The sequence below is a fragment of the Delphinus delphis genome, chromosome 1 (genome assembly GCF_949987515.2).
Source record: "Delphinus delphis chromosome 1, mDelDel1.2, whole genome shotgun sequence".
Classification (NCBI taxonomy): Eukaryota; Metazoa; Chordata; class Mammalia; order Artiodactyla; family Delphinidae; genus Delphinus; species Delphinus delphis.
Genome location: NC_082683.1, coordinates 109869827 through 109941915, shown reverse-complemented (window position 1 = coordinate 109941915; position 72089 = coordinate 109869827). Strand labels below are relative to the sequence as shown.

Sequence of the window (72089 nt, the reverse complement as noted above, 5' to 3'; positions counted from 1 at the left end):
CACCCATATTTAGAGATTGGAGAGATCCTGTCTATTTGAGTTGTCAAAGCTTTGGGTCTTCTCTCTGAAGGAATTCCTTCTGGTGAACATGGTCATATACTTTCTTTCAGATATTAAGACTCCAGAAAGATGTCTTCTCAAGAGCAGCAGTGCAAGCAGCAGTGCAAGATACCTCCAGTGTGCCCAACAAAGTGCCCTGATCCTTGCTCACCTAAAAAGGGTACAGACCCTTGCCCACCTATAAAGTGCACTGAGAAATGCACTCCTGTGCCACCTCCCGAGCAATGCCAGCAGAAGTGCCCACCCAAGGACAAGTAACAGCTTCAGGTTTTATCTGCCTCTGGAAAGGATAAGGACAATCAGCTCATCTAGTTCCACAGCTCCATCTTCATCTTCTCTTCAAAGCCTATCATGGATACAGGAGAAGCTTTCCACCCTTCAGCCTGCAGTGTGCGTGTGGGGATTCCTGACGGTCAGAGGTTTCCTATCTGAGTCTGCTATGCTGCTTCCCTCTGGGAGGTATCCGAAAAAGCATCCCAGAGCCTCAGAGGGAAGAGCAGCATCTCTCCTCCTGAGCGCCCTCTGAGGATTCTCCCACTGTCTTCTGTGTGTGTCTGTCATCTAGGCAGCGGTTTCTGCCAGATGAGCAATTGTTACTTATCCTCCATTTCCTGAATAAAATACAATTTTTTTTGTGATGGTAAAAGTATTTTGTTTCTTTGAAAACCTGCTTTTAGCAATATCATATCATAATTTTGGTTGATTTCTATCCTTCTTCGATCCAAATTTCAGGCTCTCACAACCAGTGTTATGTGAATTTTGAGTTATATCGATGATTATTTGTATATAATTTCAAATCCAGGTTATTTTCTTAATTATTGCTTGATTGATTTGAGGAACAAATTATTTAACTCCTCAGAAGTTCAATCCCTTTACTAAAATGTGGGGAAAATCACCTTTACAGTGCCAACTGGCTTAGGCATAAAATTTACATGAATGTGTGTAATTCAGTTGCCACAATGCTGGGCACATAATTAGCACTTTGTGAGGTAGCAAGTCATCATTATCTCTGTCATCATCACTGTCACCACCATCACCATGTTTGCTCTAGCAGGAAAGAGGCTCAGACATACCGAGCACAGCACATACGGAGATTCTTAAAGTATATTACACTTTCATATTCTGTGTTCCTCTTCTTTTCCAACTTAACCGTATTTATAACATCATGTGACACATTAAATGCTTTGGGAAATTATTGGGATATTCTGCATAAAATTATAGTAGTTCTGAATTCATGGGTAGTACAAATAAAGGGAAGTGTAAAGGGTCCTTGCCAGGCAAAGTGCTGCCTGCTCTCCATGTACACAACACATTCTTCTTACTGCAAAACTCAACAACCTCAGTGTCTTATTATATTTTCTCACGTCTGAAATTACTTTCCTGACCGATTTGACCCCACTTTGGGGGGACACTTGGGTTTCCAATGTTTACCTAGATTTACAAAATGACTGTTGCTATGCAACTTGTTTTCTAAGTGTATAGCTTACAGATCCAGTAAGCCGTGAAAAGGGTTGTGTTCTTTAAGCATATCTCTTCTTGTGGTCCTAGAAGTAAAGGAGTCCAAGATGCCAGAACTGCAGGAAAAAAGAAGATGTCCAGATTACTGCCCAACGCTTAGCAGACTATTACATGAGGGAGAAATCAACACTGATATTTGGGAGTTGTCTCTCCTCTAGCTAGTGTTATTTGACCTGACACAGAAATTACTCTTTGAGGTGGGAGGCTTCTATAAAAAAATCTTAAAATTATGGCATTGGCTTAGAGTCTGGAGGTGGTTGGCAAGGAATCTGATATTGGAATCCATAAATGTGGTGATACATTTGATTCAATGGCAAAATGTTTGCAGTAATGGTTGTCCATGGTATTCTGAGATGCAGACCAAATATTGGTCACTTGTTGATTTGACCAGGGTATTTCAATTAATGTATGTTCAGAAAAAAATTTCTGGTTGGCAGTTCAGAAATAAAGAAAAATGGAAAGAAAAAAATAGCCCAGATATTCAGAAGCTTGATGAATTAGGAAACTCAACACTTGTAAGCCCTAAAATGTAAGATATGTGATTAGAAGTGGTTTTGAACTTGAAGTCCAATTTCAGTTGACTGTACCAACAGAGAAAAGAGGCAGAAGTGGTAGTCTATCCACCTGTGTGTCAGGGAGCCTCATGGTAGTTGAATTATGTTCAGGGATCAAGGCAGGAATTTAATCAGTCCAGAAAATTACTTCCAGAAGAGGACCTGAGTGAGGTCCCTGGGACAGAGAAATGATTGGAAGAATGAATTATGTCAGGTGTCTAATAAGTTTTTGAGGGAATTGACAACTAAATAAAGTATGTGCCAAAACAAAAAACACTGATTTTTCAAGAATTGTAACGACTTTCCAGCCCTCCTTTCCCCACTTTCCACACTACCTACTTCGGATGTGGTCAGTATAGGTGACTAGAAGGGATTATCCACTGTGAGGTGGATACAAAGCCCGCAGAGAAGAATTGTTAAGGGAAGCTCTCTCAGAGAGTAGTATCAGAGCCTAAGAGAGGCAAGGAGGACAAGGCACACAAAGATTCTGAAACTTTCTTACGGTTTTGTAGGATGGTTTTTCTTTCACCTTTTCCATCCGGTATTATTGAGGTCGTATTGACAAATTAAACTGGACATATTTGTGGTGCATAATGAGATGATTTGACATATGTGTACTTTGTGCAGTGATTACCACCATCAGTCACTTAATACATTAATCACTTCACCATTAACTATTTAAATATGCCTATGTCCGTGTAATTGTGTGTGTGTGTGTGTGTGTGTGTGTGCGTGATGAGAATGCTTAAGGTCTATTTTCTGAGCAAGTTTCAACTACACAACTGAGTGTTATTAACTAGACTCACTATGATGTTCCGTAGACTCCCAGAGCTTCTTCATCGTATGATGCAGGTTTGTACCCATTGTCCAACATCTCCTCTTTTGCCGAACCCCTCAGCCCCTGCTGACCACCACTCTAGTCTCTGTTTCTGTGACATCTTTGAGTTTGGAAACACATTCCTAAATAAACAATGGCTCGAAGAAGAAATAACAAATAAATAGAAAATACTTTGGGATGAATGAAAATGCAAATAAAACGTAGAAGACCTTTAGGGATAAATGTGATGCAGTGCATAGAGAGCAACTAACGGCTGGAGGCATCTATGTTGCAAAAGATAAAGGATCTCAGATCAGTAAGCTGAAAGACATGTATGCATGTCTGTGGGTTTATGAAAAGAGAAAACACCTAACACTAAATAGAGCAAAATATAAGCAGTGATTTTTCTTGGCAGTTTATTAGATGTGTTCATTTTTGAACAACTTTATGTTTTCCCAATTATATATTATATACTGTAATTTCATTTTTATAGCCATTTATTATAATATTTAAATGGTTTATAGTAGTGAAGATGTGGCTGAGCTTGAGAGAAAGGTTAGGTCCTGGTCTTCTGGCACATGCTTATCTGGTGACTCTTCTCAAGTCTCAAGTGTCTCCTCTTTCTCTTCCTCTCCTCTTCATTCTCCTCTTCTTCCTCCTTTTCCATTATAAAATGACATTCCTAAGAAGCTTCCTGATTAATTGCCCAAGACACGTTACTAGGTCAGTTCTTCCTTCAGACTGCAGGTAGAATATGAAAGATAGGAAAGGATTATTACTAAATGCATGGGCAACATGTCAGAGTACCAACTTGGACAGTTATGTTGTATATATGGGGCAGTGAAGGTAATATGGCAGGTTGAGGGTTCTGGAGGGTTGAAAAGGAAGACTGAGAATAAACAGTGAAAACCTTTTCATATTACTGTCTTCAAAGCCATAAAACATGTTTGGAAAGAGCAGAAGAAAGCAAGTATTTCAGGTGAGCCCTAAGTCCATATTTCATCTAGATTTCAGACCTTAGAGCTCTGATCTTCTCTCCACTCCCGACCCCACTCTCAATCACTTATATGTGATGCTGTGAGTCTTAAATGGTATCTTATATCTATTTTTGGTTTCACACAATTGAAACTTGATATTTACTTATGGAATACAAGGGATTTATTTCCTGATAAAGGAATTTTAAGCACACGACGGCACTCTAGGGCAGTGTTCATGTCAGGTGAGAGGGACACCCTGATTCCATGAAACATGTGTTCCCACATTCCACAGTAATATAAAGTGAGAGTTGCAACTTTATTTCTAAACCAGACAGGGCCCTTCACCAGCCACGGCCCATCACGAGAAGCTTCAGTGCCCAAGGGGGCAGCAGAGAAAAGAGTAGTGCTCAGGTCCAGGAGAGAAGAGAGGAACTGTAGAAGAACTCTTGACAGCTGAATCTCTGAAAAGGTAGAAATAAGGTATTTGGAGAACATGCTAGGGCACTGGTTCCTGAACTTCAGTTATTTTCTAAAAGTTCATTATATTTGTCATAATTCCACATCAGAGGTGTCATGTAATAATAGTATTTTTTTACTTTAACTTCACTTTATAATAACTTTGAAATGTTTTAATTTAATTGACCATACGTAATCTTGTACATGATAAGCCAGATGAAATATTCAAATTAAATATTGTAATGTATAAATATATATATATATATATATATATATATATATGTAGAAAGAGAGAGAGAGAGAGAGAGAGAGAGAAATGTGTTACCGAAAGTGAGAGACAGTGTGAGAGAGAGAGAAAGAGAGAGAGAGAGAGAGAGAGATTGAGAGAGAGAGAGAGATTACAAAGTTTGGTAAACTCAAAATCTGCAGAGCTGAAAGCCTGCTGGAAGCCCATCCAACAGGGTAATCGTCTTTTACCTCGGTGACGGTCAGCCTTGTTCTATTGAGGAGGTCAGTGGATTGGAAGAGCAATTCCCAGCTTAGAGAAGGCAACTGCCTTTACTCAGGCCACTGATGTAAATAATACTCTCTTGCAAAAGCATCCTTACAGAAACACCCAGAATAATGTTTGACCAGTTAACTGGGGACCATATGCCAGGGAAGCTGACCCATAAATTAACCGCCAAACCTTCCTTCCAGCACACCGACAAATTCTATGAAGAAAGTAGAGCAGGAAATAGGCTTATTTGACATATGTTCCACAGTGAGCAAAATGGAAAATGTAAAACGTAGGTTAAAATTTTAAGAAACTTATTATTAATCATTAAGAAGTTGTATATGAATGGCAATGAACTTCAGTGACTGCATTTTTAATAATGGGATATCAACTTTCTCTGTAATTTACCCTTAGACTTGATGTGAAACAAAACACGTATTTAAATAATTCGTAACTATTAAATACATATAAAATTAGTGACTTGAATGGCATTGCATATTAGATAGGGTTTTCCAAAAATTTCAAAGGAACAGGAAGCCAGAATATTTAAACACTCCTCTGAGCTTTCTTCAAAAGTTGAAGAAATCCAAAGAGGTCCTTTGGGAGAAGTTAGGTAAGAGCTGGTGGTATGTCACGTTTGGGAGGTATGAGTAAAAGGCTTGGTTTGTATTGTAAGTCTAGGTTCTGATCTGCCAGCTGATTGGAATTATGGTAGACGAAACTACGCTCCTAGTGAATTCCTTGTGGCCGGAAGTGAAACAGATTTACAAAGTTCATAAGAATGTGACTGCTGGATGTTCTTAATTTGAAGGAGCAAAGCAGTGAAAGGGGGTCCCTAGAGGTGACCACTTTACTAAACGTATTTAAGTATCACGGTGGGAAGTCATCGGAGATGATCCGCAACCTTCCCTCAGTCCATTTTAGAAGAGGAGAAGAGACTTCACTTAGCAAGCCATGGATCAAGAGGAAATGCATTATAAGAGGGGCTTGAGATAAAGAGAACGGTGTCACCAGGTAGCCAGGCCTTTCTCAAACCAGTATGTACAATAAAATGGCCACCAGTTCAAGTGCAACTAGGGAGGCAGTTTTAGAAGTCAAGGAAGGTGAAAGATAGAAAAGGGTCATCTTCCCCAATCAAGAAACGGAACGTTTGTCTGCAAGTTAGAGGAGCTTCAAAATCCTCCCACTGCCATAAACCGCTGAAACGGAGAGCTAAGGCATGGACTCTGTGAGTCATGAGAACATAATCTAGTGAGGAGATCCTGGCGCAGGACATTTCCTGTTTTCAGAGTCCCTGCCAAGCCAGTTATGGATGGATTTGCATTTGGTTGGGAAATGACTGAACCAGGCCGGTTTTGGTAGCTCCGCTTCCCCCTGGGTGGGGCAGCAAACACCAATAAAAAGGGCCTCTGCTGCACGACAGTGACAGCTATCCTCCTGCTACTCGAGTTCTGATTGACTTTGGAGAACCTGGTGAGTATGATTCTTCAGTTCAACTTTGTTCTCGGGCCCCCGAATGTTGAGTTTATGCTGGAGACCGCAAATTTGATGGGTCCAAAGTTATGATCAAGAGTATAATGTTACTTAGTGGATGGGAACCTGGAATCTGGGCACAATGTTATATTGTATTTACTAGATTTCTGATACCTAGTTTGAATTCCTCTATTGAACAAGAAATTAAAAAGAAATTTTGACATGAAGGGATAAAGAGTAAAGTATTTACCTTTTTCTGTGCCTTTCTGTTGGACCTCTGCTGTGATTTCAGAGGCATTAATCTTAGAAGGTGTGATGCCCTTACATTCATCCTGAGTGCCCTTTGCTTTGTACATAAGTAATCGTGTCGGGACCTCATGAGAAAAAATGGTGATAGAAATTGCTTGTGAGTTTGCCCAGGATTTTAGAACTTGTGATGGCCTTTTTTAAAGATGAGGTTTTCATTAAAAAAAGAAGAACAAAGAAACCAAAAGAGAAAACACTGCTGGTTTCTTTTAAAAAAAGATATTTTCTTTGGAAATGTTGTATGAGAAAAGAGAAGGTTGTCTCTGGGCTGATGAATAGATTTGCTAAAGAACGAGAGAGAAGTCAGAAATTCATTAAAAGGTATTAAAGAGATTAACACCCATATTTAGAGATTGGAGAGATCCTGTCTATTTGAGTTGTCAAAGCTTTGGGTCTTCTCTCTGAAGGAATTCCTTCTGGTGAACATGGTCATATACTTTCTTTCAGATATTAAGACTCCAGAAAGATGTCTTCTCAAGAGCAGCAGTGCAAGCAGCAGTGCAAGATACCTCCAGTGTGCCCAACAAAGTGCCCTGATCCTTGCTCACCTAAAAAGGGTACAGACCCTTGCCCACCTATAAAGTGCACTGAGAAATGCACTCCTGTGCCACCTCCCGAGCAATGCCAGCAGAAGTGCCCACCCAAGGACAAGTAACAGCTTCAGGTTTTATCTGCCTCTGGAAAGGATAAGGACAATCAGCTCATCTAGTTCCACAGCTCCATCTTCATCTTCTCTTCAAAGCCTATCATGGATACAGGAGAAGCTTTCCACCCTTCAGCCTGCAGTGTGCGTGTGGGGATTCCTGACGGTCAGAGGTTTCCTATCTGAGTCTGCTATGCTGCTTCCCTCTGGGAGGTATCCGAAAAAGCATCCCAGAGCCTCAGAGGGAAGAGCAGCATCTCTCCTCCTGAGCGCCCTCTGAGGATTCTCCCACTGTCTTCTGTGTGTGTCTGTCATCTAGGCAGCGGTTTCTGCCAGATGAGCAATTGTTACTTATCCTCCATTTCCTGAATAAAATACAATTTTTTTTGTGATGGTAAAAGTATTTTGTTTCTTTGAAAACCTGCTTTTAGCAATATCATATCATAATTTTGGTTGATTTCTATCCTTCTTCGATCCAAATTTCAGGCTCTCACAACCAGTGTTATGTGAATTTTGAGTTATATCGATGATTATTTGTATATAATTTCAAATCCAGGTTATTTTCTTAATTATTGCTTGATTGATTTGAGGAACAAATTATTTAACTCCTCAGAAGTTCAATCCCTTTACTAAAATGTGGGGAAAATCACCTTTACAGTGCCAACTGGCTTAGGCATAAAATTTACATGAATGTGTGTAATTCAGTTGCCACAATGCTGGGCACATAATTAGCACTTTGTGAGGTAGCAAGTCATCATTATCTCTGTCATCATCACTGTCACCACCATCACCATGTTTGCTCTAGCAGGAAAGAGGCTCAGACATACCGAGCACAGCACATACGGAGATTCTTAAAGTATATTACACTTTCATATTCTGTGTTCCTCTTCTTTTCCAACTTAACCGTATTTATAACATCATGTGACACATTAAATGCTTTGGGAAATTATTGGGATATTCTGCATAAAATTATAGTAGTTCTGAATTCATGGGTAGTACAAATAAAGGGAAGTGTAAAGGGTCCTTGCCAGGCAAAGTGCTGCCTGCTCTCCATGTACACAACACGTTCTTCTTACTGCAAAACTCAACAACCTCAGTGTCTTATTATATTTTCTCACGTCTGAAATTACTTTCCTGACCGATTTGACCCCACTTTGGGGGGACACTTGGGTTTCCAATGTTTACCTAGATTTACAAAATGACTGTTGCTATGCAACTTGTTTTCTAAGTGTATAGCTTACAGATCCAGTAAGCCGTGAAAAGGGTTGTGTTCTTTAAGCATATCTCTTCTTGTGGTCCTAGAAGTAAAGGAGTCCAAGATGCCAGAACTGCAGGAAAAAAGAAGATGTCCAGATTACTGCCCAACGCTTAGCAGACTATTACATGAGGGAGAAATCAACACTGATATTTGGGAGTTGTCTCTCCTCTAGCTAGTGTTATTTGACCTGACACAGAAATTACTCTTTGAGGTGGGAGGCTTCTATAAAAAAATCTTAAAATTATGGCATTGGCTTAGAGTCTGGAGGTGGTTGGCAAGGAATCTGATATTGGAATCCATAAATGTGGTGATACATTTGATTCAATGGCAAAATGTTTGCAGTAATGGTTGTCCATGGTATTCTGAGATGCAGACCAAATATTGGTCACTTGTTGATTTGACCAGGGTATTTCAATTAATGTATGTTCAGAAAAAAATTTCTGGTTGGCAGTTCAGAAATAAAGAAAAATGGAAAGAAAAAAATAGCCCAGATATTCAGAAGCTTGATGAATTAGGAAACTCAACACTTGTAAGCCCTAAAATGTAAGATATGTGATTAGAAGTGGTTTTGAACTTGAAGTCCAATTTCAGTTGACTGTACCAACAGAGAAAAGAGGCAGAAGTGGTAGTCTATCCACCTGTGTGTCAGGGAGCCTCATGGTAGTTGAATTATGTTCAGGGATCAAGGCAGGAATTTAATCAGGCCAGAAAATTACTTCCAGAAGAGGACCTGAGTGAGGTCCCTGGGACAGAGAAATGATTGGAAGAATGAATTATGTCAGGTGTCTAATAAGTTTTTGAGGGAATTGACAACTAAATAAAGTATGTGCCAAAACAAAAAACACTGATTTTTCAAGAATTGTAACGACTTTCCAGCCCTCCTTTCCCCACTTTCCACACTACCTACTTCGGATGTGGTCAGTATAGGTGACTAGAAGGGATTATCCACTGTGAGGTGGATACAAAGCCCGCAGAGAAGAATTGTTAAGGGAAGCTCTCTCAGAGAGTAGTATCAGAGCCTAAGAGAGGCAAGGAGGACAAGGCACACAAAGATTCTGAAACTTTCTTACGGTTTTGTAGGATGGTTTTTCTTTCACCTTTTCCATCCGGTGTTATTGAGGTCGTATTGACAAATTAAACTGGACATATTTGTGGTGCATAATGAGATGATTTGACATATGTGTACTTTGTGCAGTGATTACCACCATCAGTCACTTAATACATTAATCACTTCACCATTAACTATTTAAATATGCCTATGTCCGTGTAATTGTGTGTGTGTGTGTGTGTGTGTGTGTGTGCGTGATGAGAATGCTTAAGGTCTATTTTCTGAGCAAGTTTCAACTACACAACTGAGTGTTATTAACTAGACTCACTATGATGTTCCGTAGACTCCCAGAGCTTCTTCATCGTATGATGCAGGTTTGTACCCATTGTCCAACATCTCCTCTTTTGCCGAACCCCTCAGCCCCTGCTGACCACCACTCTAGTCTCTGTTTCTGTGACATCTTTGAGTTTGGAAACACATTCCTAAATAAACAATGGCTCGAAGAAGAAATAACAAATAAATAGAAAATACTTTGGGATGAATGAAAATGCAAATAAAACGTAGAAGACCTTTAGGGATAAATGTGATGCAGTGCATAGAGAGCAACTAACGGCTGGAGGCATCTATGTTGCAAAAGATAAAGGATCTCAGATCAGTAAGCTGAAAGACATGTATGCATGTCTGTGGGTTTATGAAAAGAGAAAACACCTAACACTAAATAGAGCAAAATATAAGCAGTGATTTTTCTTGGCAGTTTATTAGATGTGTTCATTTTTGAACAACTTTATGTTTTCCCAATTATATATTATATACTGTAATTTCATTTTTATAGCCATTTATTATAATATTTAAATGGTTTATAGTAGTGAAGATGTGGCTGAGCTTGAGAGAAAGGTTAGGTCCTGGTCTTCTGGCACATGCTTATCTGGTGACTCTTCTCAAGTCTCAAGTGTCTCCTCTTTCTCTTCCTCTCCTCTTCATTCTCCTCTTCTTCCTCCTTTTCCATTATAAAATGACATTCCTAAGAAGCTTCCTGATTAATTGCCCAAGACACGTTACTAGGTCAGTTCTTCCTTCAGACTGCAGGTAGAATATGAAAGATAGGAAAGGATTATTACTAAATGCATGGGCAACATGTCAGAGTACCAACTTGGACGGTTATGTTGTATATATGGGGCAGTGAAGGTAATATGGCAGGTTGAGGGTTCTGGAGGGTTGAAAAGGAAGACTGAGAATAAACAGTGAAAACCTTTTCATATTACTGTCTTCAAAGCCATAAAACATGTTTGGAAAGAGCAGAAGAAAGCAAGTATTTCAGGTGAGCCCTAAGTCCATATTTCATCTAGATTTCAGACCTTAGAGCTCTGATCTTCTCTCCACTCCCGACCCCACTCTCAATCACTTATATGTGATGCTGTGAGTCTTAAATGGTATCTTATATCTATTTTTGGTTTCACACAATTGAAACTTGATATTTACTTATGGAATACAAGGGATTTATTTGCTGATAAAGGAATTTTAAGCACACGACGGCACTCTAGGGCAGTGTTCATGTCAGGTGAGAGGGACACCCTGATTCCATGAAACATGTGTTCCCACATTCCACAGTAATATAAAGTGAGAGTTGCAACTTTATTTCTAAACCAGACAGGGCCCTTCACCAGCCACGGCCCATCACGAGAAGCTTCAGTGCCCAAGGGGGCAGCAGAGAAAAGAGTAGTGCTCAGGTCCAGGAGAGAAGAGAGGAACTGTAGAAGAACTCTTGACAGCTGAATCTCTGAAAAGGTAGAAATAAGGTATTTGGAGAACATGCTAGGGCACTGGTTCCTGAACTTCAGTTATTTTCTAAAAGTTCATTATATTTGTCATAATTCCACATCAGACGTGTCATGTAATAATAGTATTTTTTTACTTTAACTTCACTTTATAATAACTTTGAAATGTTTTAATTTAATTGACCATACGTAATCTTGTACATGATAAGCCAGATGAAATATTCAAATTAAATATTGCAAGGTATAAATATATATATATATATATATATATATATATATATATATAAAGAGAGAGAGAGAGAGAGAGAGAGAGAGAGAAATGTGTTACCGAAAGTGAGAGACAGTGTGAGAGAGAGAGAAAGAGAGAGAGAGAGAGAGAGATTGAGAGAGAGAGAGAGATTACAAAGTTTGGTAAACTCAAAATCTGCAGAGCTGAAAGCCTGCTGGAAGCCCATCCAAAAGGGTAATCGTCTTTTACCTCGGTGACGGTCAGCCTTGTTCTATTGAGGAGGTCAGTGGATTGGAAGAGCAATTCCCAGCTTAGAGAAGGCAACCACCTTTACTCAGGCCACTGTTGTAAATAATACTCTCGTGCAAAACATCCTTACAGAAACACCCAGAATAATGTTTGACCAGATAACCGGGGACCATATGCCAGGGAAGCTGACCCATAAATTAACCGCCAAACCTTCCTTCCAGCACACTGACAAATTCTATGAAGAAAGTAGAGCAGGAAATAGGCTTATTTGACATATGTTCCACAGTGAGCAAAATGGAAAGTGTAAAACGTAGGTTAAAATTTTAACAAACTTATTATTAATCATTAAGAAGTTGTATATGAATGGCAATGAACCTCAGTGACTGTATTTTTAATAAAGGGATATCAACTTTCTCTGGAATTTACCCCTAGACTTGATGTGAAACAAAACATGTATTTAAATAATTCGTAACTATTAAATACATATAAAATTAGTGACCTGAATGGCATTGCATATTAGATAGAGTTTTCCAAAAATTTCAAAGGGAAAGGAAGCCAGAATATTTAAACACTCCTCTGAGCTTTCTTCAAAAGTTGAAGAAATCCAAAGAGGTCCTTTGGGAGAAATAAGGTAAGAGCATGTGTTATGTCACGTTTGGGAGGTATGAGTAAAAGGCTTGGTTTGTATTGTAAGTCTAGGTTCTGATCTGCCAGCTGATTGGAATTATGGTAGACGAAACTACGCTCCTAGTGAATTCCTTGTAGCCGGAAGTGAAACAGATTTACAAAGTTCATAAGAATGTGACTGCTGGATGTTATTAATTTGAAGGAGCAAAACAGTGAAAGGGCGTCCCTAGAGGTGACCACTTTACTAAACGTATTTCAGTATCACGGTGGGAAGTCATCAGAGATGATCCGCAACCTTCCCTCAGTCCATTTTAGAAGAGGAGAAGAGACTTCACTTAGCAAGCCATGGATCAAGAGGAAATGCATTATAAGAGGGGCTTGAGATAAAGAGAATGGTGTCACCAGGTAGCCAGGCCTTTCTCAAACCAGTATGCACAATAAAATGGCCACCAGTTCAAGTGCAACTAGGCAGGCACTTTTAGAAGTCAAGGAAGGTGAAAGATAGAAAAGGGTCATCTTCCCCAATCAAGAAATGGAACGTTTGTCTGCAAGTTAGAGAAGCTTCAAAATCCTCCCACTGCCATAAACCACTGAAACGGAGAACTAAGGCAGGGACTCTGTGAGTCATGAGAACATAATCTAGTGAGGAGATCCTGGCGCAGGACACTTCCTGTTTTCAGAGTCCCTGCCAAGCCAGTTATGGATGGATTTGCATTTGGTTGGGAAATGACTGAACCAGTCCAGTTTTGGTAGCTCCGCTTCCCCCTGGGTGGGGCAGCAAACACCAATAAAAAGGGCCTCTGCTGCACGACAGCTATCCTCCTGCTACTCGAGTTCTGATTGACTTTGGCGAACCTGGTGAGTATGATTCTTCAGTTCAACTTTGTTCTCGGGCCCCCGAATGTTGAGTTTATGCTGGAGACCGCAAATTTGATGGGTCCAAAGTTATGATCAAGGGTACAATGTTACTTAGTGGATGGGAACTTGGAATCTGGGCACAATGTTATATTGTATTTACTAGATTTCTGATACCTAGTTTGAATTCCTCTATTGAACAAGAAATTAAAAGGAAATTTTGACATGAAGGGATAAAGAGTAAAGTATTTACCTTTTTCTGTGCCTTTCTGTTGGACCTCTGCTGTGATTTCAGAGGCATTAATCTTAGAAGGTGTGATGCCCTTACATTCCTCCTGAGTGCCCTTTGCTTTGTACATAAGTAATCGTGTCGGGACCTCATGAGAAAAAATGGTGATAGAAATTGCTTGTGAGTTTGCCCAGGATTTTAGAACTTGTGATGGCCTTTTTTAAAGATGAGGTTTTCATTAAAAAAAGAAGAACAAAGAAACCAAAAGAGAAAACACTGCTGGTTTCTTTTAAAAAAAGATATTTTCTTTGGAAATGTTGTATGAGAAAAGAGAAGGTTGTCTCTGGGCTGATGAATAGATTTGCTAAAGAACGAGAGAGAAGTCAGAAATTCATTAAAAGGTATTAAAGAGATTAACACCCATTTTTAGAGATTGGAGAGATCCTGTCTATTTGAGTTGTCAAAGCTTTGGGTCTTCTCTCTGAAGGAATTCCTTCTGGTGAACATGGTCATATACTTTCTTTCAGATATTAAGACTCCAGAAAGATGTCTTCTCAAGAGCAGCAGTGCAAGCAGCAGTGCAAGATACCTCCAGTGTGCCCAACAAAGTGCCCTGATCCTTGCTCACCTAAAAAGGGTACAGACCCTTGCCAACCTATAAAGTGCACTGAGAAATGCACTCCTGTGCCACCTCCCGAGCAATGCCAGCAGAAGTGCCCACCCAAGAACAAGTAACAGCTTCAGGTTTTATCTGCCTCTGGAAAGGATAAGGACAATCAGCTCATCTAGTTCCACAGCTCCATCTTCATCTTCTCTTCAAAGCCTATCATGGATACAGGAGAAGCTTTCCACCCTTCAGCCTGCAGTGTGCGTGTGGGGATTCCTGACGGTCAGAGGTTTCCTATCTGAGTCTGCTATGCTGCTTCCCTCTGGGAGGTATCCGAAAAAGCATCCCAGAGCCTCAGAGGGAAGAGCAGTATCTCTCCTCCTGAGCGCCCTCTGAGGATTCTCCCACTGTCTTCTGTGTGTGTCTGTCATCTAGGCAGCGGTTTCTGCCAGATGAGCAATTGTTACTTATCCTCCATTTCCTGAATAAAATACAATTTTTTTTGTGATGGTAAAAGTATTTTGTTTCTTTGAAAACCTGCTTTTAGCAATATCATATCATAATTTTGGTTGATTTCTATCCTTCTTCGATCCAAATTTCAGGCTCTCACAACCAGTGTTATGTGAATTTTGAGTTATATCGATGATTATTTGTATATAATTTCAAATCCAGGTTATTTTCTTAATTATTGCTTGATTGATTTGAGGAACAAATTATTTAACTCCTCAGAAGTTCAATCCCTTTACTAAAATGTGGGGAAAATCACCTTTACAGTGCCAACTGGCTTAGGCATAAAATTTACATGAATGTGTGTAATTCAGTTGCCACAATGCTGGGCACATAATTAGCACTTTGTGAGGTGGCAAGTCATCATTATCTCTGTCATCATCACTGTCACCACCATCACCATGTTTGCTCTAGCAGGAAAGAGGCTCAGACATACCGAGCACAGCACATACGGAGATTCTTAAAGTATATTACACTTTCATATTCTGTGTTCCTCTTCTTTTCCAACTTAACTGTATTTATAACATCATGTGACACATTAAATGCTTTGGGAAATTATTGGGATATTCTGCATAAAATTATAGTAGTTCTGAATTCATGGGTAGTACAAATAAAGGGAAGTGTAAAGGGTCCTTGCCAGGCAAAGTGCTGCCTGCTCTCCATGTACACAACACGTTCTTCTTACTGCAAAACTCAACAACCTCAGTGTCTTATTATATTTTCTCACGTCTGAAATTACTTTCCTGACCGATTTGACCCCACTTTGGGGGGACACTTGGGTTTCCAATGTTTACCTAGATTTACAAAATGACTGTTGCTATGCAACTTGTTTTCTAAGTGTATAGCTTACAGATCCAGTAAGCCGTGAAAAGGGTTGTGTTCTTTAAGCATATCTCTTCTTGTGGTCCTAGAAGTAAAGGAGTCCAAGATGCCAGAACTGCAGGAAAAAAGAAGATGTCCAGATTACTGCCCAACGCTTAGCAGACTATTACATGAGGGAGAAATCAACACTGATATTTGGGAGTTGTCTCTCCTCTAGCTAGTGTTATTTGACCTGACACAGAAATTACTCTTTGAGGTGGGAGGCTTCTATAAAAAAATCTTAAAATTATGGCATTGGCTTAGAGTCTGGAGGTGGTTGGCAAGGAATCTGATATTGGAATCCATAAATGTGGTGATACATTTGATTCAATGGCAAAATGTTTGCAGTAATGGTTGTCCATGGTATTCTGAGATGCAGACCAAATATTGGTCACTTGTTGATTTGACCAGGGTATTTCAATTAATGTATGTTCAGAAAAAAATTTCTGGTTGGCAGTTCAGAAATAAAGAAAAATAGAAAGAAAAAAATAGCCCAGATATTCAGAAGCTTGATGAATTAGGAAACTCAACACTTGTAAGCCCTAAAATGTAAGATATGTGATTAGAAGTGGTTTTGAACTTGAAGTCCAATTTCAGTTGACTGTAACAACAGAGAAAAGAGGCAGAAGTGGTAGTCTATTCACCTGTGTGTCAGGGAGCCTCATGGTAGTTGAATTATGTTCAGGGATCAAGGCAGGAATTTAATCAGGCCAGAAAATTACTTCCAGAAGAGGACCTGAGTGAGGTCCCTGGGACAGAGAAATGATTGGAAGAATGAATTATGTCGGGTGTCTAATAAGTTTTTGAGGAATTGACAACTAAATAAAGTATGTGCCAAAACAAAAAACACTGATTTTTCAAGAATTGTAACGACTTTCCAGCCCTCCTTTCCCCACTTTCCACACTACCTACTTCGGATGTGGTCAGTATAGGTGACTAGAAGGGATTATCCACTGTGAGGTGGATACAAAGCCCGCAGAGAAGAATTGTTAAGGGAAGCTCTCTCAGAGAGTAGTATCAGAGCCTAAGAGAGGCAAGGAGGACAAGGCACACAAAGATTCTGAAACTTTCTTACGGTTTTGTAGGATGGTTTTTCTTTCACCTTTTCCATCCGGTATTATTGAGGTCGTATTGACAAATTAAACTGGACATATTTGTGGTGCATAATGAGATGATTTGACATATGTGTACTTTGTGCAGTGATTACCACCATCAGTCACTTAATACATTAATCACTTCACCATTAACTATTTAAATATGCCTATGTCCGTGTAATTGTGTGTGTGTGTGTGTGTGTATGTGTGTGTGTGTGTGTGTGCGTGATGAGAATGCTTAGGGTCTATTTTCTGAGCAAGTTTCAACTACACAACTGAGTGTTATTAACTAGACTCACTATGATGTTCCGTAGACTCCCAGAGCTTCTTCATCGTATGATGCAGGTTTGTACCCATTGTCCAACATCTCCTCTTTTGCCGAACCCCTCAGCCCCTGCTGACCACCATTCTAGTCTCTGTTTCTGTGACATCTTTGAGTTTGGAAACACATTCCTAAATAAACAATGGCTCGAAGAAGAAATAACAAATAAATTGAAAATACTTTGGGATGAATAAAAATGGAAATAAAGCATAGAAGACCTTTAGGGATAAATGTGATGCAGTGCATAGAGAGCAACTAACGGCTGGAGGCATCTATGTTGCAAAAGATAAAGGATCTCAGATCAGTAACCTGAAAGACATGTATGCATATCTGTGGGTTTATGAAAAGAGAAAACACCTAACACTAAATAGAGCAAAATATAAGCAGTGATTTTTCTTGGCAGTTTATTAGATGTGTACATTTTTGAACAACTTTATGTTTTCCCAATTATATATTATATACTGTAATTTCATTTTTATAGCCATTTATTATAATATTTAAATGGTTTATAGTAGTGAAGATGTGGCTGAGCCTGAGAGAAAGGTTAGGTCCTGGTCTTCTGGCACATGCTTATCTGGTGACTCTTCTCAAGTCTCAAGTGTCTCCTCTTTCTCTTCCTCTCCTCTTCATTCTCCTCTTCTTCCTCCTTTTCCATTATAAAATGACATTCCTAAGAAGCTTCCTGATTAATTGCCCAAGATACATTACTAGGCCAGTTCTTCCTTCAGACTGCAGGTAGAATATGAAAGATAGGAAAGGATTATTACTAAATGCATGGGCAACATGTCAGAGTACCAACTTGGATGGTTATGTTGTATTTATGGGGCAGTGAAGGTAATATGGCAGGTTGAGGGTTCTGGAGGGTTGAAAAGGAAGACTGAGAATAAACAGTGAAAACCTTTTCATATTACTGTCTTCAAAGCCATAAAACATGTTTGGAAAGAGCAGAAGAAAGCAAGTATTTCATATGAGCCCTAAGTCCATATTTCATCTAGATTTCAGACCTTAGAGCTCTGATCTTCTCTCCACTCCCAACCCACTCTCAATCACTTATATGTGATGCTGTGAGTCTTAAATGGTATCTTATATCTATTTTTGGTTTCACACAATTGAAACCTGATATTTACTTATGGAATACAAGGGATTTATTTCCTGATAAAGGAATTTTAAGCACACGACGGCACTCTAGGGCAGTGTTCATGTCAGGTGAGAGGGACATCCTGATTCCATGAAACATGTGTTCCCACATTCCACAGTAATATAAAGTGAGAGTTGCAACTTTATTTCTAAACCAGACAGGGCCCTTCACCAGCCACGGCCCATCACGAGAAGCTTCAGTGCCCAAGGGGACAGCAGAGAAAAGAGTAGTGCTCAGGTCCAGGAGAGAAGAGAGGAACTGTAGAAGAACTCTTGACAGCTGAATCTCTGAAAAGGTAGAAATAAGGTATTTGGAGAACATGCTAGGGCACTGGTTCCTGAACTTCAGTTATTTTCCAAAAGTTCATTATATTTGTCATAATTCCACATCAGAGGTGTCATGTAACAGTAGTATTTTTTACTTTAACTTCACTTTATAATAACTTTGAAATGTTTTAATTTAATTGACCATACGTAATCTTGTACATGATAAGCCAGATGAAATATTCAAATTAAATATTGCAAGGTATATATATATATATATATATATATATATATATATAGAAAGAGAGAGAGAGAGAGAGAGAGAGAGAAATGTGTTACGGAAAGTGAGAGACAGTGTGAGAGAGAGAGAAAGAGAGAGAGAGAGAGAGAGATTGAGAGAGAGAGAGAGATTACAAAGTTTGGTAAACTCAAAATCTGCAGAGCTGAAAGCCTGCTGGAAGCCCATCCAACAGGGTAATCGTCTTTTACCTTGGTGACGGTCAGCCTTGTTCTATTGAGGAGGTCAGTGGATTGGAAGAGCAATTCCCAGCTTAGAGAAGGCAACCACCTTTACTCAGGCCACTGTTGTAAATAATACTCTCGTGCAAAACATCCTTACAGAAACACCCAGAATAATGTTTGACCAGATAACCGGGGACCATATGCCAGGGAAGCTGACCCATAAATTAACCGCCAAACCTTCCTTCCAGCACACCGACAAATTCTATGAAGAAAGTAGAGCAGGAAATAGGCTTATTTGACATATGTTCCACAGTGAGCAAAATGGAAAGTGTAAAACGTAGGTTAAAATTTTAACAAACTTATTATTAATCATTAAGAAGTTGTATATGAATGGCAATGAACCTCAGTGACTGTATTTTTAATAATGGGATATCAACTTTCTCTGGAATTTACCCCTAGACTTGATGTGAAACAAAACATGTATTTAAATAATTCGTAACTATTAAATACATATAAAATTAGTGACCTGAATGGCATTGCATATTAGATAGAGTTTTCCAAAAATTTCAAAGGGAAAGGAAGCCAGAATATTTAAACACTCCTCTGAGCTTTCTTCAAAAGTTGAAGAAATCCAAAGAGGTCCTTTGGGAGAAATAAGGTAAGAGCATGTGTTATGTCACATTTGGGAGGTATGAGTAAAAGGCTTGGTTTGTATTGTAAGTCTAGGTTCTGATCTGCCAGCTGATTGGAATTATGGTAGACGAAACTACGCTCCTAGTGAATTCCTTGTAGCCGGAAGTGAAACAGATTTACAAAGTTCATAAGAATGTGACTGCTGGATGTTATTAATTTGAAGGAGCAAAACAGTGAAAGGGCGTCCCTAGAGGTGACCACTTTACTAAACGTATTTCAGTATCACGGTGGGAAGTCATCAGAGATGATCCGCAACCTTCCCTCAGTCCATTTTAGAAGAGGAGAAGAGACTTCACTTAGCAAGCCATGGATCAAGAGGAAATGCATTATAAGAGGGGCTTGAGATAAAGAGAATGGTGTCACCAGGTAGCCAGGCCTTTCTCAAACCAGTATGCACAATAAAATGGCCACCAGTTCAAGTGCAACTAGGCAGGCACTTTTAGAAGTCAAGGAAGGTGAAAGATAGAAAAGGGTCATCTTCCCCAATCAAGAAATGGAACGTTTGTCTGCAAGTTAGAGGAGCTTCAAAATCCTCCCACTGCCATAAACCACTGAAACGGAGAACTAAGGCAGGGACTCTGTGAGTCATGAGAACATAATCTAGTGAGGAGATCCTGGCGCAGGACATTTCCTGTTTTCAGAGTCCCTGCCAAGCCAGTTATGGATGGATTTGCATTTGGTTGGGAAATGACTGAACCAGTCCAGTTTTGGTAGCTCCGCTTCCCCCTGGGTGGGGCAGCAAACACCAATAAAAAGGGCCTCTGCTGCACGACAGCTATCCTCCTGCTACTCGAGTTCTGATTGACTTTGGCGAACCTGGTGAGTATGATTCTTCAGTTCAACTTTGTTCTCGGGCCCCCGAATGTTGAGTTTATGCTGGAGACCGCAAATTTGATGGGTCCAAAGTTATGATCAAGGGTACAATGTTGCTTAGTGGATGGGAACTTGGAATCTGGGCACAATGTTATATTGTATTTACTAGATTTCTGATACCTAGTTTGAATTCCTCTATTGAACAAGAAATTAAAAGGAAATTTTGACATGAAGGGATAAAGAGTAAAGTATTTACCTTTTTCTGTGCCTTTCTGTTGGACCTCTGCTGTGATTTCAGAGGCATTAATCTTAGAAGGTGTGATGCCCTTACATTCCTCCTGAGTGCCCTTTGCTTTGTACATAAGTAAACGTGTCGGGACCTCATGAGAAAAAATGGTGATAGAAATTGCTTGTGAGTTTGCCCAGGATTTTAGAACTTGTGATGGCCTTTTTTAAAGATGAGGTTTTCATTAAAAAAAGAAGAACAAAGAAACCAAAAGAGAAAACACTGCTGGTTTCTTTTAAAAAAAGATATTTTCTTTGGAAATGTTGTATGAGAAAAGAGAAGGTTGTCTCTGGGCTGATGAATAGATTTGCTAAAGAACGAGAGAGAAGTCAGAAATTCATTAAAAGGTATTAAAGAGATTAACACCCATTTTTAGAGATTGGAGAGATCCTGTCTATTTGAGTTGTCAAAGCTTTGGGTCTTCTCTCTGAAGGAATTCCTTCTGGTGAACATGGTCATATACTTTCTTTCAGATATTAAGACTCCAGAAAGATGTCTTCTCAAGAGCAGCAGTGCAAGCAGCAGTGCAAGATACCTCCAGTGTGCCCAACAAAGTGCCCTGATCCTTGCTCACCTAAAAAGGGTACAGACCCTTGCCAACCTATAAAGTGCACTGAGAAATGCACTCCTGTGCCACCTCCCGAGCAATGCCAGCAGAAGTGCCCACCCAAGAACAAGTAACAGCTTCAGGTTTTATCTGCCTCTGGAAAGGATAAGGACAATCAGCTCATCTAGTTCCACAGCTCCATCTTCATCTTCTCTTCAAAGCCTATCATGGATACAGGAGAAGCTTTCCACCCTTCAGCCTGCAGTGTGCGTGTGGGGATTCCTGACGGTCAGAGGTTTCCTATCTGAGTCTGCTATGCTGCTTCCCTCTGGAGGTATCCGAAAAAGCATCCCAGAGCCTCAGAGGGAAGAGCAGTATCTCTCCTCCTGAGCGCCCTCTGAGGATTCTCCCACTGTCTTCTGTGTGTGTCTGTCATCTAGGCAGCGGTTTCTGCCAGATGAGCAATTGTTACTTATCCTCCATTTCCTGAATAAAATACAATTTTTTTTGTGATGGTAAAAGTATTTTGTTTCTTTGAAAACCTGCTTTTAGCAATATCATATCATAATTTTGGTTGATTTCTATCCTTCTTCGATCCAAATTTCAGGCTCTCACAACCAGTGTTATGTGAATTTTGAGTTATATCGATGATTATTTGTATATAATTTCAAATCCAGGTTATTTTCTTAATTATTGCTTGATTGATTTGAGGAACAAATTATTTAACTCCTCAGAAGTTCAATCCCTTTACTAAAATGTGGGGAAAATCACCTTTACAGTGCCAACTGGCTTAGGCATAAAATTTACATGAATGTGTGTAATTCAGTTGCCACAATGCTGGGCACATAATTAGCACTTTGTGAGGTGGCAAGTCATCATTATCTCTGTCATCATCACTGTCACCACCATCACCATGTTTGCTCTAGCAGGAAAGAGGCTCAGACATACCGAGCACAGCACATACGGAGATTCTTAAAGTATATTACACTTTCATATTCTGTGTTCCTCTTCTTTTCCAACTTAACCGTATTTATAACATCATGTGACACATTAAATGCTTTGGGAAATTATTGGGATATTCTGCATAAAATTATAGTAGTTCTGAATTCATGGGTAGTACAAATAAAGGGAAGTGTAAAGGGTCCTTGCCAGGCAAAGTGCTGCCTGCTCTCCATGTACACAACACGTTCTTCTTACTGCAAAACTCAACAACCTCAGTGTCTTATTATATTTTCTCACGTCTGAAATTACTTTCCTGACCGATTTGACCCCACTTTGGGGGGACACTTGGGTTTCCAATGTTTACCTAGATTTACAAAATGACTGTTGCTATGCAGCTTGTTTTCTAAGTGTATAGCTTACAGATCCAGTAAGCCGTGAAAAGGGTTGTGTTCTTTAAGCATATCTCTTCTTGTGGTCCTAGAAGTAAAGGAGTCCAAGATGCCAGAACTGCAGGAAAAAAGAAGATGTCCAGATTACTGCCCAACGCTTAGCAGACTATTACATGAGGGAGAAATCAACACTGATATTTGGGAGTTGTCTCTCCTCTAGCTAGTGTTATTTGACCTGACACAGAAATTACTCTTTGAGGTGGGAGGCTTCTATAAAAAAATCTTAAAATTATGGCATTGGCTTAGAGTCTGGAGGTGGTTGGCAAGGAATCTGATATTGGAATCCATAAATGTGGTGATACATTTGATTCAATGGCAAAATGTTTGCAGTAATGGTTGTCCATGGTATTCTGAGATGCAGACCAAATATTGGTCACTTGTTGATTTGACCAGGGTATTTCAATTAATGTATGTTCAGAAAAAAATTTCTGGTTGGCAGCTCAGAAATAAAGAAAAATGGAAAGAAAAAAATAGCCCAGATATTCAGAAGCTTGATGAATTAGGAAACTCAACACTTGTAAGTCCTAAAATGTAAGATATGTGATTAGAAGTGGTTTTGAACTTGAAGTCCAATTTCAGTTGACTGTAACAACAGAGAAAAGAGGCAGAAGTGGTAGTCTATCCACCTGTGTGTCAGGGAGCCTCATGGTAGTTGAATTATGTTCAGGGATCAAGGCAGGAATTTAATCAGGCCAGAAAATTACTTCCAGAAGAGGACCTGAGTGAGGTCCCTGGGACAGAGAAATGATTGGAAGAATGAATTATGTCGGGTGTCTAATAAGTTTTTGAGGAATTGACAACTAAATAAAGTATGTGCCAAAACAAAAAACACTGATTTTTCAAGAATTGTAACGACTTTCCAGCCCTCCTTTCCCCACTTTCCACACTACCTACTTCGGATGTGGTCAGTATAGGTGACTAGAAGGGATTATCCACTGTGAGGTGGATACAAGGCCCGCAGAGAAGAATTGTTAAGGGAAGCTCTCTCAGAGAGTAGTATCAGAGCCTAAGAGAGGCAAGGAGGACAAGGCACACAAAGATTCTGAAACTTTCTTACGGTTTTGTAGGATGGTTTTTCTTTCACCTTTTCCATCCGGTATTATTGAGGTCGTATTGACAAATTAAACTGGACATATTTGTGGTGCATAATGAGATGATTTGACATATGTGTACTTTGTGCAGTGATTACCACCATCAGTCACTTAATACATTAATCACTTCACCATTAACTATTTAAATATGCCTATGTCCGTGTAATTGTGTGTGTGTGTGTGTGTGTGTGTATGTGTGTGTGTGTGTGTGTGTGCGTGATGAGAATGCTTAGGGTCTATTTTCTGAGCAAGTTTCAACTACACAACTGAGTGTTATTAACTAGACTCACTATGATGTTCCGTAGACTCCCAGAGCTTCTTCATCGTATGATGCAGGTTTGTACCCATTGTCCAACATCTCCTCTTTTGCCGAACCCCTCAGCCCCTGCTGACCACCATTCTAGTCTCTGTTTCTGTGACATCTTTGAGTTTGGAAACACATTCCTAAATAAACAATGGCTCGAAGAAGAAATAACAAATAAATTGAAAATACTTTGGGATGAATAAAAATGGAAATAAAGCATAGAAGACCTTTAGGGATAAATGTGATGCAGTGCATAGAGAGCAACTAACAGCTGGAGGCATCTATGTTGCAAAAGATAAAGGATCTCAGATCAGTAACCTGAAAGACATGTATGCATATCTGTGGGTTTATGAAAAGAGAAAACACCTAACACTAAATAGAGCAAAATATAAGCAGTGATTTTTCTTGGCAGTTTATTAGATGTGTTCATTTTTGAACAACTTTATGTTTTCCCAATTATATATTATATACTGTAATTTCATTTTTATAGCCATTTATTATAATATTTAAATGGTTTATAGTAGTGAAGATGTGGCTGAGCTTGAGAGAAAGGTTAGGTCCTGGTCTTCTGGCACATGCTTATCTGGTGACTCTTCTCAAGTCTCAAGTGTCTCCTCTTTCTCTTCCTCTCCTCTTCATTCTCCTCTTCTTCCTCCTTTTCCATTATAAAATGACATTCCTAAGAAGCTTCCTGATTAATTGCCCAAGACACATTACTAGGCCAGTTCTTCCTTCAGACTGCAGGTAGAATATGAAAGATAGGAAAGGATTATTACTAAATGCATGGGCAACATGTCAGAGTACCAACTTGGATGGTTATGTTGTATATATGGGGCAGTGAAGGTAATATGGCAGGTTGAGGGTTCTGGAGGGTTGAAAAGGAAGACTGAGAATAAACAGTGAAAACCTTTTCATATTACTGTCTTCAAAGCCATAAAACATGTTTGGAAAGAGCAGAAGAAAGCAAGTATTTCATATGAGCCCTAAGTCCATATTTCATCTAGATTTCAGACCTTAGAGCTCTGATCTTCTCTCCACTCCCAACCCACTCTCAATCACTTATATGTGATGCTGTGAGTCTTAAATGGTATCTTATATCTATTTTTGGTTTCACACAATTGAAACCTGATATTTACTTATGGAATACAAGGGATTTATTTCCTGATAAAGGAATTTTAAGCACACGACGGCACTCTAGGGCAGTGTTCATGTCAGGTGAGAGGGACATCCTGATTCCATGAAACATGTGTTCCCACATTCCACAGTAATATAAAGTGAGAGTTGCAACTTTATTTCTAAACCAGACAGGGCCCTTCACCAGCCACGGCCCATCACGAGAAGCTTCAGTGCCCAAGGGGACAGCAGAGAAAAGAGTAGTGCTCAGGTCCAGGAGAGAAGAGAGGAACTGTAGAAGAACTCTTGACAGCTGAATCTCTGAAAAGGTAGAAATAAGGTATTTGGAGAACATGCTAGGGCACTGGTTCCTGAACTTCAGTTATTTTCTAAAAGTTCATTATATTTGTCATAATTCCACATCAGAGGTGTCATGTAACAGTAGTATTTTTTACTTTAACTTCACTTTATAATAACTTTGAAATGTTTTAATTTAATTGACCATACGTAATCTTGTACATGATAAGCCAGATGAAATATTCAAATTAAATATTGCAAGGTATATATATATATATATATATATATATATATATAGAAAGAGAGAGAGAGAGAGAGAGAGAGAGAAATGTGTTACCGAAAGTGAGAGACAGTGTGAGAGAGAGAGAAAGAGAGAGAGAGAGAGAGAGAGATTGAGAGAGAGAGAGAGATTACAAAGTTTGGTAAACTCAAAATCTGCAGAGCTGAAAGCCTGCTGGAAGCCCATCCAACAGGGTAATCGTCTTTTACCTTGGTGACGGTCAGCCTTGTTCTATTGAGGAGGTCAGTGGATTGGAAGAGCAATTCCCAGCTTAGAGAAGGCAACCACCTTTACTCAGGCCACTGTTGTAAATAATACTCTCGTGCAAAACATCCTTACAGAAACACCCAGAATAATGTTTGACCAGATAACCGGGGACCATATGCCAGGGAAGCTGACCCATAAATTAACCGCCAAACCTTCCTTCCAGCACACCGACAAATTCTATGAAGAAAGTAGAGCAGGAAATAGGCTTATTTGACATATGTTCCACAGTGAGCAAAATGGAAAGTGTAAAACGTAGGTTAAAATTTTAACAAACTTATTATTAATCATTAAGAAGTTGTATATGAATGGCAATGAACCTCAGTGACTGTATTTTTAATAATGGGATATCAACTTTCTCTGGAATTTACCCCTAGACTTGATGTGAAACAAAACATGTATTTAAATAATTCGTAACTATTAAATACATATAAAATTAGTGACCTGAATGGCATTGCATATTAGATAGAGTTTTCCAAAAATTTCAAAGGGAAAGGAAGCCAGAATATTTAAACACTCCTCTGAGCTTTCTTCAAAAGTTGAAGAAATCCAAAGAGGTCCTTTGGGAGAAATAAGGTAAGAGCATGTGTTATGTCACATTTGGGAGGTATGAGTAAAAGGCTTGGTTTGTATTGTAAGTCTAGGTTCTGATCTGCCAGCTGATTGGAATTATGGTAGACGAAACTACGCTCCTAGTGAATTCCTTGTAGCCGGAAGTGAAACAGATTTACAAAGTTCATAAGAATGTGACTGCTGGATGTTATTAATTTGAAGGAGCAAAACAGTGAAAGGGCGTCCCTAGAGGTGACCACTTTACTAAACGTATTTCAGTATCACGGTGGGAAGTCATCAGAGATGATCCGCAACCTTCCCTCAGTCCATTTTAGAAGAGGAGAAGAGACTTCACTTAGCAAGCCATGGATCAAGAGGAAATGCATTATAAGAGGGGCTTGAGATAAAGAGAATGGTGTCACCAGGTAGCCAGGCCTTTCTCAAACCAGTATGCACAATAAAATGGCCACCAGTTCAAGTGCAACTAGGCAGGCACTTTTAGAAGTCAAGGAAGGTGAAAGATAGAAAAGGGTCATCTTCCCCAATCAAGAAATGGAACGTTTGTCTGCAAGTTAGAGAAGCTTCAAAATCCTCCCACTGCCATAAACCACTGAAACGGAGAACTAAGGCAGGGACTCTGTGAGTCATGAGAACATAATCTAGTGAGGAGATCCTGGCGCAGGACATTTCCTGTTTTCAGAGTCCCTGCCAAGCCAGTTATGGATGGATTTGCATTTGGTTGGGAAATGACTGAACCAGTCCAGTTTTGGTAGCTCCGCTTCCCCCTGGGTGGGGCAGCAAACACCAATAAAAAGGGCCTCTGCTGCACGACAGCTATCCTCCTGCTACTCGAGTTCTGATTGACTTTGGCGAACCTGGTGAGTATGATTCTTCAGTTCAACTTTGTTCTCGGGCCCCCGAATGTTGAGTTTATGCTGGAGACCGCAAATTTGATGGGTCCAAAGTTATGATCAAGGGTACAATGTTACTTAGTGGATGGGAACTTGGAATCTGGGCACAATGTTATATTGTATTTACTAGATTTCTGATACCTAGTTTGAATTCCTCTATTGAACAAGAAATTAAAAGGAAATTTTGACATGAAGGGATAAAGAGTAAAGTATTTACCTTTTTCTGTGCCTTTCTGTTGGACCTCTGCTGTGATTTCAGAGGCATTAATCTTAGAAGGTGTGATGCCCTTACATTCATCCTGATTGCCCTTTGCTTTGTACATAAGTAATCGTGTCGGGACCTCATGAGAAAAAATGGTGATAGAAATTGCTTGTGAGTTTGCCCAGGATTTTAGAACTTGTGATGGCCTTTTTTAAAGATGAGGTTTTCATTAAAAAAAGAAGAACAAAGAAACCAAAAGAGAAAACACTGCTGGTTTCTTTTAAAAAAAGATATTTTCTTTGGAAATGTTGTATGAGAAAAGAGAAGGTTGTCTCTGGGCTGATGAATAGATTTGCTAAAGAACGAGAGAGAAGTCAGAAATTCATTAAAAGGTATTAAAGAGATTAACACCCATTTTTAGAGATTGGAGAGATCCTGTCTATTTGAGTTGTCAAAGCTTTGGGTCTTCTCTCTGAAGGAATTCCTTCTGGTGAACATGGTCATATACTTTCTTTCAGATATTAAGACTCCAGAAAGATGTCTTCTCAAGAGCAGCAGTGCAAGCAGCAGTGCAAGATACCTCCAGTGTGCCCAACAAAGTGCCCTGATCCTTGCTCACCTAAAAAGGGTACAGACCCTTGCCAACCTATAAAGTGCACTGAGAAATGCACTCCTGTGCCACCTCCCGAGCAATGCCAGCAGAAGTGCCCACCCAAGAACAAGTAACAGCTTCAGGTTTTATCTGCCTCTGGAAAGGATAAGGACAATCAGCTCATCTAGTTCCACAGCTCCATCTTCATCTTCTCTTCAAAGCCTATCATGGATACAGGAGAAGCTTTCCACCCTTCAGCCTGCAGTGTGCGTGTGGGGATTCCTGACGGTCAGAGGTTTCCTATCTGAGTCTGCTATGCTGCTTCCCTCTGGGAGGTATCCGAAAAAGCATCCCAGAGCCTCAGAGGGAAGAGCAGTATCTCTCCTCCTGAGCGCCCTCTGAGGATTCTCCCACTGTCTTCTGTGTGTGTCTGTCATCTAGGCAGCGGTTTCTGCCAGATGAGCAATTGTTACTTATCCTCCATTTCCTGAATAAAATACAATTTTTTTTGTGATGGTAAAAGTATTTTGTTTCTTTGAAAACCTGCTTTTAGCAATATCATATCATAATTTTGGTTGATTTCTATCCTTCTTCGATCCAAATTTCAGGCTCTCACAACCAGTGTTATGTGAATTTTGAGTTATATCGATGATTATTTGTATATAATTTCAAATCCAGGTTATTTTCTTAATTATTGCTTGATTGATTTGAGGAACAAATTATTTAACTCCTCAGAAGTTCAATCCCTTTACTAAAATGTGGGGAAAATCACCTTTACAGTGCCAACTGGCTTAGGCATAAAATTTACATGAATGTGTGTAATTCAGTTGCCACAATGCTGGGCACATAATTAGCACTTTGTGAGGTGGCAAGTCATCATTATCTCTGTCATCATCACTGTCACCACCATCACCATGTTTGCTCTAGCAGGAAAGAGGCTCAGACATACCGAGCACAGCACATACGGAGATTCTTAAAGTATATTACACTTTCATATTCTGTGTTCCTCTTCTTTTCCAACTTAACCGTATTTATAACATCATGTGACACATTAAATGCTTTGGGAAATTATTGGGATATTCTGCATAAAATTATAGTAGTTCTGAATTCATGGGTAGTACAAATAAAGGGAAGTGTAAAGGGTCCTTGCCAGGCAAAGTGCTGCCTGCTCTCCATGTACACAACACGTTCTTCTTACTGCAAAACTCAACAACCTCAGTGTCTTATTATATTTTCTCACGTCTGAAATTACTTTCCTGACCGATTTGACCCCACTTTGGGGGGACACTTGGGTTTCCAATGTTTACCTAGATTTACAAAATGACTGTTGCTATGCAGCTTGTTTTCTAAGTGTATAGCTTACAGATCCAGTAAGCCGTGAAAAGGGTTGTGTTCTTTAAGCATATCTCTTCTTGTGGTCCTAGAAGTAAAGGAGTCCAAGATGCCAGAACTGCAGGAAAAAAGAAGATGTCCAGATTACTGCCCAACGCTTAGCAGACTATTACATGAGGGAGAAATCAACACTGATATTTGGGAGTTGTCTCTCCTCTAGCTAGTGTTATTTGACCTGACACAGAAATTACTCTTTGAGGTGGGAGGCTTCTATAAAAAAATCTTAAAATTATGGCATTGGCTTAGAGTCTGGAGGTGGTTGGCAAGGAATCTGATATTGGAATCCATAAATGTGGTGATACATTTGATTCAATGGCAAAATGTTTGCAGTAATGGTTGTCCATGGTATTCTGAGATGCAGACCAAATATTGGTCACTTGTTGATTTGACCAGGGTATTTCAATTAATGTATGTTCAGAAAAAAATTTCTGGTTGGCAGCTCAGAAATAAAGAAAAATGGAAAGAAAAAAATAGCCCAGATATTCAGAAGCTTGATGAATTAGGAAACTCAACACTTGTAAGTCCTAAAATGTAAGATATGTGATTAGAAGTGGTTTTGAACTTGAAGTCCAATTTCAGTTGACTGTAACAACAGAGAAAAGAGGCAGAAGTGGTAGTCTATCCACCTGTGTGTCAGGGAGCCTCATGGTAGTTGAATTATGTTCAGGGATCAAGGCAGGAATTTAATCAGGCCAGAAAATTACTTCCAGAAGAGGACCTGAGTGAGGTCCCTGGGACAGAGAAATGATTGGAAGAATGAATTATGTCGGGTGTCTAATAAGTTTTTGAGGAATTGACAACTAAATAAAGTATGTGCCAAAACAAAAAACACTGATTTTTCAAGAATTGTAACGACTTTCCAGCCCTCCTTTCCCCACTTTCCACACTACCTACTTCGGATGTGGTCAGTATAGGTGACTAGAAGGGATTATCCACTGTGAGGTGGATACAAGGCCCGCAGAGAAGAATTGTTAAGGGAAGCTCTCTCAGAGAGTAGTATCAGAGCCTAAGAGAGGCAAGGAGGACAAGGCACACAAAGATTCTGAAACTTTCTTACGGTTTTGTAGGATGGTTTTTCTTTCACCTTTTCCATCCGGTATTATTGAGGTCGTATTGACAAATTAAACTGGACATATTTGTGGTGCATAATGAGATGATTTGACATATGTGTACTTTGTGCAGTGATTACCACCATCAGTCACTTAATACATTAATCACTTCACCATTAACTATTTAAATATGCCTATGTCCGTGTAATTGTGTGTGTGTGTGTGTGTGTGTGTGTATGTGTGTGTGTGTGTGTGTGTGCGTGATGAGAATGCTTAGGGTCTATTTTCTGAGCAAGTTTCAACTACACAACTGAGTGTTATTAACTAGACTCACTATGATGTTCCGTAGACTCCCAGAGCTTCTTCATCGTATGATGCAGGTTTGTACCCATTGTCCAACATCTCCTCTTTTGCCGAACCCCTCAGCCCCTGCTGACCACCATTCTAGTCTCTGTTTCTGTGACATCTTTGAGTTTGGAAACACATTCCTAAATAAACAATGGCTCGAAGAAGAAATAACAAATAAATTGAAAATACTTTGGGATGAATAAAAATGGAAATAAAGCATAGAAGACCTTTAGGGATAAATGTGATGCAGTGCATAGAGAGCAACTAACAGCTGGAGGCATCTATGTTGCAAAAGATAAAGGATCTCAGATCAGTAACCTGAAAGACATGTATGCATATCTGTGGGTTTATGAAAAGAGAAAACACCTAACACTAAATAGAGCAAAATATAAGCAGTGATTTTTCTTGGCAGTTTATTAGATGTGTTCATTTTTGAACAACTTTATGTTTTCCCAATTATATATTATATACTGTAATTTCATTTTTATAGCCATTTATTATAATATTTAAATGGTTTATAGTAGTGAAGATGTGGCTGAGCTTGAGAGAAAGGTTAGGTCCTGGTCTTCTGGCACATGCTTATCTGGTGACTCTTCTCAAGTCTCAAGTGTCTCCTCTTTCTCTTCCTCTCCTCTTCATTCTCCTCTTCTTCCTCCTTTTCCATTATAAAATGACATTCCTAAGAAGCTTCCTGATTAATTGCCCAAGACACATTACTAGGCCAGTTCTTCCTTCAGACTGCAGGTAGAATATGAAAGATAGGAAAGGATTATTACTAAATGCATGGGCAACATGTCAGAGTACCAACTTGGATGGTTATGTTGTATATATGGGGCAGTGAAGGTAATATGGCAGGTTGAGGGTTCTGGAGGGTTGAAAAGGAAGACTGAGAATAAACAGTGAAAACCTTTTCATATTACTGTCTTCAAAGCCATAAAACATGTTTGGAAAGAGCAGAAGAAAGCAAGTATTTCATATGAGCCCTAAGTCCATATTTCATCTAGATTTCAGACCTTAGAGCTCTGATCTTCTCTCCACTCCCAACCCACTCTCAATCACTTATATGTGATGCTGTGAGTCTTAAATGGTATCTTATATCTATTTTTGGTTTCACACAATTGAAACCTGATATTTACTTATGGAATACAAGGGATTTATTTCCTGATAAAGGAATTTTAAGCACACGACGGCACTCTAGGGCAGTGTTCATGTCAGGTGAGAGGGACATCCTGATTCCATGAAACATGTGTTCCCACATTCCACAGTAATATAAAGTGAGAGTTGCAACTTTATTTCTAAACCAGACAGGGCCCTTCACCAGCCACGGCCCATCACGAGAAGCTTCAGTGCCCAAGGGGACAGCAGAGAAAAGAGTAGTGCTCAGGTCCAGGAGAGAAGAGAGGAACTGTAGAAGAACTCTTGACAGCTGAATCTCTGAAAAGGTAGAAATAAGGTATTTGGAGAACATGCTAGGGCACTGGTTCCTGAACTTCAGTTATTTTCTAAAAGTTCATTATATTTGTCATAATTCCACATCAGAGGTGTCATGTAACAGTAGTATTTTTTACTTTAACTTCACTTTATAATAACTTTGAAATGTTTTAATTTAATTGACCATACGTAATCTTGTACATGATAAGCCAGATGAAATATTCAAATTAAATATTGCAAGGTATATATATATATATATATATATATATATATATAGAAAGAGAGAGAGAGAGAGAGAGAGAGAGAAATGTGTTACCGAAAGTGAGAGACAGTGTGAGAGAGAGAGAAAGAGAGAGAGAGAGAGAGAGAGATTGAGAGAGAGAGAGAGATTACAAAGTTTGGTAAACTCAAAATCTGCAGAGCTGAAAGCCTGCTGGAAGCCCATCCAACAGGGTAATCGTCTTTTACCTTGGTGACGGTCAGCCTTGTTCTATTGAGGAGGTCAGTGGATTGGAAGAGCAATTCCCAGCTTAGAGAAGGCAACCACCTTTACTCAGGCCACTGTTGTAAATAATACTCTCGTGCAAAACATCCTTACAGAAACACCCAGAATAATGTTTGACCAGATAACCGGGGACCATATGCCAGGGAAGCTGACCCATAAATTAACCGCCAAACCTTCCTTCCAGCACACCGACAAATTCTATGAAGAAAGTAGAGCAGGAAATAGGCTTATTTGACATATGTTCCACAGTGAGCAAAATGGAAAGTGTAAAACGTAGGTTAAAATTTTAACAAACTTATTATTAATCATTAAGAAGTTGTATATGAATGGCAATGAACCTCAGTGACTGTATTTTTAATAATGGGATATCAACTTTCTCTGGAATTTACCCCTAGACTTGATGTGAAACAAAACATGTATTTAAATAATTCGTAACTATTAAATACATATAAAATTAGTGACCTGAATGGCATTGCATATTAGATAGAGTTTTCCAAAAATTTCAAAGGGAAAGGAAGCCAGAATATTTAAACACTCCTCTGAGCTTTCTTCAAAAGTTGAAGAAATCCAAAGAGGTCCTTTGGGAGAAATAAGGTAAGAGCATGTGTTATGTCACATTTGGGAGGTATGAGTAAAAGGCTTGGTTTGTATTGTAAGTCTAGGTTCTGATCTGCCAGCTGATTGGAATTATGGTAGACGAAACTACGCTCCTAGTGAATTCCTTGTAGCCGGAAGTGAAACAGATTTACAAAGTTCATAAGAATGTGACTGCTGGATGTTATTAATTTGAAGGAGCAAAACAGTGAAAGGGCGTCCCTAGAGGTGACCACTTTACTAAACGTATTTCAGTATCACGGTGGGAAGTCATCAGAGATGATCCGCAACCTTCCCTCAGTCCATTTTAGAAGAGGAGAAGAGACTTCACTTAGCAAGCCATGGATCAAGAGGAAATGCATTATAAGAGGGGCTTGAGATAAAGAGAATGGTGTCACCAGGTAGCCAGGCCTTTCTCAAACCAGTATGCACAATAAAATGGCCACCAGTTCAAGTGCAACTAGGCAGGCACTTTTAGAAGTCAAGGAAGGTGAAAGATAGAAAAGGGTCATCTTCCCCAATCAAGAAATGGAACGTTTGTCTGCAAGTTAGAGAAGCTTCAAAATCCTCCCACTGCCATAAACCACTGAAACGGAGAACTAAGGCAGGGACTCTGTGAGTCATGAGAACATAATCTAGTGAGGAGATCCTGGCGCAGGACATTTCCTGTTTTCAGAGTCCCTGCCAAGCCAGTTATGGATGGATTTGCATTTGGTTGGGAAATGACTGAACCAGTCCAGTTTTGGTAGCTCCGCTTCCCCCTGGGTGGGGCAGCAAACACCAATAAAAAGGGCCTCTGCTGCACGACAGCTATCCTCCTGCTACTCGAGTTCTGATTGACTTTGGCGAACCTGGTGAGTATGATTCTTCAGTTCAACTTTGTTCTCGGGCCCCCGAATGTTGAGTTTATGCTGGAGACCGCAAATTTGATGGGTCCAAAGTTATGATCAAGGGTACAATGTTACTTAGTGGATGGGAACTTGGAATCTGGGCACAATGTTATATTGTATTTACTAGATTTCTGATACCTAGTTTGAATTCCTCTATTGAACAAGAAATTAAAAGGAAATTTTGACATGAAGGGATAAAGAGTAAAGTATTTACCTTTTTCTGTGCCTTTCTGTTGGACCTCTGCTGTGATTTCAGAGGCATTAATCTTAGAAGGTGTGATGCCCTTACATTCATCCTGATTGCCCTTTGCTTTGTACATAAGTAATCGTGTCGGGACCTCATGAGAAAAAATGGTGATAGAAATTGCTTGTGAGTTTGCCCAGGATTTTAGAACTTGTGATGGCCTTTTTTAAAGATGAGGTTTTCATTAAAAAAAGAAGAACAAAGAAACCAAAAGAGAAAACACTGCTGGTTTCTTTTAAAAAAAGATATTTTCTTTGGAAATGTTGTATGAGAAAAGAGAAGGTTGTCTCTGGGCTGATGAATAGATTTGCTAAAGAACGAGAGAGAAGTCAGAAATTCATTAAAAGGTATTAAAGAGATTAACACCCATTTTTAGAGATTGGAGAGATCCTGTCTATTTGAGTTGTCAAAGCTTTGGGTCTTCTCTCTGAAGGAATTCCTTCTGGTGAACATGGTCATATACTTTCTTTCAGATATTAAGACTCCAGAAAGATGTCTTCTCAAGAGCAGCAGTGCAAGCAGCAGTGCAAGATACCTCCAGTGTGCCCAACAAAGTGCCCTGATCCTTGCTCACCTAAAAAGGGTACAGACCCTTGCCAACCTATAAAGTGCACTGAGAAATGCACTCCTGTGCCACCTCCCGAGCAATGCCAGCAGAAGTGCCCACCCAAGAACAAGTAACAGCTTCAGGTTTTATCTGCCTCTGGAAAGGATAAGGACAATCAGCTCATCTAGTTCCACAGCTCCATCTTCATCTTCTCTTCAAAGCCTATCATGGATACAGGAGAAGCTTTCCACCCTTCAGCCTGCAGTGTGCGTGTGGGGATTCCTGACGGTCAGAGGTTTCCTATCTGAGTCTGCTATGCTGCTTCCCTCTGGGAGGTATCCGAAAAAGCATCCCAGAGCCTCAGAGGGAAGAGCAGTATCTCTCCTCCTGAGCGCCCTCTGAGGATTCTCCCACTGTCTTCTGTGTGTGTCTGTCATCTAGGCAGCGGTTTCTGCCAGATGAGCAATTGTTACTTATCCTCCATTTCCTGAATAAAATACAATTTTTTTTGTGATGGTAAAAGTATTTTGTTTCTTTGAAAACCTGCTTTTAGCAATATCATATCATAATTTTGGTTGATTTCTATCCTTCTTCGATCCAAATTTCAGGCTCTCACAACCAGTGTTATGTGAATTTTGAGTTATATCGATGATTATTTGTATATAATTTCAAATCCAGGTTATTTTCTTAATTATTGCTTGATTGATTTGAGGAACAAATTATTTAACTCCTCAGAAGTTCAATCCCTTTACTAAAATGTGGGGAAAATCACCTTTACAGTGCCAACTGGCTTAGGCATAAAATTTACATGAATGTGTGTAATTCAGTTGCCACAATGCTGGGCACATAATTAGCACTTTGTGAGGTGGCAAGTCATCATTATCTCTGTCATCATCACTGTCACCACCATCACCATGTTTGCTCTAGCAGGAAAGAGGCTCAGACATACCGAGCACAGCACATACGGAGATTCTTAAAGTATATTACACTTTCATATTCTGTGTTCCTCTTCTTTTCCAACTTAACCGTATTTATAACATCATGTGACACATTAAATGCTTTGGGAAATTATTGGGATATTCTGCATAAAATTATAGTAGTTCTGAATTCATGGGTAGTACAAATAAAGGGAAGTGTAAAGGGTCCTTGCCAGGCAAAGTGCTGCCTGCTCTCCATGTACACAACACGTTCTTCTTACTGCAAAACTCAACAACCTCAGTGTCTTATTATATTTTCTCACGTCTGAAATTACTTTCCTGACCGATTTGACCCCACTTTGGGGGGACACTTGGGTTTCCAATGTTTACCTAGATTTACAAAATGACTGTTGCTATGCAGCTTGTTTTCTAAGTGTATAGCTTACAGATCCAGTAAGCCGTGAAAAGGGTTGTGTTCTTTAAGCATATCTCTTCTTGTGGTCCTAGAAGTAAAGGAGTCCAAGATGCCAGAACTGCAGGAAAAAAGAAGATGTCCAGATTACTGCCCAACGCTTAGCAGACTATTACATGAGGGAGAAATCAACACTGATATTTGGGAGTTGTCTCTCCTCTAGCTAGTGTTATTTGACCTGACACAGAAATTACTCTTTGAGGTGGGAGGCTTCTATAAAAAAATCTTAAAATTATGGCATTGGCTTAGAGTCTAGAGGTGGTTGGCAAGGAATCTGATATTGGAATCCATAAATGTGGTGATACATTTGATTCAATGGCAAAATGTTTGCAGTAATGGTTGTCCATGGTATTCTGAGATGCAGACCAAATATTGGTCACTTGTTGATTTGACCAGGGTATTTCAATTAATGTATGTTCAGAAAAAAATTTCTGGTTGGCAGTTCAGAAATAAAGAAAAATGGAAAGAAAAAAATAGCCCAGATATTCAGAAGCTTGATGAATTAGGAAACTCAACACTTGTAAGTCCTAAAATGTAAGATATGTGATTAGAAGTGGTTTTGAACTTGAAGTCCAATTTCAGTTGACTGTAACAACAGAGAAAAGAGGCAGAAGTGGTAGTCTATCCACCTGTGTGTCAGGGAGCCTCATGGTAGTTGAATTATGTTCAGGGATCAAGGCAGGAATTTAATCAGGCCAGAAAATTACTTCCAGAAGAGGACCTGAGTGAGGTCCCTGGGACAGAGAAATGATTGGAAGAATGAATTATGTCGGGTGTCTAATAAGTTTTTGAGGAATTGACAACTAAATAAAGTATGTGCCAAAACAAAAAACACTGATTTTTCAAGAATTGTAACGACTTTCCAGCCCTCCTTTCCCCACTTTCCACACTACCTACTTCGGATGTGGTCAGTATAGGTGACTAGAAGGGATTATCCACTGTGAGGTGGATACAAAGCCCGCAGAGAAGAATTGTTAAGGGAAGCTCTCTCAGAGAGTAGTATCAGAGCCTAAGAGAGGCAAGGAGGACAAGGCACACAAAGATTCTGAAACTTTCTTACGGTTTTGTAGGATGGTTTTTCTTTCACCTTTTCCATCCGGTATTATTGAGGTCGTATTGACAAATTAAACTGGACATATTTGTGGTGCATAATGAGATGATTTGACATATGTGTACTTTGTGCAGTGATTACCACCATCAGTCACTTAATACATTAATCACTTCACCATTAACTATTTAAATATGCCTATGTCCGTGTAATTGTGTGTGTGTGTGTGTGTGTGTGTGTGTGTGTGTGCGTGATGAGAATGCTTAGGGTCTATTTTCTGAGCAAGTTTCAACTACACAACTGAGTGTTATTAACTAGACTCACTATGATGTTCCGTAGACTCCCAGAGCTTCTTCATCGTATGATGCAGGTTTGTACCCATTGTCCAACATCTCCTCTTTTGCCGAACCCCTCAGCCCCTGCTGACCACCATTCTAGTCTCTGTTTCTGTGACATCTTTGAGTTTGGAAACACATTCTTAAATAAACAATGGCTCGAAGAAGAAATAACAAATAAATTGAAAATACTTTGGGATGAATAAAAATGGAAATAAAGCATAGAAGACCTTTAGGGATAAATGTGATGCAGTGCATAGAGAGCAACTAACGGCTGGAGGCATCTATGTTGCAAAAGATAAAGGATCTCAGATCAGTAACCTGAAAGACATGTATGCATATCTGTGGGTTTATGAAAAGAGAAAACACCTAACACTAAATAGAGCAAAATATAAGCAGTGATTTTTCTTGGCAGTTTATTAGATGTGTTCATTTTTGAACAACTTTATGTTTTCCCAATTATATATTGTAATTTCATTTTTATAGCCATTTATTATAATATTTAAATGGTTTATAGTAGTGAAGATGTGGCTGAGCTTGAGAGAAAGGTTAGGTCCTGGTCTTCTGGCACATGCTTATCTGGTGACTCTTCTCAAGTCTCAAGTGTCTCCTCTTTCTCTTCCTCTCCTCTTCATTCTCCTCTTCTTCCTCCTTTTCCATTATAAAATGACATTCCTAAGAAGCTTCCTGATTAATTGCCCAAGACACATTACTAGGCCAGTTCTTCCTTCAGACTGCAGGTAGAATATGAAAGATAGGAAAGGATTATTACTAAATGCATGGGCAACATGTCAGAGTACCAACTTGGATGGTTATGTTGTATATATGGGGCAGTGAAGGTAATATGGCAGGTTGAGGGTTCTGGAGGGTTGAAAAGGAAGACTGAGAATAAACAGTGAAAACCTTTTCATATTACTGTCTTCAAAGCCATAAAACATGTTTGGAAAGAGCAGAAGAAAGCAAGTATTTCATATGAGCCCTAAGTCCATATTTCATCTAGATTTCAGACCTTAGAGCTCTGATCTTCTCTCCACTCCCAACCCACTCTCAATCACTTATATGTGATGCTGTGAGTCTTAAATGGTATCTTATATCTATTTTTGGTTTCACACAATTGAAACCTGATATTTACTTATGGAATACAAGGGATTTATTTCCTGATAAAGGAATTTTAAGCACACGACGGCACTCTAGGGCAGTGTTCATGTCAGGTGAGAGGGACATCCTGATTCCATGAAACATGTGTTCCCACATTCCACAGTAATATAAAGTGAGAGTTGCAACTTTATTTCTAAACCAGACAGGGCCCTTCACCAGCCACGGCCCATCACGAGAAGCTTCAGTGCCCAAGGGGACAGCAGAGAAAAGAGTAGTGCTCAGGTCCAGGAGAGAAGAGAGGAACTGTAGAAGAACTCTTGACAGCTGAATCTCTGAAAAGGTAGAAATAAGGTATTTGGAGAACATGCTAGGGCACTGGTTCCTGAACTTCAGTTATTTTCTAAAAGTTCATTATATTTGTCATAATTCCACATCAGAGGTGTCATGTAACAGTAGTATTTTTTACTTTAACTTCACTTTATAATAACTTTGAAATGTTTTAATTTAATTGACCATACGTAATCTTGTACATGATAAGCCAGATGAAATATTCAAATTAAATATTGCAAGGTATATATATATATATATATATATATATATATATATATATATATATAGAAAGAGAGAGAGAGAGAGAGAGAGAGAAATGTGTTACCGAAAGTGAGAGACAGTGTGAGAGAGAGAGAAAGAGAGAGAGAGAGAGAGAGAGATTGAGAGAGAGAGAGAGATTACAAAGTTTGGTAAACTCAAAATCTGCAGAGCTGAAAGCCTGCTGGAAGCCCATCCAACAGGGTAATCGTCTTTTACCTTGGTGACGGTCAGCCTTGTTCTATTGAGGAGGTCAGTGGATTGGAAGAGCAATTCCCAGCTTAGAGAAGGCAACCACCTTTACTCAGGCCACTGTTGTAAATAATACTCTCGTGCAAAACATCCTTACAGAAACACCCAGAATAATGTTTGACCAGATAACCGGGGACCATATGCCAGGGAAGCTGACCCATAAATTAACCGCCAAACCTTCCTTCCAGCACACCGACAAATTCTATGAAGAAAGTAGAGCAGGAAATAGGCTTATTTGACATATGTTCCACAGTGAGCAAAATGGAAAGTGTAAAACGTAGGTTAAAATTTTAACAAACTTATTATTAATCATTAAGAAGTTGTATATGAATGGCAATGAACCTCAGTGACTGTATTTTTAATAATGGGATATCAACTTTCTCTGGAATTTACCCCTAGACTTGATGTGAAACAAAACATGTATTTAAATAATTCGTAACTATTAAATACATATAAAATTAGTGACCTGAATGGCATTGCATATTAGATAGAGTTTTCCAAAAATTTCAAAGGGAAAGGAAGCCAGAATATTTAAACACTCCTCTGAGCTTTCTTCAAAAGTTGAAGAAATCCAAAGAGGTCCTTTGGGAGAAATAAGGTAAGAGCATGTGTTATGTCACGTTTGGGAGGTATGAGTAAAAGGCTTGGTTTGTATTGTAAGTCTAGGTTCTGATCTGCCAGCTGATTGGAATTATGGTAGACGAAACTACGCTCCTAGTGAATTCCTTGTAGCCGGAAGTGAAACAGATTTACAAAGTTCATAAGAATGTGACTGCTGGATGTTATTAATTTGAAGGAGCAAAACAGTGAAAGGGCGTCCCTAGAGGTGACCACTTTACTAAACGTATTTCAGTATCACGGTGGGAAGTCATCAGAGATGATCCGCAACCTTCCCTCAGTCCATTTTAGAAGAGGAGAAGAGACTTCACTTAGCAAGCCATGGATCAAGAGGAAATGCATTATAAGAGGGGCTTGAGATAAAGAGAATGGTGTCACCAGGTAGCCAGGCCTTTCTCAAACCAGTATGCACAATAAAATGGCCACCAGTTCAAGTGCAACTAGGCAGGCACTTTTAGAAGTCAAGGAAGGTGAAAGATAGAAAAGGGTCATCTTCCCCAATCAAGAAATGGAACGTTTGTCTGCAAGTTAGAGAAGCTTCAAAATCCTCCCACTGCCATAAACCACTGAAACGGAGAACTAAGGCAGGGACTCTGTGAGTCATGAGAACATAATCTAGTGAGGAGATCCTGGCGCAGGACATTTCCTGTTTTCAGAGTCCCTGCCAAGCCAGTTATGGATGGATTTGCATTTGGTTGGGAAATGACTGAACCAGTCCAGTTTTGGTAGCTCCGCTTCCCCCTGGGTGGGGCAGCAAACACCAATAAAAAGGGCCTCTGCTGCACGACAGCTATCCTCCTGCTACTCGAGTTCTGATTGACTTTGGCGAACCTGGTGAGTATGATTCTTCAGTTCAACTTTGTTCTCGGGCCCCCGAATGTTGAGTTTATGCTGGAGACCGCAAATTTGATGGGTCCAAAGTTATGATCAAGGGTACAATGTTACTTAGTGGATGGGAACTTGGAATCTGGGCACAATGTTATATTGTATTTACTAGATTTCTGATACCTAGTTTGAATTCCTCTATTGAACAAGAAATTAAAAGGAAATTTTGACATGAAGGGATAAAGAGTAAAGTATTTACCTTTTTCTGTGCCTTTCTGTTGGACCTCTGCTGTGATTTCAGAGGCATTAATCTTAGAAGGTGTGATGCCCTTACATTCATCCTGATTGCCCTTTGCTTTGTACATAAGTAATCGTGTCGGGACCTCATGAGAAAAAATGGTGATAGAAATTGCTTGTGAGTTTGCCCAGGATTTTAGAACTTGTGATGGCCTTTTTTAAAGATGAGGTTTTCATTAAAAAAAGAAGAACAAAGAAACCAAAAGAGAAAACACTGCTGGTTTCTTTTAAAAAAAGATATTTTCTTTGGAAATGTTGTATGAGAAAAGAGAAGGTTGTCTCTGGGCTGATGAATAGATTTGCTAAAGAACGAGAGAGAAGTCAGAAATTCATTAAAAGGTATTAAAGAGATTAACACCCATTTTTAGAGATTGGAGAGATCCTGTCTATTTGAGTTGTCAAAGCTTTGGGTCTTCTCTCTGAAGGAATTCCTTCTGGTGAACATGGTCATATACTTTCTTTCAGATATTAAGACTCCAGAAAGATGTCTTCTCAAGAGCAGCAGTGCAAGCAGCAGTGCAAGATACCTCCAGTGTGCCCAACAAAGTGCCCTGATCCTTGCTCACCTAAAAAGGGTACAGACCCTTGCCAACCCATAAAGTGCCCTGAGAAATGCACTCCTGAGCCACCTCCCCAGCAATGCCAGCAGAAGTGCCCACCCAAGGACAAGTAACAGCTTCAGGTTTTATCTGCCTCTGGAAAGGATAAGGACAATCAGCTCATCTAGTTCCACAGCTCCATCTTCATCTTCTCTTCAAAGCCTATCATGGATACAGGAGAAGCTTTCCACTCTTCAGCCTGCAGTGTGCGTGTGGGGATTCCTGACGGTCAGAGGTTTCCTATCTGAGTCTGCTATGCTGCTTCCCTCTGGGAGGTATCCGAAAAAGCATCCCAGAGCCTCAGAGGGAAGAGCAGCATCTCTCCTCCTGAGCGCCCTCTGAGGATTCTCCCACTGTCTTCTGTGTGTGTCTGTCATCTAGGCAGCGGTTTCTGCCAGATGAGCAATTGTTACTTATCCTCCATTTCCTGAATAAAATACAATTTTTTTTGTGATGGTAAAAGTATTTTGTTTCTTTGAAAACCTGCTTTTAGCAATATCATATCATAATTTTGGTTGATTTCTATCCTTCTTCGATCCAAATTTCAGGCTCTCACAACCAGTGTTATGTGAATTTTGAGTTATATCGATGATTATTTGTATATAATTTCAAATCCAGGTTATTTTCTTAATTATTGCTTGATTGATTTGAGGAACAAATTATTTAACTCCTCAGAGTTCAATCCCTTTACTAAAATGTGGGGAAAATCACCTTTACAGTGCCAACTGGCTTAGGCATAAAATTTACATGAATGTGTGTAATTCAGTTGCCACAATGCTGGGCACATAATTAGCACTTTGTGAGGTAGCAAGTCATAATTATCTCTGTCATCATCACTGTCACCACCATCACCATGTTTGCTCTAGCAGGAAAGAGGCTCAGACATACCGAGCACAGCACATACGGAGATTCTTAAAGTATATTACACTTTCATATTCTGTGTTCCTTTTCTTTTCCAACTTAACTGTATTTATAACATCATGTGACACATTAAATGCTTTGGGAAATTATTGGGATATTCTGCATAAAATTATAGTAGTTCTGAATTCATGGGTAGTACAAATAAAGGGAAGTGTAAAGGGTCCTTGCCAGGCAAAGTGCTGCCTGCTCTCCATGTACACAACACGTTCTTCTTACTGCAAAACTCAACAACCTCAGTGTCTTATTATATTTTCTCACATCTGAAATTACTTTCCTGACCGATTTGACCCCACTTTGGGGGGACACTTGGGTTTCCAATGTTTACCTAGATTTACAAAATGACTGTTGCTATGCAGCTTGTTTTCTAAGTGTATAGCTTACAGATCCAGTAAGCCGTGAAAAGGGTTGTGTTCTTTAAGCATATCTCTTCTTGTGGTCCTAGAAGTAAAGGAGTCCAAGATGCCAGAACTGCAGGAAAAAAGAAGATGTCCAGATTACTGCCCAACGCTTAGCAGACTATTACATGAGGGAGAAATCAACACTGATATTTGGGAGTTGTCTCTCCTCTAGCTAGTGTTATTTGACCTGACACAGAAATTACTCTTTGAGGTGGGAGGCTTCTATAAAAAAATCTTAAAATTATGGCATTGGCTTAGAGTCTGGAGGTGGTTGGCAAGGAATCTGATATTGGAATCCATAAATGTGGTGATACATTTGATTCAATGGCAAAATGTTTGCAGTAATGGTTGTCCATGGTATTCTGAGATGCAGACCAAATATTGGTCACTTGTTGATTTGACCAGGGTATTTCAATTAATGTATGTTCAGAAAAAAATTTCTGGTTGGCAGCTCAGAAATAAAGAAAAATGGAAAGAAAAAAATAGCCCAGATATTCAGAAGCTTGATGAATTAGGAAACTCAACACTTGTAAGCCCTAAAATGTAAGATATGTGATTAGAAGTGGTTTTGAACTTGAAGTCCAATTTCAGTTGACTGTAACAACAGAGAAAAGAGGCAGAAGTGGTAGTCTATCCACCTGTGTGTCAGGGAGCCTCATGGTAGTTGAATTATGTTCAGGGATCAAGGCAGGAATTTAATCAGGCCAGAAAATTACTTCCAGAAGAGGACCTGAGTGAGGTCCCTGGGACAGAGAAATGATTGGAAGAATGAATTATGTCGGGTGTCTAATAAGTTTTTGAGGGAATTGACAACTAAATAAAGTATGTGCCAAAACAAAAAACACTGATTTTTCAAGAATTGTAACGACTTTCCAGCCCTCCTTTCCCCACTTTCCACACTACCTACTTCGGATGTGGTCAGTATAGGTGACTAGAAGGGATTATCCACTGTGAGGTGGATACAAGGCCCGCAGAGAAGAATTGTTAAGGGAAGCTCTCTCAGAGAGTAGTATCAGAGCCTAAGAGAGGCAAGGAGGACAAGGCACACAAAGATTCTGAAACTTTCTTACGGTTTTGTAGGATGGTTTTTCTTTCACCTTTTCCATCCTGTATTATTGAGGTCGTATTGACAAATTAAACTGGATATATTTGTGGTGCATAATGAGATGATTTGACATATGTGTACTTTGTGCAGTGATTACCACCATCAGTCACTTAATACATTAATCACTTCACCATTAACTATTTAAATATGCCTATGTCCGTGTAGTTGTGTGTGTGTGTGTGTGTGTGTGTGTGTGTGTGTGTGTGCGTGATGAGAATGCTTAAGGTCTATTTTCTGAGCAAGTTTCAACTACACAACTGAGTGTTATTAACTAGACTCACTATGATGTTCCGTAGACTCCCAGAGCTTCTTCATCGTATGATGCAGGTTTGTACCCATTGTCCAACATCTCCTCTTTTGCCGAACCCCTCAGCCCCTGCTGACCACCACTCTAGTCTCTGTTTCTGTGACATCTTTGAGTTTGGAAACACATTCCTAAATAAACAATGGCTCGAAGAAGAAATAACAAATAAATAGAAAATACTTTGGGATGAATGAAAATGCAAATAAAACGTAGAAGACCTTTAGGGATAAATGTGATGCAGTGCATAGAGAGCAACTAACGGCTGGAGGCATCTATGTTGCAAAAGATAAAGGATTTCAGATCAGTAAGCTGAAAGACATGTATGCATGTCTGTGGGTTTATGAAAAGAGAAAACACCTAACACTAAATAGAGCAAAATATAAGCAGTGATTTTTCTTGGCAGTTTATTAGATGTGTTCATTTTTGAACAACTTTATGTTTTCCCAATTATATATTATATACTGTAATTTCATTTTTATAGCCATTTATTATAATATTTAAATGGTTTATAGTAGTGAAGATGTGGCTGAGCTTGAGAGAAAGGTTAGGTCCTGGTCTTCTGGCACATGCTTATCTGGTGACTCTTCTCAAGTCTCAAGTGTCTCCTCTTTCTCTTCCTCTCCTCTTCATTCTCCTCTTCTTCCTCCTTTTCCATTATAAAATGACATTCCTAAGAAGCTTCCTGATTAATTGCCCAAGACACGTTACTAGGCCAGTTCTTCCTTCAGACTGCAGGTAGAATATGAAAGATAGGAAAGGATTATTACTAAATGCATGGGCAACATGTCAGAGTACCAACTTGGACAGTTATGTTGTATATATGGGGCAGTGAAGGTAATATGGCAGGTTGAGGGTTCTGGAGGGTTGAAAAGGAAGACCGAGAATAAACAGTGAAAACCTTTTCATATTACTGTCTTCAAAGCCATAAAACATGTTTGGAAAGAGCAGAAGAAAGCAAGTATTTCAGGTGAGCCCTAAGTCCATATTTCATCTAGATTTCAGACCTTAGTGCTCTGATCTTCTCTCCACTCCCGACCCCACTCTCAATCACTTATATGTGATGCTGTGAGTCTTAAATGGTATCTTATATCTATTTTTGGTTTCACACAATTGAAACCTGATATTTACTTATGGAATACAAGGGATTTATTTCCTGATAAAGGAATTTTAAGCACACGACGGCACTCTAGGGCAGTGTTCATGTCAGGTGAGAGGGACACCCTGATTCCATGAAACATGTGTTCCCACATTCCACAGTAATATAAAGTGAGAGTTGCAACTTTATTTCTAAACCAGACAGGGCCCTTCACCAGCCACGGCCCATCACGAGAAGCTTCAGTGCCCAAGGGGGCAGCAGAGAAAAGAGTAGTGCTCAGGTCCAGGAGAGAAGAGAGGAACTGTAGAAGAACTCTTGACAGCTGAATCTCTGAAAAGGTAGAAATAAGGTATTTGGAGAACATGCTAGGGCACTGGTTCCTGAACTTCAGTTATTTTCTAAAAGTTCATTATATTTGTCATAATTCCACATCAGAGGTGTCATGTAACAGTAGTATTTTTTACTTTAACTTCACTTTATAATAACTTTGAAATGTTTTAATTTAATTGACCATACGTAATCTTGTACATGATAAGCCAGATGAAATATTCAAATTAAATATTGCAATGTATAAATATATATATATATATATATATATATATATATATATATATATATATATATATATATATATATACAGAAAGAGAGAGAGAGAGAGAGAGAGAGAGAAATGTGTTACCGAAAGTGAGAGACAGTGTGAGAGAGAGAGAAAGAGAGAGAGATTGAGAGAGAGAGAGAGCTTACAATGTTTAGCAAACTCATAATCTTCAGGGCTGAAAGCCTGCTGGAAGCCCATCCAACAGGGTAATCGTCTTTTACCTCGGTGACGGTCAGCCTTGTTCTATTGAGGCAGTCAGTGGATTGGAAGAGGAATTCCCACCTTATAGAAGGCAACCGCCTTTACTCAGGCCACTGATGTAAATAATACTCTCGTGCAAAAGCATCATTTCAGAAACACCCAGAATAATGTTTGACCAGATAACCGGGGACCATATGCCAGGGAAGCTGACCCATAAATTAACCACCAAACCTTCCTTCCAGCACACCGACAAATTCTATGAAGAAAGTAGAGCAGGAAATAGGCTTATTTGACATATGTTCCACAGTGAGCAAAATGGAAATTTTAAAACGTAGGTTAAAATTTTAAGAAACTTATTATTAATCATTAAGAAGTTGTATATGAATGGCAATGAACTTCAGTGACTGCATTTTTAATAATGGGATATCAACTTTCTCTGTAATTTACCCCTAGACTTGATGTGAAACAAAACATGTATTTAAATAATTCGTAACTATTAAATACATATAAAATTAGTTACTTGAATGGCATTGCATATTAGATAGGGTTTTCCAAAAATTTCAAAGGGACAGGAAGCCAGAATATTTAAACACTCCTCTGAGCTTTCTTCAAAAGTTGAAGAAATCCAAAGAGGTCCTTTGGGAGAAGTTAGGTAAGAGCATGTGTTATGTCACGTTTGGGAGGTATGAGTAAAAGGCTTGGTTTGTATTGTAAGTCTAGCTTCTGATCTGCCAGCTGATTGGAATTATGGTAGACGAAACTACGCTCCTAGTGAATTCCTTGTGGCCGGAAGTGAAACAGATTTACAAAGTTCATAAGAATGTGACTGCTGGATGTTCTTAATTTGAAGGAGCAAAGCAGTGAAAGGGGGTCCCTAGAGGTGACCACTTTACTAAACGTATTTAAGTATCACGGTGGGAAGTCATCGGAGATGATCCGCAACCTTCCCTCAGTCCATTTTAGAAGAGGAGAAGAGACTTCACTTAGCAAGCCATGGATCAAGAGGAAATGCATTATAAGAGGGGCTTGAGATAAAGAGAATGGTGTCACCAGGTAGCCAGGCCTTTCTCAAACCAGTATGCACAATAAAATGGCCACCAGTTCAAGTGCAACTAGGCAGGCACTTTTAGAAGTCAAGGAAGGTGAAAGATAGAAAAGGGTCATCTTCCCCAATCAAGAAACGGAACGTTTGTCTGCAAGTTAGAGAAGCTTCAAAATCCTCCCACTGCCATAAACTGCTGAAACGGAGAGCTAAGGCATGGACTCTGTGAGTCATGAGAACATAATCTAGTGAGGAGATCCTGGTGCAGGACACTTCCTGTTTTCAGAGTCCCTGCCAAGCCAGTTATGGATGGATTTGCGTTTGTTTGGGACATGACTTAACCAGGCCAGTTTTGGTAGCTCCGCTTCCCTCTGGGTGGGACAGGAAACCCCAATAAAAAGGGCCTCTGTTGCAGGGCACCTATCCTCCTGCTACTCGAGTTCTGATTGACTTTGGAGAACCTGGTGAGTCTGATGCTTCAGTGCAACTTTGTTCTCGGGCCCCCGAATGTTGAGTTTATGCTGGAGACCGCAAATTTGATGGGTCCAAAGTTTTGATCATGGGTATAATGCTACTTAGTGCATGGGAACCTGGAATCTGGGCACAATGTTATATTGTATTTACTAGATTTCTGATACCTAGTTTGAATTCCTCTATTGAAAAAGAAGTTAAGAGGAAATTTTGACATGAAGGGATAAAGAGTAAAGTATTTACCTTTTTCTGTGCCTTTCTGTTGGACCTCTGCTGTGATTTCAGAGGCATTAATCTTAGAAGGTGTGATGCCCTTACATTCATCTTGATTGCCTTTTGCTTTGCGCATAAGTAATCGTGTCGGGACCTCATGAGAAAAAATGGTGATAGAAATTTCTTGTGAGCTTGCCCAGGATGTTAAAATTTGTGATGGCCTTGTTTTGTAGATGACGTTTTCATTAAGAAAAAAAGAAGAAAGAAACAAAAAGAGAAAGCATTGCTTGTTTCCTTTAAAAAAAGATATTTTGGGGCTTCCCTGGTTGCGCAGTTGTTGAGAGCCAGCCTGCCGATGCAGGGGACGCGGGTTCGTGCCCCAGTCCGGGAGGATCCCACATGCCGCGGAGCGGCTGGGCCTGTAAGCCATGGCCGCTGAGCCTGTGCGTCCGGAGCCTGTACTCCGCAACGGGAGAGGCCGCAACAGTGAGAGGCCCGCGTACCGCTAAAAAAAAAAAAAAAAAAAAAGATATTTTTTTGGAAATGTTGTATGAGAAGAGAAGGTTGTCTCTGGGCTGATGAATAGTTTTGCTAAAGAATGAGAGAGAAGTCAGAAATTCATTAAAATGTATTAAAGAGATTAAAACCCATACTTTGAGATTGGAGAGATACTGTCTATTTGACTTATAAAAGCTTTGGCTCTTCTTTCTGAAGGAATTCCTTCTTGTGAACATGGTCATATACTTTCTTTCAGATATAAAGACTCCAGAAAGATGTCTTCTCAAGAGCAGCAGTGCAAGCAGCGGTGCAAGCTACCTCCAGTGTGCCCAGCTAAGTGCCCTGAACCTTGCTCACCTACCAAGTGTACAGACCCTTGCCCACCTATAAAGTGCACTGAGAAATGCACTCCTGTGTTACCTCCCCAGCAATGCCAGCAGAAGTGCCCACCGAAGAACAAGTAACAGCTTCAAGTTTTGTCTGTCTCTGGAAAGGATTAGGACAATCGGCTTATCTAGTTCCACAACCCCACCTTCATCTTTTTTTCAAAGCCCATCATGGATACAGAAGAAATTTTCCACCCTTCAGCTGGCAGTGTGCGTATGGTGATTCCTGACAATCAGAGTTTCCCTATCTGAAGCTACTATACCATTTCCCCTTGGAGGTCCCTGAGAAAGCACCCAAGAGCCTCAGGAGGAAAAGCTGTATCTCTCCTCCTTGGTGCCCTCTGAGGATTTTCTCGCTGTCTTCTGTGTCTGTCTCTCACCTGGGCAGGTTTTACCAGATGAGCAATTGTTACTTATCCTCCATGTCCTGAATAAAATGCAATCCTTTTGTGTGATGGTAAAGATACTTTCTTTCTATTAAAACCTGCTTTTAGTAATATCACATCATAATTTTGGTTGATTTCTATCCTTCTTCGATCCCAATTTTCAGGCCCTCACTATCATTTTCATCTGAATTTAGAGTGACATTGATGATTTTTTGTATATAATTTCAAATCCTGGTTATTTTCTTAATTATTGTTTGATTGATTTGAGGAACAAACTGTTTAATGCCACAGAAGTTCAATCCCTTTACTAAAATGTGGGGAAAATCACCTTTACAGTGCCTACTTGCTTAGGCATAAAATTTACATGAATGTGTGTCATTCAGTTGCCACAATGCCGGGCACATAACTGGCACTTTGTGAGTAGCCAATCAACATTGTCTCTGTCATCATCAGTGTCACCACTATAACCACCATCACCATGTTTGCTCTAGCAGGAAAGAGGCTCAGACATACCTAGTACAGCACATACGGAGATTCTTAAACTATATTCCCTTTCATATTCTCTGTTCCTTTTCTTTTCCAACTTAACTGTATTTAAAATGTGATATGACACATTAAATGCTTTGGGAAATTATTGGGATATTCTGCATAAAATTATAGTAGTTCTGTATTCATAGGTAGTACAAATAATGCGAAGTTTAAAGGGTCCTTACCTGGCAAAGTGCTGCCTGCTCTCCATGTGCACAACATGCTCTTCTTATGGCAAAACTAAAGAACCTCAATTTCTTATTATATTTTTTCACGTCTGAAATTACTTTCCTGACTGATTTGACCCCACTTGTGAGGTACACTGGGGTTTCCAATGTTTATCTAGATTTACAAAATGACTGTTGCTATGCAGCTTGTTTTCTAAGTGCGTAGCTTACAGGTCCAGTAAGCTGTGAAAAGGGTTGTGTTCTTTAAGCATATCTCTTCTTGTGGTCCTGGAAGTAAAGGAGTCCAAGATGCCAGAACTGCAGGAAAAAAGAAGATGTCCAGATTACTGCCCAACCCTTATCACACTAGTACCTGAGTGAGAAATCAACACTGATATTTGGGAGTTGTCTCTCCTCTAGCTAGTGTTACTTGACCTGACACAGAAATTAATCTTTGAGGTGGGATCCTCCTGTAACTAATCTTAAAATTATGGCATTGGCTTAGAGTCTGGAGGTGGTTGGCAAGGAATCTGATATTGGAAGCCATAAATGTGGTGATACATTATATTCAATGGCAAAATGTTTGCAGTAATGGTTGTCCATGGTATCCTGAGAGGCAGACCAAATGTTGGTCACTTCTTGACTTGACCAGTGTATTTCAAGAGACATATGTCAGGAAAAACTTCTGGTTGGCAGGTCAGAAATAAAAGAAAAATAGAAAGAAAAATTACTGCCAAGATATTCAAAACCTTGTTGAATTAGGAAACTCAACACTTGTAATCCCTAAAGTGTAAGATATGAGATTAGAAGTGGTTTTGAACTTGAAGTCCAATTTCAGTTGACTGTAACAACAGAGGAAAGAGACAGAAGTTGTAGTCTTTCCATCTGTGTGTCAGGGAGCCTCATTGTAGTTGAATTATGTTCAGGACCAAGGCAGCAATTTATCAGGCCAGAAAATTACTTCCAGAAAAGGACCTGAGTGAGGTCCCTGGGACATACATATGATTGGAGGATATAATTATGTGGGGTGCCTAATAAGTTTCTGAGGGAATTGACAACTAATTAAACTATGTGCCAAAATGAAAAAGACTGATTTTTCAAGAATTGTTACGACTTTCCAGCCCTCCTTTCCCCACTTTTCACCCTACCTACTTCAGATGTGGTCAGTATAGGTGACTAGAAGGGACAGTCCACTTTGAGTTGGATACAAGACCTACAGAGAATAATTGATAGGGGAAACTCTCTCAGAGAATAGTATCTGTGCCTAAGAGAGGCAAAGAGGAGAAGGAGCACAAAGATTCTCAAACTTCGTTACTGCTTTGTATGATGGTTCTTCTTTCATCTTTTCCTTCTGGTATTTTTGAGGTATAATTGACAAATTAAATTGGACATATTTACAGTGCATAATGGGATGATTTGACATATGTGTACTTTGTGCAGTGATTACCACCATCGGTCACTTAATACATTAATCACTTCAACATTAACCATTTAAATATGTGTATGTCTGTGTATTTGTGTGTGTGTGTGTGTTTGTGTGATGAGAATGCTTAAGGTCTATTTTCTGAGCAAGTTTCAACTACACAACCAAGTGTTGTTAACTAGACACCCCATGATGTTCCATAGACCCCCAGAGCTTCTTCATCGTATGACTGCAGGCTTGTACCCATTGCCCAACATCTCCTCTTTTGCCGAACCCCTCAGCCCCTGCTGACCACCATTCTACCCTGTTTCTGTGATATCTATGAGTTTGGAAACACATTCCAAATAAACAATGGCTCGAAGAAGAAATAACAAATAAATAGAAAATACTTTGGGATGAATGAAAATGCAAAGAAAACATAGAAGAGCTTTAGGGATAAATGTAATGCAGCATATAGAGAGCAATTTTCCACTAGAGGCATCTATGTTGCAAAAGATAAAAGACCTCAAATCAGTAACCTGAAAGACATGTATGCATGTCTGTGGGTTTATGAAAATAGAAAACTTCTAACACTCAATACAGCAAAATATAAGCAGTGATTTTTCTTGGCCATTTATTAGATGTGTTCATTGTGAACAACTTTATGTTTTCCCAGTTGTATATTATATGCTGTAATTTTATTTTTATTACTCTTTATTTTAATATTTTAATATTTTATAGTAGTGAAGATGTGGCTGAACTGGAGGGAAAGATTAGGTCCGGGTCTTCTGTCACATGCTTAGCTGGTGACTGTTTCTCAGGTCTCAAGTGTCTCTTCTTTCTCTTCCTCTCCTCTACATTTTCTTCTTCTTCTTCCTTTCCCATTATAAAACCACATTCCTCAGAGGCTTCCTGATTATTTGCCCAAGAAAAGTTACTAGACAAGTTCTTCCTTCAGACTGCAGGTAGAATTATGAAAGATATTAAAGGATTATTACTAAATGCATGGGCAACATGTCAAAGTACCAAATTGGACAGTTAAGTTGTATATATTGGACAGTGAAGGTATTATGGCAGGTTGAGTGTTCTGGAAGGATGAAAAAGAAGACAGAGAATAAACAGTAGAAAACTTGTTTTTTTCTTTTAACATGTTTATTGGAGTATAATTGCTTTTCAATGGTGTGTTATTTTCTGCATTATAACAAAGTTAATCAGGAATACGTATACATATATCCCCAGATGTCTTCCCTCTTGAGTCTCCCTTCCTCCCACCCTCCCTATCCCACCCCTCTAGTTTATCAGAAGGCAGTGAGTTGATCTCTCTGTGCTTTGGGTCTGCTTCCCACCAGCTATCAGTTTTACCTTTGGTAGTGTATATATGTACTTCCCACTCTATCTCTTTGTCCCAGCTTACCCTCTGCCCTCCCCATGTTCTCAAGTCCATTCTCTAGTAGGTCTGTTCCTTTATTCCTGTCCTGCCCCTAGATTCTTCATTACCGTTTTTTTTTTTTAGATCCATATGCATGTGTCACCATACAGTATTTGTTTTTTCCCTTTCTGACTTACTTCACTCTGTATGAGAAACTGTAGTTCTATCCACGTGACTACAAATAACTCAATTTCATTGTTTTATATGGCTGAATAATATTCCATTGTATATATGTGCCACATCTTCTTTATCCATTCATCTGTCGTTGGACACTTAGGTTGCTTCCATGTCCTGGCTATTGTAAATAGAGCTGCAATGAATATTGTGTTACATGACTCTTTTTCAATTATGGTTTTCTCAGGATATATGCCCCGTTGTGGGATTGCTGGGTGCTATGTTAGTGCTATTTTTAGATTTTCAAGGAACCTCCATACTGATCTCCATATTGGCTGTATAAATTTACATTTGCCCCAACAGTGCAAGAGGGTTTCCTCTTCTCCTCACCCTCTCCAGCGTTTATTGTTTGTACTCATTTTCATGATGGCCATTCTGAGTGATGTGAGTTGATATCTCCTTGTTGTTTTGATAAGCATTTTTCTAATGATTAATGATATTGAGCATTCTTTCATGTGTTTGTTGGCAATATAATTATCTTCTTTGGAGAAATGTCTATTTAGGTCTTCTGCCTCATTTTGGATTGTTTGTTTTTTTGATATAAAGCTGCATGAGCTGCTTGTAAAGTTTGGAAATTAATCCTTTGTCAGTTTCCTCATTTGGAAATATTTTCTCCCATTCTGAGGTTTGTCTTTTTGTCTTGTTTATGGTTCCCTTTGCTGTGCAAAAGCTTTTAGTTTCATTACATTCCATCTGTTTCTTTTTTGTTTTATTTCCACTTCTCTAGGAGGTGGGTAAAAGGGATCTTGCTGTGATTTATGTCATAGAGTGTTCTGCCTCTTTTTTCTCTAAGCGTTTGATAGTGTCTGGCGTTATATTTAGGTCTTTAATCCATTTTGAATGTATTTTTGTGTATGGTGTTAGGGAGTGTTCTAATTTCCTTCTTTTACATGTGCTGTCCAGTTTTCCCAACACCAGTTATTGAAGAGGCTGCCTTATCTCCATTGTATATTCTTGCTTCCTTTATCAAAAATAAGGTGACCATATGTGCACGAGTTTATGTCTGGGCTTTCTATTCTGTTCCATTCATCTATATTTCTGTTTTTGTGCCAGTACCATACTGTCTTGATTACTGTAACGTTGTAGTATAGTCTGGAGTCAGGAACTTGATTCCTCCAGCTCTGTTTTTCTTTCTCAAGACTGTCTTGGCTATTCGGGGTCTTTTGTGTTTCCATACAAATTGTGACATTTTTTGTTCTAGTTCTGTGAAAAATGCCAGTGGTAGTTTGGTCGAGATTGCATTGAATATGTAGAGTGCTTTGGGTAGTATAGTCAGTTTCATAATGTTGCTTCTTGCAATCCAAGAACATGGAATATCTCTCCCTCTGTTTCTATCATCTTTAATTTCCTTCATCAGTGTATTCTAGTTTTCTGCATACAGGTCTTTTGTCTCCTGGGTAGGTTTATTCCTAGGTGTTTTATTCTTTTGTTTGCAATGGTAAATGACAGTGTTTTCTTAATTTCACTTTCAGATTTTTGATCATTAGTGTATAGGAATGCCAGAGATTTCTGTGCATTAATTTTGTATCCTGCTACTTTACCAAATTCATTGATTAGTTCTAGTAGTTTTCTGGTATCATGTTTAGGATTCTCTATGTAGTGTATCATGTCATCTGCAAACAGTGAGAGCTTTACTTCTTCTTTTCCGATTTGGATTCCTTTTATTTGTTTTTCTCCTCTGATTCCTGTGGTTAAAACTTCCAAAACAATATTGAATAATAGTGGCGAGAATGGGTAACCTTGTCTTGTTCCTGATCTTAGTGGAAATGGTTTTATTTTTTCACCATTGAGGATGATGTTGGCTGTGGGTTTGTCATATATACCTATATGATGTTGAGGAACGTTACCTGTATGCCTACTTTCTGGAAGGCTTTTTTTATGACAAATGGGTGTTGAAAGCTTTTTCTGCATCTACTGAGATGATCATATGGTTTTCATTCTTCAATTTGTCTATATGGTGTATGATATTGATTGATTTGCGTATATATATATATAATTTTTTACATCTTTATTGGAGTATAATTGCTTTACAATTGTGTGTTCATTTCTGCTTTATAACAAAGAGAATCAGTTATACATATACATATGTTCCCATATCTCTTCCCTCTTGCATTTCCCTCCCTCCCACTGTCCCTATCCCACCCTTCTAGGTGGTCACAAAGCACCGAGTTGATTTCCCTGTGCTATGTGACTGCTTCCCACTAGCTATCTATTTTACGTTTGGTAGTGTAAATATGTCCATGCCACTCTCTCACTTTGTCACAGCTTCCCCTTCCCCTTCCCCATATCCTCAAATCCATTCTCTAGTAGGTCTGGGTCTTTACTCCTATCTTACCCCTAGGTTCTTCATGACATTTTTTCCCTTAGATTCCACGTGTATGTGTTAGCATAAGATATTTGTCTTTCTCTTTCTGACTTACTTCACTCTGTATGACAGACTCTAGGCCCATCCACCTCACTACAAATAACTCAATTTTTTTTCTTCCTATGGCTGAGAAATATTCCATTGTTTATATGTGCCACATCTTCTTTATCCATTAATCCAATGATGGACACTTAGGTTGTTTCCATCTCCTGGATATTGTAAATAGAGCTGCAATGAACATTTTGGTACATGACTCTTTTTGATTTATGGTTTTCTCAGGGTATATGCCTAGTAGTGGGATTGCTGGTTCATATGGTAGTTCTATTTGTAGTTTTTCAAGGAACCTCCATACTGTTCTCCATAGTGGGTGTTCCAATTCACATCCCACCAGCAGTGAAAGAGTGTTCCTTTTACTCCACACCATCTCCAGCATTTATTGTTTCTAGATTTTTTGATCATGGCCATTCTGACTGGTGTGAGATGATATCTCATTGTAGTTTTGATTTGCATTTCTCTAATGATTAATGATGTTGAGCATTCTTTCATGTGTTTGTTGGCAGTCTGTATATCTTCTTTGGAGAAATGTCTGTTTAGGTCTTCTGCTCATTTCTGGATTGCGGTGTTTGTTTTCTTGTTATTGAGCTGCATGAGCTGCTTGTAAATTTTGGAAATTAATGCTTTGTCAGTTGCTTCATTTGCAAATATTTTCTCCCATTCTGCGGGTTGTCTTTTTGTCTTGTTTATGGTTTCCTTTTCTGTGCAAAAGCTTTGAAGTTTCAATAGGTCCCATTTGTTTATTTTTGTTTTTATTTCCATTTCTCTAGGAGGTGGGTCAAAAAGGATCTTGCTGTGATTTATGTCAGAGTTTCCTGGCTATGTTTTCCTCTAAGAGTTTGATAGTTTCTGGCCTTACATTTAGGTCTTTAATCCATTTTGAGCTTATTTTTGTGTATGGTGTTAGGGAGTGATCTAATCTCATACTTTTACATGTACCTCTCTAGTTTTCCCAGCACCACTTATTGAAGAGGCTGTCCTATCTCCACTGTACATTCTTGCCTCCTTTATCAAAGATAAGGTGACCATATGTGCGTGGGGTTATCTCTGGGCTTTCTATCATGTTCCATTGATCTATCTTTCTGTTTTTGTGCCAGCATCATACTGTCTTGATTACTGTAGGTTTATAGTATAGTCTGAAGTCAGGGAGCCTGATTCCTCCAGCTCCATTTTTCGTTCTCAAGATTGCTTTGGCTATTCGGGGTCTTTTGTGTTTCCATACAAATTGTGAAATTTTTTGTTCTAGTTCTGTGAAAAATGCCAGTGGTAATTTGATAGTGTTTGCATTGAATCTGCAGATTGTTTTGGGTAGTAGAGTCATTTTCACAAAGTTGATTCTTCCAATCCAAGAACATGGTATATCTCTCCATCTCTTTGTATCATCTTTAATTTCTTTCATCAGTGTCTTATAATTTTCTGCATACAGGTCTTTTTTCTCCGTAGGTAGGTTTATTGCTAGATACTTTATTCCTTTTGTTGCAATGGTAAATGGGAGTGTTTTCTTGATTTCACTTTCAGATTTTTCACCATTAGTGTATAGGAATGCCAGAGATTTCTGTGCATTAATTTTGTATCCTGCAACTCTACCAAATTCATTGATTAGCTCTAGTAGTTTTCTGGTAGCATCTTTAGGATTCTCTGTGTCTAGTATCATGTCATCTGCAAACAGTGACAGTTTTACTTCTTATTTTCTGATTTGGATTCCTTTAATTTCCTTTTCTTCTCTGATTGCTGTCGCTAAAACTTCCATAACTATGTTGAGTAAGAGTGGTGAGAGTGGGCAACCTTGTCTTGTTCCTGATCTTAGTGGAAATGCTTTCAGTTTTTCACAATTGAGGATTATGTTGGCTGTGGGTTTGTCATATATGGCCTTTATTATGTTGAGGAAAGTTCCCTCTATGCCTACTTTCTGCAGGGTTTTTATCATAAATGGGTGTTGAATTTTGTTGAATGCGTTCTCTGCTTATATTGAGATCATCATATGGTTTTTCTCCTTCAATTTGTTAATACGGTTTATCACGTTTATTGATTTGCGTATATTGAAGAATCCTTGCATTCCTGGAATAAACTCCACTTGATAATGGTTTATGATCCTTTTAATGTGCCGGTGGATTCTGGTTGCTAGTATTTTGTTGAGGATTTTTGCATCTATGTTCATCAGTGATATTGGCCTGTAGTTTTCTTTCTTTGTGACATCCTTGTCTGGTTTTAGTATCAAGGTGATGGAGCCCTCGTAGAATGAATCTGGTCCTGGGCTTTTGTTAGTTGGAAGATTTTTAATCACAGTTTCAATTTCAGTGCTTGTGCTTGGTCTGTTCAAATTTTCTATTTCTTCCTGATTCAGTCTTGGCAGGTTGTGCATTTCTAAGAATTTGTCCATTTCTTCCAGGTTGTCCATTTTATTGGTATAGAGTTTCTTGTTGTAATCTCTAATGATCTTTTGTATTTCTGCAGTGTCAGTTGTTACTTCTCCTTTTTCATTTCTAATTCTATTGATTTGAGTCTTCTCCCTTCTTTTCTTAATGAGTCTGGCTAATGATTTATCAATTTTGTTTATCTTCTCAAAAAACCAGCTTTTAGTTTTATTGATCTTTGCTATTTTTTCCTTCATTTCTTTTTCGTTTATTTCTGATCTGACTTTTATGATTTCTTTCCTTCTGCTAACTTTGGGGTTTTTTTGTTCTTCTTTCTCTAATTGCTTTAGGTGTAAGGTTAGGTTGTTTATTCGAGATGTTTCCTGTTTCTTAAGGTGGGCTTGTATTGTGATAAACTTCCCTCTCAGAACTGCTTTTGCTGCATCCCTTAGGTTTTGGGTCGTCTTGTTTCCATTGTCATTTCTTTCTAGGTATTTTTTTATTTCCTCTTTGATTTCTTCAGTGATCACTTCGTTATTAAGCAGTGTAATGCTTAGCCTCCATGTGTTTGTATTTTTTTACAGATCTTTTCCTGTAACTGACATCTAGTCTCATAGTGTTGTGGTCGGAAAATATACTTAATACAATTTCAATTTTCTTAAATTTACCAAGGCTTGATTTGTGACCCAAGATATGATCTATCTTGGAGAACATTCCATGAGCACTTGAGAAAAATGTGTATTCTGTTGTTTTTGGATGGAATGTCCTATAAATATCAATTAAGTCCTTCTTGTTTAATGTATCATTTAAAGCTTGTGTTTCCTTATTTATTTTCATTTTGGATGATCTGTTCATTGGTGAAAGTGGGGTGTTAAAGTCCTGTACTATGAATGTGTTACTGTCGATTTCCCCTTTTATGGCTGTTAGTATTTGCCTTATGTATTGGGTTACTCCTATGTTGGGTGCATAAATATTTACAATTGTTATATGTTCTTGTTGGATCAATCCCTTGATCATTATGTAGTGTCCTTCTTTGTCTCTTCTAATAGTCTTTATTGTAAAGTCTATTTTGTCTGATATGAGAATTACTACTCCAGATTTCTTTTGATTTCCATTTGCATGGAATATCTTTTTCCATCCACTTACTTTCAGTCTGTATGTGTCTCTAGGTCTGAAGGGGGTCTCTTGTAGACAGCATATATATGCATCTTGTTTTTGTCTTCATTCAGCCAATCTGTGTCTTTTGGTGGGAGCATTTAGTCCATTTACATTTAAGGCAATTATCCATATGTATGTTCCTATTCCCATTTTCTAAATTATTTTGGGTTCCTTATTGTCGGTCTTTTCCTTCTCTTGTGTTTGTTGCCTAGAGAAGTTCCTTCGGAATTTGTTGTAATGCTGGTTTGGTGGTGCTGAACTCTCTCAGCTTTTGCTTGTCTGTAAAGTTTTTAATTTCTAAATCAAATTTGAATGAGATCCTTGCTGGGTAGTGTAATCTTGGTTGCAGGTTTTTCTCTTTCATCACTTTAAATATGTCCTGCCACTCCCTTCTGGCTTGCAGAGTTTCTGCTGAAATTATCAGCTGTTGATCTTATGGGGATTCCCTTGTGTTTTATTTTTCCCTTGCTGCTTTTAATATGCTTTCTTTGTATTTAATTTTTGACAGTTTGATTAATATGTGTCTTGGCATATTTCTCCTTCGATTTATCATGTATGGGACTCTCTGTGCTTCCTGGACTTGATTAACTATTTCCTTTCCCATATTAGGGAAGTTTTCAACTGTAATCTCTTCAAATATTTTCTCAGTCCCTTTCTTTTCCTCTTCCTCTTCTGGAACCCCTATAATTCAAATGTTGGTGTGTTTAATGTTGTCCCAGAGGTCTCTGAGACTGTCCTCAGTTCTTTTCATTCTTTTTTCTTTATTCTGCTCTGCAGTAGTTATTTCCACTATTTTATCTTCCAGGTCACTTATCCGTTCTTCTGCCTCAGTTATTCTGCTATTGATTCCATCTAGAGTATTTTTCATTTCATTTATTTTGTTGTTCATCATTGTTTGTTTCCTCTTTTGTTCTTCTACATCCTTGTTAAATGTTTCTTGCATTTTGTCTATTCTACTTCCAAGATTTTGGATCATCTTTACTATCATTATTCTGAATTCTTTTTCAGGTAGACTGCCTATTTCCTCTTCATTTGTTAGGTCTGGTGGGTTTTTATCTTGCTCCTTCATCTGCTGTGTGTTTTTCTGTCTTCTCATTTTGCTTATCTTTCTGTGTTTGGGATCTCCTTTTTGCGGGCTGCAAGTTCATAGTTCCCATTGTTTTTTGTGTCTGTCCCCATTGACTAAGTTTGGTTCAGTGGGTTGTGTAGGCTTCCTGGTGGAGGGGACTAGCGCCTGTGTTCTGGTGGATGAGACTGGCTCTTGTCTCTCTGCTGGGCAGGTCTACATCTGGTGGTGTGTTTTGGGGTGTCTGTGGCCTTATTATGATTTTAGGCAGCCTCTCTGCTAATGGGTGGGGTTTTGTTCCTGTTTTGCTAGTTGTTTGGCCTAGGGTGTCCAGCACTGTACCTTGCTCATTGTTTAGTGAAGCTGGGTGCTGGTGTTGAGATGGAGATCTCTGGGAGATTTTTGCCATTTGATATTATGTGGAGCTGGATGGTCTCTTGTTGACCAGTGTCCTGAAGTTGGCTCTCCCACCTCAGAGGCACAGCACTGACTCCTGGCTGTAGCACCAGGAGGCTTTCATCCACACATCTTGGAATTAAAGGGAGAAAAAGTAGACAGAAAGAATTTGTAGAAGTAGGAAGAAAGAAAGCAAGAAAGGAAGGAAGGAAGGAAGGAAGGGTGGAAGGAAGAAAGAAAGAAGCAAAGAAGGAAAGAAAGAATGAATGGAGGGAGGGAGGGAGGGATGGTGGGAGAAAGGAAGGAAGGAAGGAGGGAAGGAAGGAAAAAAGAAAGAAGATAATGTAAAATATAATAAAGTTATTAAATTAAAACTAATTTTTAAGAAAAAAACAAAAGGAAAACAGCAAAGAAAACGGATGGCTAGAACCTTAGGACAAATGGTGGAAGCAAAGCTATACAGACAAAATCACATATAGAGGCATACACATACACACTCACAAAAAGGGGAAAAGGGGAAAAAATCATAAATCTTGCTCACAAAGTCCACCTCCTCAATTTGGGATGATTCGTTGTCTAAAGGCTGTAGGGAAGGAAAGAAAGAAAGAAAGAAAGAAAGAAAGAAAGAAGATAAAGTAAAATAAAATAAAGTTATTAAAATTAATTATTAAGAAAAAAAAATCATGGAGTTGGATGTCTCTTGTGGACCAGTGTCCTGAAGTTGGCTCTCCCACCTTAGAGGCGCAGCACTGACTCCTGACTGCAGTACCAAGAGCCTTTCATCCATACGGCTCATAATAAAAGGGAAAAAAAGTAGAAAGAAAGAAAGAGGATAAAAGAAAACAAGATAAACTAAGATAAAATAAAATTATTAAAAAAATAATTATTAAGAAAAAAATTTTTTTAGAAAGTAAAAAACAAAAAAAGAACTACAAAGAAAAACAAAACAAAATGGACGGATAGAACCCTAGGACAAATGGTGGAAGCAAAGCTATACAGACAAAATCTCACACAGAAGCATACACATACACACTCACAAAAAGAGGAAAAGGGGAAAAAATCATAAATCTTGCTCTCAAAGTCCACCTCCTCAATTTGGGATGATTTGTTGTCTATTTATGTACTCCACAGATGCAGGGTACATCAAGTTGATTGTGGAGCTTTTATCCACTGATTTTGAGGCTGCTGGGAGAGATTTCCCTTTTTCTTCTTTGTTCTCAATGCTCCCAGGGGCTCAGCTCTGTATTTGGCCCCGCCTCTGCATGTAGGTCGCCGGAGGGCGTTTGTTTTTTGCTCAGACAAGACGGGGTTAAAGAAGCCGCTGATTTGGGGGCGCTGGCTCACTCATGCTGGGGGGAGTGAGGGGCACAGAGTGCGGGACGAGTCTGCGGTGGCAGAGGCCTGCGTGACGTTGCACCAGCCTGAGGCACACCGTGCGTTCTCCTGGGGGAATTGTCCTTGGATCCCGGGACCCTGGTAGTGGTGGGCTGCACAGGCTCCCAGGAAGGGCAGTGTGGAGAGTGACCTGTGCTCGCACACAGGCTTCTTGGTGGCAGCAGCAGCAGCCTTAGCATCTCCTGCCCATCTCTGGTGTGTGCGCTTTTAGCTGCGGCTTGCGCCCGTCTCTGGAGCTCCTTTAAGCAGCGCTCTTAATCCCCTCTCCTCTCGCACCAGGAAAGAAATAGGGAAGGAAAAAGTCTCTTGCCTCTTTGGCAGCTCCAGACCTTTTCCTGGACTCCCTCCCGGCTAGTCGTGGTGCACTAACCCCTTCAGGCTGTGTTCACGCCGCTAACCCCAGTCCTCTCCTACAGCTTTCTTTTGATTTCCATTTGAATGGAATAACTATCTCCATTCCCTCACTCTCAGTCTGTATGTTTCACAAGGTCTGAAGTGGGTCTCTTGTAGGCAGCATATATATCGGTCTTGTTTTTGTATCCATTCAGACAGTCTGTGTCTTTTGGTGGGAGCATTTAATCCATTTACATTTAAGGTAATTTTCAATATGTATGTTCCTATTCCCATTTTCTAAATTGTTTTGTTTGTTTTTGTAGGTCTTTTCCTTCTCATGTGTTTCTTGCCTAGAGAAGGTCCTTTAGCTTTTGTTGTAAAGCTGGCTTGGTGGTGCTGAACTCTCTGAGTTTTTGCTTGTCTGTAAAGATTTTAATTTCTCCATCAAATCTGAATGAGATCCTGGCTGGGTAGAGTAATCTTGGTTGTAGGTTTTTCTTCTTCATCACATTAAATATGTCCTGCCAGTTCCTTCTGGCTTGCAGAGTTTCTGCTGAAAGACCAGCTGTTAACCTTATGGGGATTCCCTTGTGTGTTATTTGTTGTTTTTCCCTTGCTGCTTTTAATATGTTTTCTTTGTATTTAACTTTTGTCAGTTTGATTAATATGTGTCTTGGTGTGTTTCTCCTTTGATTTACCTGGTATGGGACTCTCTGTGCTTTCTGGACTTGATTAACTATTTCCTTTCCCATGTTAGGGTAGTTTTCAACTATAATCTCTTCAAATATTTTCTCAGTCCCTTTCTTTTTCCCTTCTTCTACTGGGACCTCTATGATTCGAATGTTGGTGCATTTAATGTTGTCCCAGAAGTCTCTGAGACTGTCCTTAGTTCTTTTCATTCTTTTTTCCTTATTCTTCTCTGTAGTAGTAATTTCTACTATTTTATCTTCCAGGTCACTTATCTGTTCTTCTGCCTCAGTTATTCTGCTATTGATCCCTTCTAGAGTATTTTTCATTTCATTTGTTGTGTTTTTCATCATTGTTTGTTTCCTCTTTAGTTCTTCTACTTCCTTGTTAAATGTTTCTTGTATTTTGTCTATTCTATTTCCAACATTTTGGATCACCTTTACTACCATTATTCTGAATTCTTTTTCAGGTAGACTGCCTATTTCCTCTTCATTTGTTAGGTCTGGTGGGTTTTTATCTTGCTCCTTCATCTTCCGTGTTTTTTACTGCCTTCTCATTTTGCTTATCTTTCTGTGTTTGGGGTCTCCTTTTTGCAAGCTGCAGTTTCGTAGTTCCCGTTGTTTTTGGTGTCTGTCCCCAGTGGCTAAGGTTGGTTCAGTGGGTTGTGTAGGCTTCCTGGTGGAGGGGACTAGTGCCTGTGTTCTGGTGGATGAGGCTGGATCTTGTCTCTCTGGTGGGCCAGTCCACAACTGGTGGTGTGCTTTGGGGGTGTCTGTGGCCTTATTATGATTTTAGGCAGCCTCTCTGCTAATGGGTGGGGTTGTGTTCCTGACTTGCTAGTTTTTTGGCATAGGGTGTGCAGCACTGTAGCTTGCTGGTCGTTGAGTGAAGCTGGGTGCTGATGTTTAGATGGAGATTCCTGGGAGATTTTCGCCATTTGATATTACATGGAGTTGGGAGGCTCTTGTTGACCAGTGTCCTGAAGTTGGCTCTCCCACCTTAGAGGCACAGCACTGACTCCTGACTGCAGCACCAAGAGCCTTTCATCCATACGGCTCATAATAAAAGGGAGAAAAAGTAGAAAGAAAGAAAGAGGATAAAAGAAAACAAGATAAATTAAGATAAAATAAAATTATTAAAATAAAAAATAATTATTAAAAAAAAATTTTTTTAGAAAGTAAAAAACAAAAAAAGAACTACAAAAAAAAAAAAAAAAAAAAAAGGACGGATAGAACCCTAGGACAAATGGTGAAAACAAAGCTATACAGACGAAGTCTCACACAGAAGCATGCTCATACACACTCACAAAAAGAGGAAAAAGGGAAAAAATAAATCTCGCACTCAAAGTCCACCTCCTCAATTTCGGATGATTCGTTGTCTATTCAGGTATTCCACAGATGCAGGGTACATCAAGTTGATTGTGGAGATTTAATCCGCTGCTCCTGAGGCTGCTGGGAGAGATTTCCCTTTCTCTTCTTTGTTCGCATAGCTCCCGGGGCTCAACTGTTGATTTGGCCCTGCCTCTGTGTGTAGTTCGCCAGAGGACGTCTGTTCATCATTCAGACAGGATGGGGTTAAAGGAGCCACTGATTTGGGGGATCTGGCTCAGTGAGGCCGGGGGGAGGGAGGGGCACGATGTGGGGCGAGCTTGTGGTGGCAGAGGGCAGTGTGACGTTGCACCAGTCTGAGGTGCACCGTGAGTTCTCCCGGGACCCTGACAGTGGCGGTCTGCACAGGCTCCCCGGAAGGGAGGTGTGGATAGTGACCTGTGCTCGCACAGAGGCTTCTTGGTGGTGGCAGCAGCAGCCTTAGTGTTTCCTGCCCGTCTCTGTGGTCCGCGCTGTTACCCGCGGCTCGCATATGTCTCTGGAGCTCCTCCAAGCAGCACTTTTAATCCCCTCTCCTCGTGCACCAGGAAACAAAGAGGGAAGAAAAAGTCTCCTGCCTCTTCGGCAGGTCCAGACTTTTCCCCAGACTCCCTCCTGGCCAGCCGTGGCGCACCAGCCCCCTCAGGCTGTGTTCAGGCTGCCAGTCCTCTCCCTGCGCTCTGGCCGAAGCCCGAGCCTCAGCTCCCAGCCCCTGCCCGCCACGGCGGGTGAACAAACAAGCCTCTCGGGCTGATGGGTGCTGGTCAGCACCGATCCTCTGTGAGGTTATCTCTCCGTTTTGCCCTCCGCACCCCTGTGGCTGCGCTCTCCTACATGGTTCCGAAGCTACCCCCCTCTGCCACCCGCAGTCTCCGCCCACGAAGGGACTTCCTAGTGTGTGGAAACCTTTCCTCCTTCACAGCTCCCTCCCTCTGGTGCAGGTCCCATCCCTATTCTTTGTCTCTGTTTATTCTTTTTTCTTTTGCCCTACCCAGGTACGTGGGGAGTTTCTTGCCTTTTGGGACTTCTGAGGTCTTCTGCCAGCGTTCAGTAGGTGTTCTGTAGGAGTTGTTACATGTGTAGATGTATTTCTGATATATCTGTTTTGAGGAAGGTGATCTCTGTGTCTTACTCTTCCACCATCTTCCTCGCCTTCTCCCAAGTCATGAGTCTATGAACCAGGAAGCCAAGACTCAGGGTGACCGACCTTGTGAGTCTTGGATCCAGGAAGGTGGGGGATGTGCATGCATCTGGAAGTGCGTCTGCATGGCAGGCTCCCCCGACTTGGACCTGATTTGCGTATATTGAAAAATCCTTGCATTCCTGGGATAAACCCCACTTGATCAAGGTGTATGATCCTTTTAATGTGCTGTCGGATTCTGTGTGCTAGCATTTTGTTGAGGATTTTTGCATCTATTTAATCAGTGATATTGGTCTGTAGTTTCCTTTCTTTGTGACATCTTTGTCTAGTTTTGGTATCAGGGTGATGGTGGCCTTATAGAATGCTTTCGGGAGTGTTCCTCCCTCTGCTGTATTTTGGAAGAGTTTGAGAGGGATAGGTGTTAGATATTCTCTAAATGTTTGATAGAATTCACCTGTCAACTCACCTGGCCCTGGGCTTTTGTATATTTGAAGATTTTTAATCACAGCTTTAATTTCAGTGCTTGTGAATCATTTGATTATATTTTCTATTTCTTCCTGGTTCAATCTCAGAACATGTGCTTTTCTAAGGATTTGTCCATTTCTTCCAAGTTGTCCATTTTATTGGCATATATTTGTTTGTAGTAATCTCTCAATATGCTTTGTATTTCTCCAGTGTCTGTTGTTACTTCTCGCTTTTCATTTCTAATTCTATTGATTTGAGTCTTCTCCCTTCTTTTCTTGATGAGTCTGCCTAATGTCTTATCAATTTTGTTTAACTTCTCAAAGAACCAGCTTTTGGTTTTATTGATCTTATCTATCATTCCCTTCACTTCTTTTTCTTTTATTCCTGATCTGATCTTTATGATTTCTTTCCTTCTCCAAACTTTGGGGTTTTTTGTTCTTCTTTCTCTAATTGCTTTAGCTGTAAGGTTAGGTTGTTTGTTTGAGATATTTCTTGTTTCTTAAAGTAGGATTGTATTGCTATATACTTCCCTCTTAGAACTGCTTTTGTTGCATCCTATTGGTTTTGGTTCATTCTGTTTTCATTGTCTTTTGTTTCTATGTATTTTTTTATTTCCTCTTTGATTTCTTCAGTGATCTCTTGGTTAAAAGTAGTGTATGGTTTAGCTTCCATGTGTTTTTATTTTTTACAGCTTTTTTTCCTGTAATTGATATCTGGGCTCTTAGCATTCTGGTTAGAAAAGATAATTGATACAATTTCAATTTTCTTAAATTTACCAAGGCTTGATTTGTGACCCAAGACATGATCTGTCCTGGAGAATGTTCCATTAGAACTTAAGAAGAAAGTGTATTCCATTGTTTTTGGATGTAATGTTCTATAAATATCAATTAAGTCCATAATATTTAATGTATCATTTAAGGGTTGTGTTTCCTTTTTATTTTCATTTTGGATGATCTTTCCTTAGGTGAAAGTGAGGTGTTAAAGTCCCCTACTAGGATTGTGTTACTGTCAATTTCCTCTTTTATGGCTGTTAGCATTTGCCTTATTTATTCAGGTGCTCCTATGTTAGGTGCATAAATATTTACAATTGTAATATCTTCTTGTTGGATTGATCCCTTGATCATTATGTAGTGTCCTTCTTTGTCTCTTGTAATAGTCTTTATTTTAAAGTCTATTTTGTTTGATATGAATATTGCTACTCTGTTTTCTTTAGATTTCCATGGAATATCTTTTACCATCTCCTCACTTCCAGTCTGTATATATCCTCAGGTCTGAAGTGAGTCTCTTGTAGACAGCATATATACAGGTTTTGTTTTGTATCAATTCGGCCAGTCTATTTCTTTTGGTTGGTGCATTTAATCCATTTACCCTTAAGGTAATTATTGATATGTATGTTCCTATTACCATTTTCTTAATTGTTTTGGGTTTGTTATTGTAGGTCTTTTCCTTCTCTTGTGTTTCCTGCCTAGAGAAGTTCCTTTAGAATTTGTTGTAAAGCTTGTTTGGTGGTGCTGAATTCTCTTAGCTTTTGCTTTTCTGTAAAGGTTTTAATTTCTCTGTCAAATCTGAATTTGATCCTTGCTGGGTAGAGTAATCGTGGTTGAAGGCTTTTCCTTTTCATCACTTTAATTATGTCCTGCCACTCCCTTCTGGCTTGCAGAATTTCTGCTGAATGATCAGCTGTTAACCTTATGGGAATTCCCTTTTTTGTTATTTGTCGTTTTTCCTTTGCTGCTTTTAATATTTTGTCTTTAATTTTTGATAGTTTTATTAATATGTGTCTTGTGTGTTTTTCTTTGGATTTATCCTGTGTGGCACTCTCTCCATTTTCTGCAGTTGATTGACTATTTCCTTTCCCTTATTAGCGCAGTTTTCAACTATAATCTCTTTAAATATTTTCTCAGTCCGTTTCTTTTTCTCTTCTTCTTCTGGGACCCATATAATTTGAATGTTGGTGCATTTAATGTTGTCTCAGAAGTCTCTGAGACTGTCCTTAATTCTTTTTTTTTTTTTTTTTTGCAGTACACGGGCCTCTCACTGTTTTGGCCTCTCCTGTTGCAGAGTACCAGCTCCAGACACGCAGGCCCAGCAGCCACGGCTCATGGGCCAGCTGCTCTACAGCATTTGAAATCTTCCTGGACTGGGGCATGAACCTGTGTCTCCTTCATCAGCAGGCAGACTCTCAACCACTGCAGCACAAGGGAATCCCTGTCCTCAATTCTTTTCATTCGTTATTCTTTGTTCTGCTCTGCGGTGGTTATTTCCACTATTTTATCTTCCATGTCACTTATCCATCTTCTGTCTCAGTTATTCTGCTATTGATTCCTTGTAGAGAATTTTAAATGTCATTTATTGTGTTTTTTTAACCGTTTTTTTGCCCTTTAGTTCTTCTAGTTCCTTTTTAAACGTTTCTTGTTTTTTCTCCATTCTTTTTCCAAGATCTTGGATCATCTTTACTATCATTACTCTGAATTCTTTTACAGGTAGACTGTCTATTTCCTCTTCATTTGTTTGGTTTGGTGAGTTTCTACCTGTCTCCTTCATCTGTTTTGTATTTCTCTGTCTTCTTATTTTACTTAACTTACTGTGTTTGGAGTCCCCTTTTGGCAGGTTGGAGGTTCATTGTTCCCATTGTTTTTGATGTCTGCTCCCTGTGGGTAAGTTTTGTTCAGTGGGTTGTGTAGGCTTCCTGGTGGAGAGGTCTGCTGCCTTTGTTCTCGTGGATCAGGCTGGATACTTTCTTTCTGTTGGACTGGACCACGTCTGGTGTTGTGTTTTTGGGCTATCTGTGAACTTAGTATGATTTTAAGCTGCCTCTCTGTTAATGGGTGGGGTTGTGCTCTTGTCTTGCTTGTTGTTTGGCATGCGGTGTCCAGCACTGGTGCTTGGTGGCTGTTGGGTGGAGATGGGTGGTAGCATGGTTATGGAGATCTCTGGAAGAGCTGTCATCAATTGATATTACGTGGCTCAGTGAGGTCTCTTGTCCAATGTCCTGAGCTCATATCTCCCACCTTTGAGGCTCAGGCCTGACATCTGCCTGGAGCACCAAGACCCTGTCAGCCACATGGCTCAGAAGAAAAGGGAGAAAAATGAGAAAGATAAATAAAGTAAAATAATAAAATAATGTTATTAAAATAAAAATTTTAAAAAGTATTATTAAACTAATAAATGTAATAAAAAACAGAGAAGAGAGCAACCAAACCAAAAAACCAATCCACCAATGAAAACAAGCGCTAAAACTAAACTAAGATAAACTTAAAAATCAGAAGCTAGTCAGTCACTTACAGCAAACCCCAAGTCTTTATGTGCTACCAAAGTTCACCACCTCAATTTGCGGATTATGCATTGCCTGTTCAGGTATCCTGCAGATGCAGGGTACATCAAGTTGATTGTGAAGATTTAATCTGCTGCTCCTGAGGCTGCACAGAGAAATTTCCCTTTCTCTTCTTTCTTCACACAGCTCCTTGGGTTCAGCTTTGGATTTGGCCCCACGTCTGCATGTAAGTCGCCCTCTTGTATTTGTTCTTCGCCCAGACATGAGGGGGTTAAAGGAGCGGCAGATTAGGTGGTTCTGGCTCACTCAGTCCGGGGGGAGGGAGGGCTACGGAATGCGGGGTGAGCCTGCAGTGGCAGAGGTCAGTGTGACGTTACAACAGCCTAAGGCATGCCATGTGTTCTCCCAGGGAAGTTGTCCCTGGATCACGGGACCATGGTAGTGGTGGGTGCACAGGCTCCCGGAAAGGGAGATGGGGATAGTGACCTGTGCTTGCACCCAGGATTCTTGGTGGTTGCAGCAGCAGCATTATTGTTTCATGCCCATCTCTGGTGTCTACGCTGATAGCTGTGGCTTTGGCCCATCTCTGAAGCTCCTTTAGGAAGTGAACTGAATCTCCTCTCCTCGCAAACCCCAAAACAGGTCTCTTGCCTCTTAGGCAGGTCCAGAGTTTTTCCATGTTCCCCTCCCAGCTATCTGTGGTGCACTAGCCGCCTTCACCCCGTGTTTACACAGCCAACCCCAGCCTTCTCCCTGGGGTCTGACCTCTGAAGCCTGAGCTTCAGCTCCCAGACCCCACCACCCTAGCAGGTGAGCAGACAAGTGTCTCAGGTTTGTGAATGCTGGTCAGCACTGATACTCTCTGTGGGAAACTCTCCACTTTTCCCTTGGCACTCTTTTTTTTTTTCTTTTAAAATAACCTTGAATATTTTTTAACATCTTTATTGGAGTATAATTGCTTTACAATGGTGTGTTAGTGTCTGTATTAAAATAGTGAATCAGTTATACATAGACATATGTTTCCATATCTCTTCCCTCTTGCAACTCCCTCTCTCCCAACCTCCCTATCCCACCCCTCTAGGTGGTCACAAACCACCCAGCTGATCTCCCTGTGCTGTGTGGCTGCTTCCCACTAGCTATCTCTTTTACATTTGGTAGTGTATATATGTCCATGTCACTCTCTCACTTTGTCACAGCTTACCCTTCCCCCTCTCCATATCCTCAAGTCCATTCTCTATTAGGTCTGTGTCTTTATTCCCATCTTACACCTAAGTTCTTCATGACCATTTTTTCCTTAGATTCCATATATATGTGTTAGCATACGGTATTTGTTTTTTCCTTTCTGACTTACTTCACTCTGTATGACAGACTCTAGGTCCATCCACCTCACTACAAATAACTCAATTTCATTTCTTTTTATGGCTGAGTAATATTCCATTGTATATATGTGCCACATCTTCTTTAACCATTCATCTGTTGATGAACACTTAGGTTGCTTCCATGCCCTGGCTATTGTAAATAGAGGTGCAATGAATATTTTGGTACATGACTCTTTTTCAATTATGGTTTTCTCAGGGTATATGTCCAGTAGTGGGATTGCTGGGTCGTATGGTAGTTCTCTATTTAGTTGTTATTTTTATTTATTTATTTTATTGGCAGTACATGGGCCTCTAACTGTTGTGGCCTCTCCCATTGTGGAGCACAGGCTCCGGATGCGCAGGCTCAGCAGCCATGGCTCACGGGCCCAGCCACTCTGTGACCTGTGAGATCCTCCTGGACCAGGGCACGAACCCGTGTCCCCTGCATCGGCAGGCGGACTCTCAACCACTGTGCCACCAGGGAAGCCCTCTATTTTTAGTTTTTTAAGGAGCCTCCATACTGTTCTCCATAGTGGCTGTATCAATTTACATTCCCACCAACAGTGCAAGAGTGTTCCCTTTTCTCCACACCCTCTCCAGAATTTATTATTTCTAGATTTTTTTGATGATGGCCATTCTGACCACTGTGAGATGATATCTCATTGTAGTTTTGATTTGCATTTCTCTAATGACTAATGATGTTGAGCATTGTTTCATGTGTTTGTTGGCAATCTGTATATCTTCTTTGGAGAAATGTCTATTTAGGTCTTCTGCCCATTTTTGGATTGGGTTGTTTGTTTTTGTTATTGAGCTGCATGAGCTGCTTGTAAATTTTTGAGATTAATCTTTTGTCAGTTGCTTCATTTGCAAATATTTTCCCACATTCAGAGGGTTGTCTTTTGGTCTTGTGTATGGTTTCCTTTGCTGTGCAAAAGCTTTTAAGTTTCATTACATCCCATTTGTTTATTTTTGTTTTTATTTCCATTTCTCTAGGAGGTGGGTCAAAAGGATCTTGCTGTGATTTATGTCATAGAGTGTTCTGCCTATGTTTTCCTCTACGAGTTTGATATTGCCTGGCTTTACACTTAGTTCTTTAATCCATTTTGAGTTTATTTTTGTGTATGGTGTTAAGGAATGTTCTAATTTCA

The 72089-nt window shown here is 39.6% G+C and overlaps 7 long non-coding RNA genes across 7 annotated transcripts in view; all 7 read left to right on the top strand.

The window, feature by feature from the left end:
* LOC132422643 (uncharacterized) overlaps window positions 1–706 on the top strand; it is a 1487-nt gene extending 781 nt beyond the window's left edge. The window contains exon 2 of the long non-coding RNA XR_009518866.1: window positions 111–706. This is a non-coding gene — a long non-coding RNA (uncharacterized lncRNA). The remainder of the gene's footprint in view (window positions 1–110) is intronic.
* Window positions 707–6213: 5507 nt separating this feature from the next.
* LOC132422639 (uncharacterized) lies at window positions 6214–7700 on the top strand. Its single transcript, XR_009518864.1, has 2 exons — window positions 6214–6351; window positions 7105–7700. It is a non-coding gene; the product is annotated as an uncharacterized lncRNA (long non-coding RNA).
* Window positions 7701–13178: 5478 nt separating this feature from the next.
* On the top strand, window positions 13179–14693 carry LOC132422636 (uncharacterized). Its single transcript, XR_009518863.1, has 2 exons — window positions 13179–13344; window positions 14098–14693. It is a non-coding gene; the product is annotated as an uncharacterized lncRNA (long non-coding RNA).
* Window positions 14694–20170: 5477 nt separating this feature from the next.
* LOC132422633 (uncharacterized) lies at window positions 20171–21684 on the top strand. The gene is made up of 2 exons (XR_009518862.1): window positions 20171–20336; window positions 21090–21684. It is a non-coding gene; the product is annotated as an uncharacterized lncRNA (long non-coding RNA).
* A 5483-nt stretch (window positions 21685–27167) lies between these two features.
* LOC132422627 (uncharacterized) lies at window positions 27168–28682 on the top strand. The gene is made up of 2 exons (XR_009518860.1): window positions 27168–27333; window positions 28087–28682. It is a non-coding gene; the product is annotated as an uncharacterized lncRNA (long non-coding RNA).
* A 5485-nt stretch (window positions 28683–34167) lies between these two features.
* On the top strand, window positions 34168–35682 carry LOC132422621 (uncharacterized). The gene is made up of 2 exons (XR_009518859.1): window positions 34168–34333; window positions 35087–35682. It is a non-coding gene; the product is annotated as an uncharacterized lncRNA (long non-coding RNA).
* A 5474-nt stretch (window positions 35683–41156) lies between these two features.
* Window positions 41157–42671, top strand: LOC132422616 (uncharacterized). Its single transcript, XR_009518858.1, has 2 exons — window positions 41157–41322; window positions 42076–42671. It is a non-coding gene; the product is annotated as an uncharacterized lncRNA (long non-coding RNA).
* The last annotated feature ends 29418 nt before the right edge of the window (window positions 42672–72089 follow it).